This window comes from Chlorocebus sabaeus, chromosome 13 (assembly GCF_047675955.1).
Source record: "Chlorocebus sabaeus isolate Y175 chromosome 13, mChlSab1.0.hap1, whole genome shotgun sequence".
Taxonomy (NCBI): Eukaryota; Metazoa; Chordata; class Mammalia; order Primates; family Cercopithecidae; genus Chlorocebus; species Chlorocebus sabaeus.
This window is the reverse complement of record NC_132916.1, coordinates 3,290,864-3,362,219: the sequence shown is the minus strand read 5'-3', so window position 1 is coordinate 3,362,219 and position 71,356 is coordinate 3,290,864. Positions and strand designations below refer to the sequence as shown.

Sequence of the window (71,356 nt, the reverse complement as noted above, 5' to 3'; positions counted from 1 at the left end):
AATCTTAAGTAAAAAGAACAAAGCTGAAAGCATCACGCTAACTGATTTCAAACTATACTACAAAGCTACAGTAACCAAAACAGCATGGTAATGGTACCAAAACAGATATATAGACCAATGGAACAGAACAGAGGCCTCAGAAGTAATGCCACACATCTACAACCATCTGATCTTCAACAAACCTGACAAAAACAAGCAATGAAGAAAGGATTCCCTATTTAATAAGTGGTGCTGGGAAAACAGGACTGGGCAGTTTTATAAGCAAAAATGGGCAGACACTGAGCTAGCTATATGCAGAAAACAGAAACTGGACCCCTTCCTTACACTGTATACAAAAATTAACTCAAGATAGATTAAAGACTTAAATGTAAAACCCAAAACCATAAAAACCCTAGAAGAAAACCTAGGCAATACCATTCAGGACATAGGCATGGGCAAAGACATAATGATGAAAACTCCAAAAGCAATTGCAACAAAAGCCAAAATTGACAAATGGGATCTAATCAAACTAAAGTGCTTCTGCACAGCAAAAGAAACTATCATCAGAGTGAACACGCAACCTAAGCAATGGGAAAAAATTTTTGCAATCTACCCATCTGATGAAGGTCTAATATCCAGAATCTACAAGGAACTTAAACAAATTTACAAGACAAAAACAAACAACCCCATCAAAAAAGATGGGCAAAAGATATGAACAGACACTTTTCAAAAGAAGGCACTTATGTGGCCAACAAACATGTAAAAAAAAAAAAGCTCATCATCACTCATCATTAGAGAAAGACAAATAAAAACCACAATGAGATACCATCTCATGCCAGTTAGAATGGCAATTATTAAAGTCAGGAAACAACAGATGCTGGTGAGGCTGTGGAGAAATAGAAAAGGCTTTTACACTGTTGGTGGGAGTGTAAATTAGTTCAACCATTGTAGAAGACACTGTGACAACTCCTCAAGGATCTAGAACCTGAAATACCATTTGGCACAGCAATCCCATTACTGGGTATATAACCAAAGGATTATAAATCATTCTACTATAAAGACGCATGCACATGTATATTTATTGCAACACTATTTACAATCACAAAGATTTGGAACCAACCCAAATACCCATTAATGACAGACTGGATAAAGAAAATGTGGGACATATACACCATGGAATACTATGCAGCCATAAAAAAGACTGAGTTCATGTCCTTTGCAGGGAGATGGATGAAGCTGGAAACCATCATTCTCAGCAAACTAACGCAGGAACAGAAAACCAAACACCACATGTTCTCACTCATAGGTGGGAGGTGAACAGTGAGATCACAGGGACACAGGGAGGGGAACGTCACACACCGGGGCCTGTTGTGGGGTGGAGGGCAAGGGAAGGGAGAACATGAGGACAAATACCTAATGCATGCAGGGCTTAAATCCTAGATGACGGGTTGATAGGTTCAGCAAACCACTATGGCACATATATACCCATGTAACAAACCTGCACATTCTGCACATGTATCCCAGAACTTAAAGTAAAATTTTTTAAAAAAAGAAAATATATATAGCTCAGTCTGCAAGTTTTAAGACGTTTTGTGGTTGGATGAAATTTAAAGTGTGAAGCATCTATGTGAAAAATGTGTCTTGTGTTTTATTCCTATTTGAGCGAAGTGACTTTTTTTTCTACCGAAGATCTTTTATGACAACAGGAATCAAATTTGACTTTTTTTTTCTTTTTTGAGACAGAGTCTCGCTCTTCTACCCAGGCTGGAGTGCAGTGGTGTGATCTTGGCTCACTGCAACCTCCGCCTCCTGGGTTCGAGCGATTCTTGTACCTCAGCCTCCCAAGTAGCTGGGATTACACGCATACGCAACCACGCCTGGCTAATTCATATTTGAATATTACCTACTTTTATGTTTTGTTATTATTTTATATTAAGTTCGAATAGCATACTTTAATTGCCAAAAGAAAGTTACTGTTTAGTTTAAAATACTTCCATTTTTACTTTTAAAAGTCCAGAAACAAATTGACATATAAATGAGACAAAATTCATCATCGCATTGTTGTCTGGTGATAGAAATGCAAATGAATATGTAAATTTTGTGGTACTTTACCTTTAAAAATGTTTTTTGAGCTTTAGCTCCCTGGCAGACAGTTGAGACGTCGCCTCCCTGCTGCAAGACCAGTACAACAGAACACTGTGTATACACACATGCCCTCCCTAGCCCAGAAGAGACGTGTTCCTTGAGTACTAAGAGTGCTTGCTGAAGGATTTTGAGCATACTGAGACTATGGCAACTAAAAACATAAACAAACGAACTGAAAACAATGACAATATTTATCACATAAACCCTTTTCTACTTGTCTTATCAATGTCTCTAGCTTAGTTATCAGAATTCGCTTATAGTACACAAGCATTCACATATCAAAAGATCCATTACTGTATTAAGTGACTTCCTTTTTACTTCTTCATCACATAAAAATGGGGACATTATGTTGCTTTCTTTAAAAGGTTATGTTATCTGTGAATTCCACTGGAAGACAGCAAAGGAGCATTACAAAGTATTTGTTACAGTAGGGGTGCTGGCTCTGAGACAGCTGAAGCTCTGTTTATCAATGCCCTGTTCACAGCGTCACTATTCTCAGGTGGTGGGCATTTTTATCAGGAATCTTCTATTTCTAGTGGGAGCAGTTTTGGAAAACAGGACAGAGAGATTCAGGCTGAACAGAAGATTTCTGGGGTCCTTCTGATCCTACCCCACAGATGACTCCCGGGAAAGGCTGATTAATCAGCTGGGTCCAGACTTCTTAAGTCTGAAATACGATGATTTGAAGTCAAGCAAGGGATTAGAACAGAGGTTCTCAGCCATGGAGGTAATCGCGCCCTCTCAGGTTCTGGGAAGGGAAGGGAATCACTCATCCCTGACGGCTTCCTGGGCTGCCCCTGGGCAGAGGCTGTAAGAGCTTGTGTTCTCTGGGCCACACTGCTAAGATCAATAACATGTGTGGACACAGGGCAGGGCCTGTGGGGTTTTTCACTTACTCTCCACCACTGACAGCCTGAGTTCCGTGTCTGAAGACTGTGTGTCACCCTCCCTGAGTCTGAAGAGCCTTGCGCCGGGTTCACAGGCTCCTGGAGACACTGAAGTCTTACCTGGTCTCCAAGCCACTTCCTGAAGGAGCAGAGTGAGCTCGAGCCCCATTGCCCGTTAGCAAATCGAAGTGGGAAACAAAGACGGCTGCTGGGGGACTTGGGCAAACGCCCTGTTTCTGTCCAGCGTAGTCAGGGCGATCACGCACAGTGGCGACTTTCTTTGCCTTAATCAGTCAGTGGAGCCATCGCTGACGTTCTTGCCTTTTCTTTCTTGCAGGACGTTGACAAAGGAACGCACGCTGACACTCCCACATGAACAGCTGGCTGCTTCCCAGCGTTCTACAGGAGAGCTACCGGCTTCTAGGCAACGCTGCATGTGCTCCGTGGGGGAGTCCTGGCCACTTCTGGAGGTTCCAAGATCAAAGAAAGGCATTCCGAATGCAACGGATTTGATCTTGGAAAGCTGCTTTGAAGATAGGGTAGTTATTCTCTATTGTTCACTTTAAGGCAAACAATGTATACATTTTTCTGTATCAGGCTCCTCTGTGAAGTTAGTGAAACGGTAGCTTAGTTTGCTCCCATCTCCTGGTCTGCCCTGCTGGTTTGTGATTGAGCGTCACTGAATTGCCATCAGAAGTCCAGTCCCGACTGCGTGTGTGAGGCCAGGGAGGGAGGTGAGAGGTGGCCTCTCGGACACACTCTGTTGTGATCTCTGATTCAGGAGACACTCTCTTTGTTGATGTTCCCTAAGGACTAAAGAGAGACTCCAGCATCACCCTTTCTCCTGGTGCCCTGTCCATAACTAAGCATCTAGGAATGACCTCTGCAGGCATTTTCTCTTCTCATCCTTACAGCAATCCTGTATAGGAGAGGTTTTCTCCATTCTACAGGAGAGGACTCTGAGATTCAGAAAACTCAAGTCAGAGAACGCGTGAGCTTGGACTCCATTGCCTGACCCGTGTCGGACTGTAGGCTGCTGCTAGAGCTGTGTGGCTTTGGGTACCTGGCCGGGGTGCTATGTGTTCACAAAATGCACTTCCCTTCCACCCTGGGTACAAGGTGAGCTCCAATCCCAGCATCTCCTGTAGGGGTCAGCAATGGAAATGAGCAGAGGAGTCCTTTGTTCCATGCAGGCTGGATCCAGAACCTTCCGAGGACTTGAAGCCCTCGGAGGTGGACAGGATGGGGAGACATAGAGACAGCCTGGGAATAAGCTTGTGGGAAGTGGCTTATTCACCAGGAACTGTGGTGCTGAACTTTTTCTAAGCGAAAGTGAACTTCTCTTGGATTAAGCCCCTGAAGATTGGGCTTTAACACCTGTTGTGTTACCTGTACTCACACAAACCAGGGCTCCTTACTCAGCCCTCGGGAGCCTTGGTGTTCTCGTGTCTAAAGCAGGAGGAGTCGTGATACTTGCCTTGAGGCATTTGAGCAAAGTTAAATGACCTGAACTATTTGGGTGCTTCTTGACCAATGTCTGACTTTGGGAGGTGCTGGATGAATTTTTATTTCTCTACTTTAAGTCAGCCTTTCTACCTTGTTTGTCACTCTTCTCAGCTGCCTTTCTCTGAGTCTTCTTGATCACTCTGTTCATTTGTGTGAGATAGAGATCATTACAACTGCCCTAATATTTCAGTGCAAGAAGCACCGAGACCTGACATTGCTCTACCCCGCCTCCTGCCATGATCATTCTTTTGTAGCAATATTCCTTTAGCTTCATTCTGAGTAGAGTCACAACACCAGAGTGCCTGAGCCTGTTGATCGAACCTCCACCTGATGACAGACATGCCTGAGTCCCACAATCACAAGGAGGATGAAGCCTTTCCCTGGCTGGACTCAGATCGCAGTCGCTCTCTAAGAGCTCATCATTCTACGCCTCTGCCAGTGCACGTTCGGTCAGAGACAAGCTGTGGCACCGGCTCCCGGAAGCACAGGAGGACTCCTACCAGGGGTGGGTGGCCGGACTGGCTGCACACAGCCTTTGCTTCCAAGACAAAGCATCTCCACAGGTCCAGGCCTCTCTGGTGGCCCTCAGAGCAGGACCGTCCAACAAGGTGATAGAAGGGAAGAAACACAGAGGTCTATCTCAGAGATGAGAGCAACCCCGAAGCTGGGTGCCCCATTTCAAGGGAGAAATGCGGGGTTTCACATCAGGAACCTGTTGAGGAAGTTCTCATCAGGCCCCGCAACACACCCAGGACCAAACCCCATCATTGATGACTAAAAAATGTGTGTTGGGGCTGGGCACAGTGGTTCATGTCTGTCGATCCAGCACTTTGAGAGGCCAAGGAGTGAGGCTCACTCTAGCTCAGGAGTTGGAGACCAGCCTAGGCAGCATAGTCAGGACCTATTTCTACAAAATAGTAGTAGTAGTAGTAATAATAATAATAATAATAATAATAATAATAATAAAGCTGCATGGCCCAAAGAGTCATGTCCAGCTCTGGATAAAGTTGTCTAGTTAGTTCAGGTTTCATGGCGGGGCGGAGAGGACCCCGACCGTCCAACACTCATTGCTGTCTCCCCAGTTGGCTGTGGCCTGAAACTGCCGGGATTCAGTCAACACTGTTGCCGTGTTACATCAGCCATTCAGGGGGTGGGTACCCATAGGAGGGCCTCAGCTGGGACAAGAGTCCACTTCTGTCTAATCAGTGTAACTTTGAAAACTCCCCTGTTGTGCAGGGACAGAGTAAATAAACTTTAAATATGAATTTGCATCAACTGAACACTTACAAGTGTGACACTTTTACCTGCTGGGACCAGGACGAGGCAGCTGGAGGGGCCCCGGTATATGCCTGAGAGGAATGTGTGGGCGGCCGTGGCAAGGCTGAGAGGTGAACAGGCTGAGAAAACCCAGCAAGGTGAGCGTGGCTGGAGGCCGGGGGAATAGGCAGGCTGTGCAGGGCTTATGTGGGTGAGTGAGGCGCCCGTTCTGGCCGGAACATTATGGCTCTGTGCTGAGGGAACCATGGTGAGCAACAGCCAGAGACCCAGTCTTGGATCAGGAGCTATAGTGGATACAGTTGAGGGAGTTTTTTGTAGCGCCTCACTGTTCTGATAAGAAGAAAACATGTACAAGCTACAAACTGCAAATTGAGAAATTTTGGTGATTTTGCAAATGAGATAAATGCTCCTATGTTTGCACTTGAAATTGGCATTGCACAAAATAAGTCGACTAATAATATTTAATTTTCCTTCTTAGAATGACAATGTGGCAAATAAAGGAACCCCATGAAAAGAGGGGAAAGAGACTGCAGAGGGAAGGAAAAAGCGTTGTATTTCAGTACCATATTGGCACTTTTTCCTGTTTTTGTACAGGAGGTCCTGCATTTGTGTTTTGTCCTGGGCCCCTAAATTCTGCAGCTGGCCCTGGTTGAAAGCTGAGAAGTCAGAACAAAGGACACCTGCCCAGAGGCTGTACGAGGGGGTGGGCGGCGGTGGCGCTCACATGGTCTGGAGCCCCAACCACACCGTGTTTATATCTGGCATGGTCTGGAGCACCCATCCATCTGTGTTCATGTCTGGCTGTGGCATCTATTGACCATGGGCTCTCCAAGTCACCTAATCATTTTGCATCTCTCTTTTCATGTCTAAGACAGGGATAATGACAGCACATACCTGTTAGTGGCTGTTGTGAAGCTCTGTGTCAAGTTCTTAAGACAGAGCTTGTCACAAGTCAGCCAGGCGTCATAATCACCAATGCCATCTCTTAACAAACTGGCCCGAACTATGAGCAGAGGGTGCAATGCCAAGGGCTGTGGGGTGCCCAGAGGTGAACAAGAGGAGTCTGTTGTCAGGGAGCTTTCAGTGGGATAAGGGAGAAGGGCCCATCATGAAGGACACAGGGGGTCGGGGGTAGGGGGCCTTCTGGTGTAGGGGATGTGGACAAACCTTCTGAGGAGAAAGGGTTGTGGGTTGAGTTGCGTCCCCCAGAAAGGTATGTTGAAGCCCTAACCTGGTGTCTGTGAATGAGCCCTTGCTTGCAGAACTGATCGAGTTGATCTGGGGTCATTCTGGAGCAGGGTGAGCCTCGAGTTCCATGTGACCAATGTCCTCATAGGAAGAGAGGGGAGCACGGGGAGAAGGTGGCCACGTGAAGATGAAGGCAGAGGTTGGGGTGACGCATCTACAAACAAGGGTTTCCCCGAACACCAGAGCTAAGAGCAAGGCATGGGCACCTCCCTGCTGTGGAGCCTGTGGACGGAGCGTGGCCCTGCTGGCACCATGAGTGCAGACTCCTGGCCTCCAGGACTGGGAGACAAGAAGTTCCTGTTGTGGTGACCTCAGGAAATGAACACAAAGGGTTATTTGAGCTCAGTTGTCGAGCAAGATACAGGTGTTGCAGGGATGGGCTGCCACGTGGGCGGCAGCCTGGATGGGAAGGATTGTGCCAGGCGTGGGTTCCCACAATGTGTTCCCCCGGCCGGCAGCATTGCCACACCTGGGAATCATTAGGTGGCAAATGAGGGAATTGCAATTCTGGGCAGGGCTCAGCTGTGCAGGTTTCCGGATGTTCTTCAGGTGCTTCTGCTGAGGGCCAGAGTTAAGACAGAGCTTAAGACAGAGAACTTCGTCAGGAGGACTGAAGGAAAGGAGCCAGGCTGCAGCCCTCTGCCTGCCCTTCCGTGCCATCATCGCCAGGATAAAGGAAAGGACCATTCAGGAAGCAGCACAGGTGAGACGTGGGATGGGCTCGGCTCCGTGGCTGTCTGTGTCTCCTGCCTTCTGTCTGTCAACTTCTGATTCAAGGAGGTGGCGTGGCCTCTCAGGGAAGTTGTATTTTTGGTTTACAGGCTCATCAGCCCTCCACTTATCTGTCATAAGCGGGACACTCACAGGGGAGGAAAAATTTCCTTTTCCTTCTACCCATCCTAGGTTCTCTGGCTGAGGTCCTATAAATTAGAATGGCAAAAGACAGGTTGACAAACTGGAAACAAACAAGGTTATTAACACGCTCATCATGCATACACATGGGAGCACTCAGCCATGAGTCACTCCAAGGGCTTATTGGAACTTGGGCTGATAGAGCTTCTAAACAAAATAACGACATTTTTGGGGAAGTGACAAGACAAAGGAAAAGACCTTTGAGCTTCTAGGGCAGCAAACGACAACCAGCTAAATACATGGGAAATGAATGGAGGATAGGGCTTAATAGTCCTTAAGAACTATTAATAGTTCTTAATAGTCAAGTTTGCTAAGTAGATTCCTCCAGTGCTGTCCAGGCTGATAAAGCGTAGACTTATCCCAGTGATTGGCTTCTGTCTTTCCTGGTAGAGATGGGAGTGGGGACACCTTCACTAAATTATGTCCTGCTTTTAGGCAAAGAGGGGCAGGAGAGAGAGCTTCACTTATATCTACATTTTTAAAATTGTCTTCAGCTCAAAATAATCCTTATGCCAAAGAGGTATTTTTGGGGGTGGCTGACTCTGCTGCTCTTCACTTACCTTGAACTCCCACCATCATGGCTGCCTCAGAATCCCACAGAGCATCGAGAATGTTCTATGCAAATAGAGAGGCTAGGAGCAGTGGCAGACGAGCAGGTGGCACAAATCTCTGCCCTCAGGCATGCTCCCAGTCCCAGTGACTTCACATTTAGAACACACGTTCAAAGATAGGATGATGAAGAATTTCCAGCTGAGCATTAGGCCTAGCAAGGGGCCTGTCGATGAAGAGTCAAACTCTGTAAAATATTTGAAGAGATTTATTCTGAGCCGAGTATGAGTGACCATGGCCTGTGACACAGACCTCAGGAGGTCCTGAGAACATGTGCCCAAGGTGGTGGGATGCAGCTTGTTTGTATACATCTTAGGGAGACATGAGACTTCAATCAAATACATTTAAGAAATACATTGGTTTGGTCCAGTAAGGTGGGACAACGTGAAGTGGGGTGGGGAGGTTTGGGGGACCTGTTGCTATTAATAGCTTATAGATAGATTTTAAAATGTTCTGGTTGACAATCAATTGAGTTTCTCTAAAGACTTGGAACAAATAGAAAGAAATGTCTGGGTTAGGATAAGAGGTTGTGGAGAACAAAGTTCTTATTTGCAGAGGAAGCCTTCAGGTAGCAGGCTTCAGAGGGAAGATATTGCAAATGTTTCTTATCAGATGTAAGGTCTATGTTGATGTTAGTGCTGTAGGATATAATGAGGTCTGTGCGGCCCCCACTTCCCATCATGGCCTGAACCAGACTCTCAGGTTAAATGTTAAGAGTGCCCTGGCAGAGGAGGAAGTTCGTTCAGATGGTTGGGGCCCATAGAATTGTATTTTTGGTTTACGGGCTTGTCTGTGGGCTCCTTTGTGACTGCCCAGGCGAGCCCCTAACGCCAACGTGCTCCTCCGACTACCTCCTTCTAACCCAGGCAACATCAATCACTTGCTCTCTTTCTCCTCTTTGCTCTGGTCCCGGGGAAGCAGGTCCTTTCACTCCTTTCCTTCCCGGGCTTGTGCACGCTGGGTCTGGCCCCGTCTCACTGTGACTGCTCATCTTTTCGGGCACCAGAGCAAAGAGGAAGCAGGACTCAGGCCCCCAACTCCTAACTCCAGGTGAAGCCCACCGTGAGCTCAGGAGCAGAGCTGCCTCCATTGGGTGTGGAGAGCCTCCTCCCGAGCCGGGCCTCCTCATCGGCCTACGGGAGCTGCTGTGGCTCTGATCCCTGTACCTGGCTCTGTCGACTGGAATAGTCAGTGGGCAGCCAGCACGCCTTTGGGTGCCATATGTGGTGAGATCCTATCCTGACTTGACATTTTAAAAGGTTTGTCAATAAAAAGAGCCAAACTCTGTAAAATATTGGAGGAGATTTATTCTGAGCCAAACGTGAGTGACCATGGCCCGTGACACAGTCCTCAGCAGACCCAGAGAACATGTGGCCCAGGTGGTCAGGGCACAGCTAGGCTTCATGTATTCTATGGGGCATAAGGCGTCAGTCAGTACATTTCAGGTGTACATCAGTTCAGACTGGAAAGGTGGGACAACTGGAAGCAGGGGCTTCCAGGTCACAGGTGGATTCACAGATTTTCTGGCTGGCAGTTGGTTGAGAGTTCATCTAAAGACCTGGAACCAATAGAAAGGAAATGTCTGGGTAGGATAAGTGGTTGTGGAGACCAAGGTCCTTACTAAGCTGATGCAGCCTCCAGGTGGCTTAGAGAGAATCGATGGTAAATGTTTCTTATCAGACTTAAAAGGTGCCAGAAACTTAGTGGACTCTGTCCTGGATCAGGAGAAAGGCCTGGAAAGGGAACAGGATTCTCTACAGAATGGACCCTTTTCCCACAAGAAACAGCTTTGCAGGGACATTTCAAGATATGGCCAAGAAACATATTTAGGGTTAAAATATTTTTATTTTCTTCCTTATCTGTCATGTGAAGTTATGCCAGAGTCAGGCTGGAAAGAGCTGCATGACACAGGGTAGGACCCCTCCGATGAGACTTTGCGGTTTGTAGGGCGACCTCCCCAGGCCCCTTAGGTAGGAATCTGGGCAGGAGAAGAAAAAGGTCAAAGTTTAGTCCTAAAGGCACAGACTTATGTTCTTGACCCTCCTTCCATCTGACGGTACATTCAGGTTAACAGAAAAATCCTGTGTATTCCACGGTCAGTCTGTCCTCCCTCCTCCCCTCTAAAGGGTTCTAGGTGTGTGTAGGATACAGCGGGGATGGTTATTTCTTCAGGAAGCTTCATCCTGTTCTTCTTCTTGTTTATCCTCCTTCTCCTGCCCAAATTTCTGCTTACCACACTGGGGTCCTTTTGTATTTCGTTCATACATTAACCCAAGGCCTAGATCCAGAAGGGAGATTCCTGTTAGTGCCTGTAGAGTTGATGTTTTCTCAGTGACACTCTTAGCTAATCGGCAGCTGTCTAGACGAGGGTTCAAATCCAGACTCCATCACTCACCTGCTACGTGACATGGGTACCTTCTTTAGTCTTGCTGAGCTTTGTTTTCTCATCCTTAAAAACAATACCAACGACAACAACAAGACTACCACGCAGAGCTTCTATGCCCTGCACGGAGACTAGCGAGCAATGAAGTAATAATACAGAGTCAGCCCCCATTCCCTATGCAATCGACTTCTCCACGGTCCAAGCTCACAGTGAAATTGTCCCTGCAAAGCTACTTTGATTAGGCTCATTCCTTGACCTTCTTCTAGACAAATATGTCTCAGACAGGGAGAAAAAATAAGTCCTTCATACATCAACTGGTACTGAGTCCCAGAGTGTGGTTCTAAGATGGACTGAGTTCTGCTTTGCCAATGGCAGCAACACCACGTGGAAGTGTTGAGGGGGCCTCCTCCCATAGGAGCTGACCGTGGCATCTGTGTGCTCAGGTGTCCAGGCAGTTGCACGCAGGAGACGTGGGCTGGTCTGTCACTCTTCTCGCTTCACGCTGAGCTGCCTCGTTGCCTGTGAAACTCTGCAGGGACGTCTGGAACGCCCGGTCTTTGGGTTCCTGTTGGACCGGTTCAGGCTGTTGTTCTGCCACCTTCTCCTCTGGTGGGATGGCCGCTGGCCCACAGTGCAGCAGTCCCAATAGCAAGGCAGGTGGCTTCCTCAGTGGCGTTTGGCACTGTGGCTTTCTGTCTTTTGGAATACAGGTCAGTCCTCTTCACATCCTCCCGTTTCCCTAATGATTCCCAAGGTTGTCCTGAGAATGCAAATCAGTTTCCAGGAGCTGGCGCTCCCGGCATTTGGGCTTTCATGATACCTGGTGGTCAGCTCACCCACCCCCAAGGGCAGTCAGTGGGGGGATCTTCCAGAGGGAACTCTTGGCCATGAGAGCGGTGACTTCCTGATGTGCCTGCATAAACGCAGTGCGTGTGTTCATTGGCAACATCCTCACACCCGTGCGGCATCAGCAGGCCCAGTTCTGCGTGAGGCACATGTCCCAGCAGGCTGGCTGGACCAGCAGGTTCCACCTAGTCAGACTTCCCCGCCACACCAAGCACAGACAGGAGGCTGGGTCCGCACCCTGCTTTCATCTGTGTCCAGCTCTGATGCGACCTTGAGATCCTCATGGATTGTGTGCTCTTGAGTATCCAAGAAGCGAGTCTTTTGACTGGACCTAAGCTAATCTCTCTCTGATTGGTGAAAGCGCAATGAGAATGGATGCTGTGTATCGCTGTTAACTCTGATTATCCTGCAGTGGCACGGAACACTGGGACTCCTTCCTCCAGCCTAGCTGTGATTTTGTGTCCTTTCACATGTCTCTCCCTACCCCTCCCCTCTCCCTACCCCTCCCCTCCCCATTTCCAGCCTCTAGTATCCTCCATTCTACTTTTTAACTCTATGAGATCATTTTTTTTCTTTCTTTCTTTTTTTGGTTCACACATATGAGTGAGAACATGTGGTGTTGAACTTTCTGTTCCCGGCTTACAGCACCTAACATCATGTCCCTAGTTCCATTCGTGTGGCCACAGTGAGAGGGTTTTATTCCTTTTTATGGCTGAATAGTATTCCATTGTGTATATATACTGCATTCTTCACCCAGTCATCCAGTGGTGGACACCTCTGTTTGTTCCATATCTTGGCTATTGTGACAGTATTGGGATGAATGTAGGGATGCAGATGTCTCTTCGATATACTGACTTCCTTCCCTCTGGATGAACACCCAGGAGTGGGTTAGCTGGCTCATATCATGATTCTATTTGTGGGTTTTTTTGAGGAATCTCCATACTGTTCTTCATAGTAGCTGTAGTAGTTTACATTCCCACCAATAGTTTTACGAATTTCTAAACCTCATGCAATAGTATTATTCTTCCCACTTTACGGGCAAGGATGTGAGACCCAGGCAGTTTAGGTGACCTGCTCAAGGACACACGCTGTGCACAGTGGCTGAGCTTACGCCTGCCACATCCAGGAGACTTCAGAGTCCTCCTGATCCCAGCTGTGCTGTGCTCCTCCTTCCGCTGTGGGATCCAAGGCATGGTTTATTCCAGGACTCCTCCATGTTTCAGAAATTTTCACAGGACACTACTGCTGTTATTTCGCCTCCCTTTCTCAAGTCTAAGACAAAAAAAAATGTATTTATGAGTAGCATTCTTTAGAATTTAGACTTGTCAATGATCAGGAAACCCCAGGAGGCGCAGCCGTCCCAGTCATCACCCCTGGTTTCTGCTTTGACCTTTGGTGCCGATAAACATGAGCAGCTGCTGCCCTGTGCCTGGTCCCTGGGGTGTACCTGCAGCCTACGCTGGCTGTCTTTGCTGTTCTGTGCCCAGGTGAGATGCGCTGCCGGCAGCAGGGAGCCACACAGACAACGCCCACCCTCCTGGGACTTGGCAAGCCCAAGGCCATGCACAGGCCACTGCAGACTCCCCTGACATGGGCTCGGCAGGGGAGCCAGTGGGTCGGGGGCACGTTACGGCCAGTGAGGTGCATTGGTCTCCAGTAGGATCACCCTCTGTGAAGGTTGCAGCTTGCACCTTGTTGACTGGTCACCAGTGACATGGAGTCGGGCTAAGGAGGCATCCTCACCCTGACAGCTGCCCCTGTGCCCCCAGTGCCCCCGCCTGGCTCCTGCTCTGTGCCTTCAAAGCTGGGTTTTGTGCTGGCCCCTCTGCTTTCTGGCCTGTGACCTGCCTTGGTGACCTGCCTTTGGCTGGTGGAGCCTTCCAGCTGGCCTCTGACAATGGGGCTCTCCAGGCCCTGAGTCACTGCTGGCCTGACCAATTCAGGTGTCCTGACTTTTGCTGCAGGGCTTCTCTCCTGGGTCTCCTGATGGTCCAGCTCTGGGCTCCCTCCACAAATGAGTGGCCCCCTCTGCAAAAGCTCTGGTCGGGGCAAAGCCAAGGGCAGAAGAGGCAGACTGCAGGTCAGGCACAGAGTGGACGGGCAGCTGCTGGGTCTCTGTCTCCACTGCTCTCTGGCTATCTCTGTCTCTCTCTGTCTCTGACTTTCTCTTTCTCTGTCTCCCTCTGTCTCTCTATCTCTCTGTCTCTGTCTCTGTGTCTCTGGGTATCTGTCTGTCTCTGTGACTCTCTCTGGCTATCTGTCTCTCTGTCTCTGTCTCTCTCTGTCTCTGCCCCTCTCTGTCTCTGTCCCTCTCTGTCTCTGTCTCCCTCTGCCTCTGTCTCCCTGTCTTGGTCCCAGCTGGCAGTTGACTTTGCTGTCCTCCCAGGCCCTGGCAGAGCCACCAGGCAAACTTTTGTTCTGTACTGTCCCGAACCCCTCACCCTTGTTGCTGCTCTGGTTCAGAACGCTTTCTTCTTGAAGAATCCTCTACCCACCCCAGGGACCTGAAAACCGGATTTGAAATGCCAAATAGTTTTAAAATTGGAGCTGCAGAATGTCTTCCTTACAGCCCAGATTTTCCAGAGGGTTCTGTCAGGCACAGACAGGGCCACCACAAAGGAAAAAAGGACACATTAGATTACATGAACCTCTGTCACTTGTTTTCATTGACATATACCTGAGTGAGGGCAGGAAGCAAGCCCAGGGTTGGGGAAGGTTTGACAACATAGTGTCTAGAATTTACGCCAATTGCAAGTCAGTAGCTGAAGAGGGAAAGCAACAGAGAAGCAGCCAAAGGCCAGCTCGGGCGTCCCCAGGGCCGGTGTGGCCAGCGTGCATGAGACTGGTGCATCAGTTACCATCAGAGCTGCACGCTGGGTGCATGAGGCTGCAGCACCACACCCCCGTGGCCAAAACAGTGCTGCCAGGATCGCGAGGGCCCACGGCCTGCCCTCACCTGCCAATCAGGAAGAATTTAGACTTTGTCAGTCTCAAAGAAGAAAATGATTATAAAATCCATACAGCATTCCATGGCTATCTGACAAGCAAAAATACCAGCAACTTAGTTCATTAGATGCCTTCCAGCAATAGCGTGCTACTTACACAAGTTCCCCTGAAACTCAGAGCTGCAAGTGTCTTTAGATTGATTGTCTGCAAATGCAGCCATCTGCTTCCTGCTGTGACACTTCATTCCTCTGCCCTGGGTGCACTGCAGACAGATGCTGCGGAGACCTCACCTTCTCAGGGTGGCACTGTGTGGAAGCCAGGACTCACCCGGCTCTGTTCCCACAGGGCGGCAGGTTTTCATTTTAACAGAGTTACAGAATCATCTACACGGTTGTTACCCTGAGAGCTGTAATCTCCAGGGAAAGTCGTCATCCATGTGATGAGCACAGCTTCCTGTGTGTTCTGTTTTGATTTGGGTTTTGATTTTTAATTAACTTTGGTGAAAATCTTTTAATAAAAATGTTTGCTTCGAATTTTGAAAAGGTAGACAGCAACCTGCAACACACAGGCAGATGATCAATTAAAGGAAGTTAAAAATCATCCTTTTCCTGCAGAGTGGTGCAAATTCATTAGTTAAGATATACTGATTAGATATGTTAAAAAGAATGTGTTTCAATGGAAAGCGATAGCACATGCTTTTAGGCTGTTCATTGTCTTTGAACTATTTTACAATTCTTTGCAAATTGCAGGTAACTGATGGAGATATATATATAGAGAGAGAGCTAGAGAGAAAGAGAGAGACATTCTGTCCTGTTTAGTAGTGATTTTTACTGGCTTCTTCCTCCTGTAAAAAAACAGCTTTCTCTCCATTTGCAATTCATTTCAAAATTCCTTTATTCCATATAAATGTTTTCAATTTCCCTTTGAACAGGTTCTAACATCTGCCTAGTTCCCTCCTATCATATGTGTAAAATAAAATCTTTAACACTTCTGCATTTTAATATCTTAGTACAAGTCATGATCTTACCTTTTTCTGAAAATTGTCTTTCAGATAGTATATAGATATAAAGTAAAGAACATGCTGTACTGTTTAGATTTTTAACCCGTTGCTTGTATTTTGTTCCATGTGAGTGAGAATGGGCTTCCAGGAATCAGAAAACACATTCTTTCCTTGATTCAGTCGACTATAACCATAGATGAAGTGTGTAATAGTCATGGAATTTTCCACAGAAAAATGTGTGTATATTTTGCATCAAACAGAGCAGTGCAACAGAAAAATCAAGGACAAAGCTTCTGGTTTGCACACAGTACAGGATAACAAAGATGCCAGACCCTTATCCTTGGAGAATAAAAAAAGTTGGCATATACAAAAGAGAGTAGGACTGCCTGACATATGACACTCAGTTGAATTTAGTTTGAATTTCAGTGGAGTCCTGCTGGGAAAATAAGACTGCATGAATTACCTATAAAACATTACCAGGCAATCCACAATTCACTGAGATTGTGTAATAAACGATGTTCTTAAGGAAGTCCACGAGCACAAGAAGATACTTGCTTTGGGAGAATTCCAGAGCCCTTATTTCCTCTTTAGTTCCTATCACTGGCCTTTTATTGATGCGTATTAGTTTGAGATTTCAAAACCCAAACTCATGTTTCAAGGTACAGATGTCACTGTATATTAGATACTCAAAAGCCAAGGATGAAGTCTCAGGATCAGCAAAGCTGGCCACCTGCCTTGAGAGCGGCTCCTACCCCTTGCAGGCTCCCCCTGAGCTCAGATGGTGCCCTCAGATCCTTTGTAGAGGCTGGGGGAGGGGAGGGAGGAGCACATGTGTTAATAAGGAGGAAAATGCTGTGTGCTTTCAAGGGGAAATGCTAAATTCATTACAACAGCATCCTAATTGCTTGCTGTTAAGGCATAGGCACCCTTCATCTAAATAGACCCGTCTTTCAAAGCCTTCAATTCGCTATCTTTGAGGTTTCTCTTCAAAGAAGACTAAGCACATTCACCCAGGCACTAGGAGGCCCTCTGCATTTTTTGTCCTGCTGTTTCCATGGATAATTTAAAAAGAATTATGGATATTTCAGTCCTTAGAGAGTCAAACAGAAAGCCTGAGTCTGCTCAGTCTAGGTCACCTGGGGAGGTTCCCTTTGTGGGTCCCTGTGCTGGCTGGAACCTGGCCAGAGCTTGCAGGGGATGGCCTCCTGTCTTATAGGTTCCTCAAATGATTGTTGTAGAGACCAATGTATAACCTGCTGACACTGGAGAGGGCACTGTTATTTTAAGATGAGCCGAAGCATGAAGTTTTACTAATTTGTCTTCATGTGGACATTGTTAGCCTGCGTGTCATAATCTGTAGCTGATTGTGACCTCTGTGTTGCATCCCCCAAAAACAAGAAGACAACTCATTTAAACTTTCCTACAAAAACCTTTGGCCTTGTGACAGACTCTAGAACGCTCTCAACTCCGTGGGTGTGTCTTCCCAGGTCCCACCTCACATTTGGCTTTCAATGAACTTGATAAAATTATTTCTGCCTCAACAGCCTTAATTTCAGCTGACAATCTCAAGTCCACCAGTGACGGGGGAGCAAAGCAAAGGACACAATTTGCACAGCATCTTTTGGCCATAGGAGGAGAAGTGGCTGCCAGTAGGACCCCGGGACAAAGGGAACGTAGTTGGCTTCAGACAAGAGAAAAAACAAGGCTTCTCATGAACATATCCACTGAGTTAGGTTTATGGGCTGTGAGCAGGTTGGATTTGATAGGACTATTGAATATGGGTCGGTGATTGAGAACCCACAATTGTTAAAAAAAATTATAATGTAAATTTGCTCTGTGTCAAAGTGATATTGCTAGTAAATTGATATCACGTTTTCAGAGTTTAAAAATATGAAACAAACCAGACTCAGTCATCTCTCTCACTGGTACGTGAATGATAAACAAAGAAAGAACTGGTGTAACAAACAGTGACTCCACAGAGATCCAACAGCACTGCTTCCTAGGAAGTCTAAACCAAAAAGTGCCTGAGGCTGGTCCCAATCAGTGTAGAGGTTTATTTTGTCGAGTTTGAGGATGTGCCTGGGAAAAGGGAACACAAAACCTCAGGAACATCTGAATCTGTGCTTTTTCCTAAGAGCATTTTGGCCCTTCAATGTTTAAAGGGGAAAAGTGAGGAGGAGAGGAAAGAGGGAAGGTAGGGTCACGTTCTTGTGGGGGCTTTGATTAGACTGACTGAATCCACATGTTGTGTGTGAAAAGGAGTGGATGGGGGAACACGCAATTATGTATTCATGTCATGCACAGTAAGTTGGCACTTTATCTAACGTAAGGTGACCACAGAGCAGCTGCCTGTGCAGACACCTGGCCTTCTATCTGAGGCTATCTGCTTAGGAACAAAAGGAAAAGCAGTTTCTTGCATGACTCAGCTTCTGGCCTTAGCTTTCCCCTTTGGCATAGTGAACGGGTTCCTGAGATTTTATATTCCTTTTACAGAAGGAAGCTGATCTCCTCTGGTCTTGCACAGAAAGGAGAATGGCTGCAGGGTCCAGGATGGGATTTTCACCAAGTCCATTTATAGAAGGTGTCCCTGCAGTGGCCCAAGGCAATGCCCCCTTGTTCTGCACACTGTTCCTACTCCGTTCCCAAAGATGGGCCTCGTGGCCACGTTGGGGGCCTCTGAACACCTCCTACCCCAGGTGAATTAGCCTGGGGGGGATATACAACTCAAACTGATCATAATCTGCCTCTTTGTTTCCTAAGAATTGTGCTTTGGAACTGTCAATGAATTGAGGCAGTTTTTCCTTACACATGAAACTAGGGAAAAAATTGTATGCTTCATTGTTAAGAAAAACAGTATTGAATCAGGTAACTGGTTGGATCAAGGTTGATACTGAAAAAACCCATCAGCAGGCCCTTAACTTGAACTTACTGTGTCGGTTACAAAAAGGAGAACAAATTTATCTCTATCACAACTTTAGAATCATCTTCAACAGGAAACCCAAGCCATGCTTGTTTCCCTTAGCAAAACAAACAAGCAAATCAACGTATTTTTCGGAGGTTCCTTCTGAAGTTGAAGTTATCATGATTGCCCAGAAGGATGGCCCACCAAGAGGAGCCTAAGGGGGTCATCCCACTGAGAGGAGTCCCAGGAGGTCATCCCACTGAAAGGAGACCCAGGTGTCATCCTCACCAAGAGAAGCCTAAGGAGGTCATCCCACTGAGAGGAGCCCCAGGAGGTCATCCCACTGAAAGGAGACTCAGAAGATCATCCCACTGAAAGGAGACCCGGGGGTCATCCCACCAAGAGAAGCCTAAGGAGGTCATCCCACTGAGAGGAGCCCCAGGAGGAGGATGTCCACCAAGGGGAGACTCAGGCCACATCATTAGCAATTCCTCTTACTCCCAAGCTGCCTGTTTATTCTGAGACCAGGAGGTCATACGTGCCCTCCCTGGCCAGGAGCAAGAATGGATTGGAGTTGAGGACAAGATGAGTTGAGCTGAATGCTTCTTGTAGATAAAAGGCAGCCAGGAGGCCCAGGAACAGAGTAGGATTCTAACACTCACTCCCTGGCCTACAGGGCCCCTCAGAAAGGTGAGTTTTAGATGCATGTGAGTAGTAGAGTGTGTGTGCAGGAGCCAGCAACTCCACAAAACTCCCATTAAATATGTATCTTTTACAACGTAGCCTGTGTGTGGTGAGGGGAGATTCAGGCTCCATGACAAAACTCTGGGTGGATCAGGGACTGTCAAAAAGGTGAGAGGGGCTTCTCGCCTCATGGAGTGGGGACTCTTCATTTGCCAGGAGCTGATGTCCACAAGTCAAGCAAAGCAGTAGGCTGTTCAGAAGCTGGCCCATCCTGGCCAGTCAGCAGCAGTGCCCACATCTTCAGGTGGAGCTTGGCCCATGTAGCTGACTCTCAGGCTCACCCCTTGACTTTCCTTTCAGAGGAGATAAGGACTCTGGTTTCTGAATTAAAGAAAGTGAATAAACAACTCCAAGTCATGGTGACATGTAGATGACTGACCTCTTCTTATTTCCTGGGAAAGTGGACTGAGACTTTACAGTCTTTCCTTAAGATTCATATGGAAATATGTGTGTGGTGTGAGAGATAAAAAGCAAACAGACTAGCAGACTGATTTTTATTGTACCAGGGAGAGCCGCCATGCTAGAATCAGTCTTGGTAGGGTGACTTATCTTAGACTTTCCTGGGATGGTAGACAAGTTTCAGACAGGGTGATGTAGGGCTGGGGGGATGCCTCTGTCCATCAGCTGACCAAGAAATATTTTCAATGTGTCTGTATCATTCCAGGGGGTCTAGAGGTTCTACTCTCAGCTAGTCAACCATGAGAGAGAGTGGAGGCCTGCAGGGTGTGGGTCTGGCCTTGTCACAGGTAAACAAGAGGTCATCACGCACTTGATGGGGACAAGAGAAAGTGTGCCTAGGGGGCCCCACCCAGGTCTGTGGGGGAGGGTGATTTTTTGTGCTGATTCTTTCCTGGAACAGAAAAAGGTTGGGGGAGATTTGGGAAAATAAGTGGAGGGATTTTATGACTATCATTGTTTTCTTGGAGCTTGGGTTCAGGTTCACCTGAAAACGTTGACAATACAGCACACACAGCCCACCAACCCCAGACCCCTGATGGTATCACGCTGTAAGCACAGAACTCTTACTCGCCTTGTAATCCTCCATAATCCTCTCTAGTTCTCAAAACACATCATCAGCTTGATTTTCTCCTCGGCTGAGCCAGCATGAGCCAACCTGTTTCTTCCCACACCGTCTGGGCCTCAGGCCCTGCCAGGTGGCACCACTGCAGAGGGCAGGACTGAGTGGGACACGTAGGTGTGTGGTTACCTGCCCAAGGGAGGGCGGCTGACCACCTGGGACACCATGCCCAGGCACACTCCCTGCCACGCAGGCCGGCCCTGAACCATGGCGTTTAGGCTAAGGGGAGGGGCCGTGGCTGGCATTTGTCACACGTCTCCCTGTGTCTAATGTGCAGAATTCAGGAAATACTTCTGAAGGCAGGATTGCCATGTGTCCAGCTGTCCGCCAGGGTTCATCCCAGGACCCAACCCTACTGTGTGCTTCTTTACAGCTCATCATAAACTGGTCTGGACAAAAGGAGTTGCCCAGCCAGGACAGAAAATAAGCTGGGGCCTAAATGATTGGTGATGAGCGGGGACTCACACTGCAGTGCCCACCTGTGCCTTGATGGTGGCCCGACTCGCTTGTGGGGCTGGCGGGGATGAGAGTTAGCCTCCGTCGCAAGCACAGGGCTGGGGTGGTGGAAGCGGCTTCCCTGCAGCTGCAGCTGTCTGGGGTGATGGCATCTGGTACCTGAGCTTGCGTTCACAGTTTCTTTATAACCCACTGGGGAGGGGGTTCTGGAGGTGGCCCTGGGAAGCAGCTCAACCATGAGAATGGGCAGCCTGTAGGGTAGGTGGGGCCTTGGCTTACCTTGTACAGTTCTTTCTATAATTCCTTTATAAAAGTATAGTTTTTCTTTAAAAATTGTATTCTTCTTAAATTAGATGTTCTTCTTTAAAATATAGAAGTAGTATATAGGTATGTGAACTAAAAAGAGTAAACATGCCCCATTCCTCCCACTAATTCTATGTCCAGTGAAGTTAGATTTCTCTCTCTCTCTCTCTCTATATATATATACACTCAGACACACAATGAGCCTATAATACATTTTGTATATATACATGTCCGTATATACATATCTCTATATTCACATATGTATATGTGAATATATAAATATCTACATATTCACATATGTATATATGGACATGCATATATACAAAACGTGTATATACATTTTTAGTCAAAACTTAAGCAATAATCTTCAAAGCTTGTCTTTACAAGATGTTCTCCCTTCATCATATCAGGTACCTTTCCAGTCTGTCTGTCGCTTTCCAGCAAATCCTTTCCAAAGACAGTGGAGAAGTTTCCAGCAGGAGCAGCTGCTGAGAGACCCACACTGCACACACAGGCCTCGCCGCCCGCTGAGCGGGAAGAAGCGACAGAGTGCCTTCTCAAGGGACCACTGAAAAGAGGTGGTCATTGCACCCTAGCTGGAAACAAACGGGGAAAATGCCGCAGCCTCACTTGCTGACACTCGCTGAGATTGTAGAAGCTACGTGCTGTGATAGCGGCTGCAGCAAAAGGATCGCAAATAGGTCACGTCACCCAGGGCGGCATTATCTCGCTTGGAGACAAAGTTCAAATTGTATGGATGTTTGTGGTTGTTAGAACAAAGGCACAAAATTATCTTTGGCGATTTTTGGACATAATTTACCATCACTGTATCTTTACCTGTATACACAAAAATAATTGATAGAAAAAATACATAGAAAATTTAAGCATCAGCCAGGCACTGTGGCTCATGCCTTTAATCCCAGAACTTTGGGAGGCTGAGGCGGGCGGATTGCCTGAGCTCAAGAGTTCGTGACCAGCCTGGGCAACATGGTGAAACCCCGTCTCTACTGAAACACAAAAGATTAGCCCGGAGTGGTGGTGGGCGCCTGTAGTCCCAGCTGCTCGGGAGGCTGAGGCAGGAGAATTGCTTGAACCTGGCAGGTGGATGTTGCAGTGAGCCAGGATCATGCCACTGCACTCCAGCCTGGGCGACAGAGCAAGACTGCATCTCAAATATATCAATCAATCAATCAATCAATCAATCAATCAATCTTAAAAAAAAATACCCAGCATCATCAGCACTTTCTGCCCCTCATCCAGGCATAGGAGACATATGTAGTTGGCCCTCGGCTGTCCAATCACAGCCTGGCTTCCTCAGCTATCCAATCACAGTCATATTTGGCCCTCAGCTGTCCAATCATAGCCTGGCTTCCTCCATTGATCACTGCACTCAGCTGGATCTTTTCCACCCGAAGTGCCACTTGCTCCAGTTTGTGAGGCTCATAGAAACGGTTGCTGAGCTGCAGACCTGGTGAAGCCCGGCTCCAGCCGAACTGCTCTCTCCAAATCCGGGCACTGCTCTGCCACCCGTGTGGAGCTGGGGTGTGGATAGCGTGTGTACCTGCCCATACTCCCTATCATCCCACCTGCTCTAATTTTGGGATCGCACTTCTTATCTCCATGGGAATTTCAGTTCTCTATTTTGCTTAGTTGTTCACTGTCTGTTTCCTCCTCTAGAACTAGGCTTCTGTGAGAATGGAGACCCCAGGCCCTTTTACCAGTGTGGTACCCCGGTACCTCAGGAAGGATGCCTGGCCCAGGGTAGACACTCAATAAATAGTGTGATGACTTTGGAAGTGGGTGCTGTATCCCAGGCTGCAGAGGGCTCATGGGAAAGGAAAAGGACCTATGAACCTGGAAAATATAAAGGGTGTGTGTGTACATGCATGTGTGCATGTGTGAGAGTGTGTGTGTGCCGTGCACACAAGTGTGTTCTGAACCAGGACCTCCATGATCCCCCTGACTGTGAGAGTGGGACAGGCCAGATTCTCTGCACTCGGGTTCACCTAGCATTACCGCCCTGACAGGGAGACTGGAAGGTGATCAATCACAGAGCTTCCGCTCTCCTTCACTCTGGTGCAAAATGAGGGTGCCTTAGCCCAATCGGATGTTGTTGGTCAGGGGCCCTGCAGACCCTCGAAGGTCTTGGCTGGGTAGTCAGGCCACTCAAATGTCCCAAGTGGAGATGTGGCCTGAGAGAAAGACCCAGAATCCCAGGACATCACCAGCAGCTTCAACCATGCCGTGGAGGCTGGGAGGATTCAGGAATGGTGTGAGGATGGGAGTATTTCCTCCAGGCCTGCTTTCCAGACCCCTCAGTGGGTCTGCCCTCTCTGATGAGTAATGGAAATTAGCTAAGGGTCTTGGCTGAGGGCCTGACACAACCAACTTGCCCCAAAGCTTTTTCTCTGATTGGCTCTCTGGGTTCGCCTTGAAGGAGGAAGAAGCCAGAGCCCCTAATGCTCTGCTCAGCTCAGGAGGTGGCCTGTCTAGCCAGGGGAAGGCGGAGTGGTCAGCCCCTGCCAAGATTTAAATGTTTTGGAACACTTGCTAAGAGAAAACACCCTGAAGCCATGGTTGTGCTAATACAAATTGTTCTTCCTTAAACACCCACACACACACACACATACACACAGCATGAGTACCTTTATTTCCAAAGTGTGAAATTCCCTAAAGTGGACAAGAACTCGTTCAACTTCCTATAGATACCTTCTTCATCTTTATGCGGATAAAAATGTGTAAGATACATTTGAATTTATTTGGTGTTGCTTTTATTAACAAAGATTTCGGATGTAATTGTCAAGGAAATTGATATTAATTTGCTTACATGCGTACGTTCCTTAAAAGAGCAAATTATTGATTAGACTTCCCTTAAATTAATCTTCAGCTTCTTGGCAGGAAGTTTGTTGATCTAAAAGGTGATTCTACAGCACGAAGAAACCAAGGAGCCTGCGGTGAACCCAGTGGTAGCAAAACAGTGCCCTCTAGTGGCTGTCGAAGTCCAGGTTCTGTAGAACAGGCGTGCTCTGAAGTCTGCAACCCCCAGGGTATCTGTCATTTTAATGTCCGATGAGTGACCTGCCGATTCGAGCAGATCTACAGAATCACCTCTTTTCTCAAGCTGATAGAGCCCAGATGTTAATTTTAAGGAGTGGAATGGTTGTGGCACCTTTTGAATCCTTTACACGTACGTCTTTGGCTTTGGGAGGTCAGCCCTGGCCCAGGTCATGGCTCCAGTGCACACCCGGCTCATAACGCCAAAACCAGCTCTGGGTTTCTAGAGATTGCATTCTCTTCCCTCAGGCAACTGCATGTCTGCAGAAATGTGTAGGCTGCAGTAGGCAGGCTCAGGGGTCGGGTAACATAAGAGCGTCCCTTTGCTTGTGACGAGACCACTGGGCAAGCATGTCTAAGACCTGCTCTGGTCACAGGAACACTGAGGGGTGCTGGGAGCTAGCTCCTCTAAGAAGCATTTTATTCTGCTACGGAGAAAAGGCAGAGAGTGAAATATACTGTTGATTTTTTTTTTTTTAATTCCTTTTAACATAGATAAAGGGGAGGAGCTGAGAGGAAAGGGGAGAAAAAGCAGATGAAGCCATGGTTTCAGAAATTCAATCCCAGCAGAAGTGCTGGAGGGACAGGGAGGGTGTGGCTCGGAAAGATGGAAACAGACCAGGTTTATTTGTGCACAATGGGAAGCTCCTCTGGAGACACAGGCTGGGAAGCGGGAGGGGACGAGCAGTCTCTGGAAACAGCCACCAGAGCCAGAGAGCGAGTCTTAGAGGATGAGGCTAGTGAGTTGAAGCAACTAAGGGAAAAAGGCCAGCAGACAATGCAATAAAACATCAGGAAGGTCTTCTAATATCAAAACGCAGGTCAATCGTGGGAATTACAGACAGGCCAGAATTGAAGTCTTGCCCAAAAATGAAAATAAGATCCAAGTTGATTCATCCATAACACGGTTAGTGTGAAGAATTCCATGTTATCCTAATTTCTTTACATATTATTCCAATTTGTATTGTCTCTAAAAGTCAAAATATCATCTTAGTCAATTAACATTTATTGGTGATAACTTTTATTGGTGAAGCTGAACCATATATGTATCTTGAAGTTCACATTTATGCTATATATCAGGTGCTGTTCTAGGGGCTTTCAAAATTATCCAAGTCTTGAACTTTTACATCCCTCCTTTTTAAAGAGGAAACAGGTTTGGTGAGTCATTGACCTACCTGAGATCACCTAGCCGAGAAATTAAGGATTAGGATGTGAACTCATGGAGCTCATCTGTTTCCATGCTCAGAATCCCTTTGCTAGACTGAGTGGCTCTCGTATCTGTGTAAGCATTGTCAGGTCTCTGAGCCCAAGCTAAGCCATCATATCCCCCTGTGACCGGCACCTATGCATCCAGAGGGCCTGAAGCAACTGAAGATCCACAAAAGAAGTGAAAATAGCCTTAACTGATGACATTCCACCATTGTGATTTGTTTCTGCCCCACCCTAACTGATCAATGTACTTTGTAATCTCCCCCACCCTTAAGAAGGTTCTTTGTAATTCTCCCCACCCTTGAGAATGTACTTTGTGAGATCCGCCCCCTGCCCATAAAACATTGCTCCTAACTCCACCACCTATCCCCAAACCTATCAGAACTAATGGTAATCACCACCCTTGGATGACTCCTTTTTCGGACTCAGCTCACCTGCACCCAGGTGAAATAAACAGCCTTGTTGCTCACACAAAGCCTGTTGGGTGGTCTCTTCACACGCACTTGTGAGACATTTGGTGCTGAAGACCCGGGTCAGAGGGACTCCTTTGGGAGACCAGTCCCCTGTCCTCACCCTCACTCCGTGAAGAGATCCACCTATGACCTCGGGTCCTCAGACCAACCAGCCAAGGAACATCTCACCAATTTCAAATCGGGTAAGCGGTCTTTTCACTCTCTTCTCCAGCCTCTCTTGCTGCCCTTCAGTTTCCCTGTCCTTCCAATTCCAGTTCTTTTTCCTCTCTAGTCGAGACAAAGGAGACACATTTTATCCGTGGACCCAAAACTCCAGTGCCGGTTATGGACTCGGGAAGGCAGCCTTCCCTTGGTGTTTAATCATTGCGGGGACGTCTGCCTGATTATTCACACACATTCCATTGGTGTCTGATCTCTGTGGGGACGCCTGCCTTGGTCATTCACCCACATTCCCTTGGTGGCAAGTCAATGGCAGGGATGCCTGCTTTGGTTGCTCACCCACATTGCAACCCAGGGTTGTCCCCACCCGCTTTTCTGTGTCTCTACCCTTCTGTTTAAACTTGCTTCCTTCACTATGGGCAACCTTCCATCCTGCATTCCTCCTTCTTCTCCCTTAACCTGTGTTCTCAAGAACTTAAAACCTCTTCAACTCTCAGCTGACTTAAAATCTAAGTGTCTTATTAATTCTTTTGCAACACTGCTTGACCTCAATACAAACTTGCCAGTGGTTCTCAATAGCCAGAAAACGGCTTTGATGTCTCCATCCTATGAGACATAGATAATTTTTGTCAAAAAATGGGCAAATGGTCTGAGGTGCCTGACGTCCAGGCATTCCTTTACACATTGGTCCCTCCCTAGTCTCTACTCCCAGTGAGACTCGTCCCAAATCTTTCATCTGTCCCTCCTGCCTGTTCCTTCCATCTCCACCCCAAGCTCTGAGTCCTGTGAATCTTCCTTTTCTACTGACCTATCTGACCTCTCACCTCCTCCCCAGACTGCTCCTCCTCAGGTCGCTCCGGCCAGGCTGAGTCAGGCTCCAACTCTTCTTAAGCCTCTGCTCCCCCACCCTATGACCTTTCTATTACCTCCCCTCCCCACCCTATGACCTTTCTATCACCTCCCCTCCCCACCCTATGACCTTTCTATTACCTCCCCTCCCCACACCCGGTCTGGCTTACAGTTCCGTTCTGTGACTAGCCCTCCCCCACCTGCCCCATGATTCCCTCTTAGAGAGGTGGCTGGAGCTCTCCAAGGTTAATGCTCCTTTTTTCTTTATCCAACCTCTCCCAAATCAGTTAGCATTTAGGCTCTTTTTCACCAAATATAAAAACCCAGCCCTGTTCATGGCCCGTTTGGCAACAGCCCTTAGACACTTTACTGCCCTGGACCCAGAAGGGCCAGAAGGCCTTCTTATTCTCAATATGCATTTTATTACCCGACCCGCTCCCAACATTAGAAAAAGCTCCAAAAATTAGATTCTGGCCCTCAAACCCCACAACAGGACTTAATGAACCTCGCCTTCAAGGTGTACAATAATAGAGAAGAGGCAGCCAAGTAGCAACATATTTCTGAGTTGCAATTACTTGCCTCCACTGTGAGAGAAACCCCAGCCACATCTCCAGCACACAAGAACTTTCAAATGCCTCAACCACAGCAGTCAGGGGTTCCTCCAGGACCGCCTCCCCCAGGAGCTTGCTTCAAGTGCTAAAAATCTGGCCACTGGGCCAAGGAACGCCTGCAGCCCGGGACTCCTCCTAAGTCGTGTCCCATCTGTGCGGGACCCACTAGAAATCGGACTGTCCGACTCACCCGGCAGCAACTCACAGAGTCCCTGGAACTCTGGCCCAAGGCCCTCTGACTGACTCCTTCCCAGAGCTTCTCGGCTTAGCGGCTGAAGACTGACGCTGCCCAACTGCCTCGGAAGCCCCCTAGACCATCATGGATGCCGAGCTTCAGGTAACTCTTACAGTGGAGGGTAAGTCTGTCCGCTTCTTAATCAATATGGAGGCTACTCCACATTACCTTCTTTTCAAGGGCCTGTTTCCCTTGCCTCCATAACTGTTGTGGGTATTGATGGCCAGGCTTCTAAACCTCTGAAAACTCCCCATATCTGGTGCCAACTTGGACAATACTCTTTTAAGCACTCCTTCTTAGTTATCCCCACCTGCCCAGTTCCCTTATTAGGTCAAGGCATTTTAACTAAATTATCCGCTTCCCTGACTATTCCTGGGCTACAGCCACATCTCATTGCTGCCTTTTCCCCAGTTGAAAGCCTGCTTCGCATCCTCCCCTTGTATCTCCCCACCTTAACCCACAGGTGTAGGATGCCTCTACTCCCTCCTTGGTGACCGATCACGCACCACTTACCATCCCATTAAAATCGAATCACACTTACCCCGCTCAATGCCAATATCCCATCCCACAGCATGCTTTAAAAGGATTAAAGCCTGTTATCTCTCTCCTGCTACAGCATGACCTTTTAAAGCCTGTAAACTCCCCTTACAATTCCCCCATTTTACCTGTCCAAAAACCGGACAGCCTTACAGGTTAGTTCAGGATCTGCACCTTATCAACCAAATTGTCTTGTCTATCCACCCCATGGTGCCAAAGTCATATACTCTCCTATCCTCAATACCTCCCTCCACAACACCTCCATAACACCTCCATAACCCATTATTCTGTTCTGGATCTCAAACTTGCTTTACTATTCCTTTGCACCCTTCATCCCAGCCTCTCTTTGTTTCACTTGGACTGACCCTGACACCCATCAGGCTTAGCAAATTACGTGGGCTGTACTGCCGTAAGGCTCCACAGACAGCCCCCATTACTTCAGTGAAGCCCAAATTTCTTCCTCATCTGTTACCTATCTCGGCATAATTCTTCATGAAAACACACATGCTTTCCCTGCTGATCGTGTCCAGCTAATCTCCCAAATCCCAACCCATTTTTCATTACACACAGCCAAAGTGCAGGGCTGTGTGGTAGGAATTCTTACACAAGAACTGGGACCACGCTCTGTGGCCTTTTTATCCAAACAACTTGACCTTGCTGTTTTAACCTAGCCCTCATGTCTGCGTGTGGCAGCTGCCCCTCCTTTAATACTATTAGCGGCCCTCAAAATCACAAACTATGTTCAACTCACTCTCTACAGTTCTCATAACTTCCAAAATCTATTTTCTTCCTCAAAGGAGGCTTTGAACTGGGGAAAAGGGTGACAATGAGGTGTGGCTGTAGCCCAGGAATAGTCAGGGAAACAGATAATTTAGTTAAAATGCCTCGACCTAATAAGGGAACTGGGCAGGTGGGGATAACTAAGAAGGAGTGCTTAAAAGAGTATTGTCCAAGTTGGCACCAGATATGGGGAGTTTTCAGAGGTTTAGAAGCCTGGCTGCCAATACCCACAACAGTTATGGAGGCAAAAGCCCTTGAAAAGAAGGTAATGTGGAGTGGGTAGCCTCCATATTGATTAAGAAGGGGACAGACTTACCCTCCACTGTAAGAGTTACCCAAAGCGTCTGTGATGGTCCTTAGACTTCTGAGGTGATCGGGCAGTGTCAATCTTCAGCCACTAAGCTGAGCAGATCTGGGTAGGAGACAGTCAGAGAGCCTAGGGCCAGAGTTCCAAGGGCTCTGTGAGTGGCTGCCAGGCGAGTTGGACACTCCGATTTCTAGTGGGTCCCACACAGATGGGACACGGCTTAGGAGGAATCTCTGGCTGCGGGCGTTCATTGACCCAGTGGCCAGATTTCCAGCACTTGAAGCAAGCTCCTGGGGGAGGCGGTCCTGGAGGAAACCCTGGCCACTGCGGTTGAGGTGTTCGGAAGTTCTTGTGTGCTGGAGATGTGGCTGGGGTTTCTCTCACAGTGGAGGCAAGTAATTGCAACTCAGAAATACATTTCTACTTGGTTGCCTCTACTCTGTTATTGTACATCTTGAAGATGAGATTCATTAGTCCTGTTGTGGGGTTTGAGGGCCGGATTTTAATTTTTGAAGCTTTTTTTTTAACGTCAGGAGCTGACTGGGTGATAAGATGCATATTTAGAATGAGACGGCCTTTTGACCCTTCAGGGTCTAGGGTTGTAAAGCGTCTCAGGGTTGCTGCTAAGTGGGCCATGAACTGGGCTGGGTTTTCGTCTTTACCTTGGGTAGTTTCTTTAAGCTTGTCATAATTAATAGCTTTGTAAGCTGCCTTTTTAAGCCCTTCAGCTAGGCAGGAAATCATGTGATCTCGCCTAGCTATACCTGGGGAATCTGCCTGATAGTTCCATCCAGGATCCACTTGGGGAACTTCTCTAATGCCTTACTGGAGGTCTGGCTCGTGAAGCTGGTGGTTGTCAGTGTGATATTGGGCTACAGAAAAAAACTCATTCCCATTCATCTGGGGACAGGGCAGAGGTCAGGATGACATTAAGTCACTCCAGGTTAAATTGTAGGACAGAGTTACATATCTGAATTCCTGTATATATTTAGTGGAGTCTGATGAGAAAGAGCCTAAATGCTGACTGATCTGAGAGAAGTCTGCTAGAGAAAAGGGCACATGTACCCTGACTATGCCTTCAGCTCCAGCCACCTCTCTAAGAGGAAATTCTTGGGCAGGTGGGGGAGAGCTAGTCATGGAACTAAACTGTAAACTGGACCAGGCGTGAGGATGAAAGGTGATAGAAGGATTATAGGGTGGAGGAGCAGAGGCTGAGGAAGAATTGAGACCTGACTCGGCCTGGTGGCTAACAGCCTGGGAAGGAGGGGAGAGGTCAGATGGGTCTGTAGAAAAGGAAGATTGGAAAGACTCAGCGATGCTTGAGGTTGGGACTGAGGGGACAGGCGGGATGGAGAGAAGGAGGATTTGGGAGGAATTGCATTGGGAACAGAGACTAGGGAGGGAACGAAGTGTGAAAAATGTCTGGATGTAAGGCACCTGAGACCCTTTGCCCATTTTTGGAAAAAAATTATTTAGGTCTTGTAGGATGGAGAAATCGAAAGTGCTGTTGTCTGGCCATTTGGAGCCATTGTCAAGTTTGTATTGGGGCCAAGTGGTGTTGCAGAAGAAAATAAGGTGTTTAGGTTGTAGGTCAGTTGTGAGTTGAAGAGGTTTTAAGTTTTTGAGAACACAGGCTAAGGGAGAAGAGGGAGAATGGAGGGTGGAAGTTTACCCATAGTGAAGGAGGCAAACCCAGAGAAAAGAGAGGGTAGAGACATGGAGAGAAGGGGTCGGGGGTTCTTGTCCCCCAGAAAAGTGGTACTTGCTACTAAGGGTGAAGGACCAAGGCAGGCGTCCCCGCATGGTCAGACACCTCTGAAACATGGGTGAATAATCAGGCAGGTGATTAAACACCAAGGGAAGACTGTCTTCCTGAATCCCTGACCAGTGCCGGAGTTTTGGGTTCATGGATAAAACACATCTCCTTTGTCTCTACCAGAAAAGGAAAGGAACTGAAATTAAGAGAAGGGAGAGATTGAAGTGTGGTGCCAAGATTGAAAGGAGAAAGGCTGAGGGATAGTGAGAGAGGTTGGAGAAGAGAGTAAAGAGAGGCTGCTTTCCGGATTTAAAATTGGTGAGATGTTCCTTGGGCTGGTTGTTCTGAGGACCCGGGGTCATAGGCGGATCTTTCTCATAGAGCAAAGAGCAGGAGGATGGGATCGATCTCCCAAGGGAGGTACCCCAATCCGAGTCACGGCACCAAATTTCACTCACATTCATGTGAAGAGACCACCAAACAGGCTTTGTGTGAGCAATAAAGTTTTTAATCACCTGAGTGCAGGCAGGTTGAGTCCGAAAAGAGTCAGTGAAGGCAGATAGGGGTGGGGCTGTTTTATAAGATTTGGGCAGATAAAGGAAAATTACAGTCAAAGGGGGGTTGTTCTCTGGCGGGCAGGAGTGGAGGTCACAAGGTGCTCAGTAGGGGAGCCTTTGAGCCAGGATGAGCCAGGAGAAAGAATTTCACAAGGTAATGTCATCAGTTAAGGCAAGGACCGGCCACTTTCACTTCTTTTGTGGTGGAATGTCATCAGTTAAGGCAGGAACACGCCATTTTCACTTCTTTTGTGATTCTTTACTTGCTTTGGGCCATCTGGGCGTATATGTGCAGGTCACAGGGGATATGACGGCTTAGCTTGGGCTCAGAGGCCTGGCAGCTACCATACTGGACAACACTTCCCCAGACCAAAATACTAAATCACTTAACTTTTCCGAAGCTCAGTTTCCTATCTTATAATAGGTCTAATATTTCTAATGATATTAGCATAGCACTGCTGTTGGTAACATGAAATAATGCATGAAATACTTTGCCTATGGTAAAGTACCAGCCTTGTAGCAGGACTGTTGTGGGAAGTCAGGGACCCCGAGTGGAGGGACCAACTGAAGCCGTGGCAGAAGAACATAAATTGTGACGATTTCATGGACATTTATTAGTTCCCCAAATTAATACTTTTATAATTTCTTACACCTGTCTTTACTGTAATCTCTGAACATAAATTGTGAAGATTTCATGGACACATCACTTCCCCAATGAATATCTTTGTGATTTCCTATGCCTGTCTTTACTTTAATCTCTTAATCACATCATCCTCTTTGTACGCTGAAGAGGATGAATGTCGCCTCAGGACCCTGTGATTGTATCAACTGCACAAATTGTTTGTAGAGCATGTGAGTTTGAACATTATGAAATCTGGGCATCTTAAAAAAAAGAACAGGACAACAGCGATGTTCAGGGAACAATAGAGGTAACTTTGAACTGGCCACCGGTGAGCTGGACAGAACAGAGCTATATTTCTCCTCTTTCATAAGCAAATAGGAGAAATATCCCTGAATTCTTTTTCTCAGCAAGGAACATCCCTGAGAAAGAGAATGCGCCCTGAAGGTAGGCCTATAGATGGCCCCTTTTTAAGGCATCCTGTCTTTTATGGTCAAAGCCCAAGGGATGAAATAAGCCCCATCTCCTATAGTGCTCCCAGGCTTATCAGGTGGAGGAAATTTCCCACCTAATAAATTGTGGTCAGACAGGTTATCTGCTCTCAAACCCTGTTTCCTGATAATATGTTATCAATGACAATGCATGCCCGAAACTTCATTAGCAATTTTAATTTCTCCTCATCCAGTGGTCCTGTGATCTCACCCTGCCTCCATTTACTTTGGGATATTTTATTACCTTGTGAAGTAAGTGATCTCTGTGACCCACACCCTGTTCATGCACTCCCTCCACTTTTGAAAATCACTAATAAAAACTTGCTGGTTTTATGGCTCAGGGAACATCACAGATCCTGTCGACATGATGTCTCCCCTGGACACCCAGCTTTAAATTTCTCTCTCTCGTGCTCTTTCCCTTTATTTCTCAACCCTGCTGAGACACTTAGGAAATAGAAAAGAACCCACGTTAAACATTGGGAGCAGGTTCTCCCGATACAGGACAAACCTCAGACACCGAGTTAAAGAAGGAAGGGGTTTATTCGAACGGGGGCATCAGCAGGACTTCTGTCTCAAGAGCCAAGCTCCCTGAGTGGACAATTCCTGTCCCTTTTAGGGGCTCACAAGTCTAAGGGGGCATGTGTGAGGGGGTCGTGATTGATTGAGCAAGCAGGAGGTATGTGACTGGGGGGCTGCATGCACCAGTAATTAGATCAGAAAGAAACAAGATAGGGATTTCACAGTGCATTTCTCTACAATGCCTGTAATCTATAGATAACAGAGCCAATTAGATCAGGGGTCGATCTTTAACTACCAGGCCCAGGATGTGGTGCCAGGCTATCTGCCTGTGGATTTCAGTTCTGCCTTTTAGTTTTTATTTCTTCTTTCTTTGGAGGTAGAAATTGGGTATATGATGATGTGAGGGATGGTCTCTTCCCTTATTCCCCCCTTTTGAGACTCTCACTCATTTTATTAGTGGGAGTTCTTTCTTTAATTTTTGCCCATGTCTTCTTGCAAGATAGGTCGATATTGATTCATATAGTACACTTGTGCATTATGGTGAACTAAGGTGGCGCTGAAGCTTTTTATCATTTGAAGAAGTACGGGTAGCAAACAAAGGAGCAGTAAGTAGGTTCCTAGTACTATTATAACTCTTATTATAAGAGTTTTAAATCCTCCTAGTGCTGGGAGCCATTTTCTAAACATGGACCTAGAATCAAATTTATGCCACACTTGCACAGGCACATGTGCCAGTTTTGTCATCTCTAACCATGTCTTCAACTACTTGCCCTTAATTATCTATGTGTAGGCAGCAGTTAGTAAGGTTAAATTTCCTACAGATCTCTCCTTCAGCTGCTAGGAAGTAGTTGAGAGCTAATCTATTTTGAAATATAGCATTTCTCATCTGAGTTTCTTGCCGGGCCAGAATAGTCAAGGCTCTGCCAGTTTTATTAGTTATTATTTTTAAGACAGCTTGTAACGGTATGATTCAGTTAATCATGTAAATGGGGGTCCGGTATCCCTGTGAGCCATCTTGTGCCTACCCTGCGAGCCATCTTGTGCCTAAGTAGCAGGCCTATAATATTGTATGATTCTCTCAGGGGGCCATTTATCATTTCTTCAATTTCTTATAGCTATGCTTCTCTTTTCATGGGAAGCATAGACAGGGAAGCCCAGGAGTTTGCCTGTTTTTATGGGCAGTAGGAAGAAAGATGGTTTAATAGTGCCAATAACACAACTACCTGCCCAGCGGTCAGGTAATTTGGCATAAGCTTTATGCCCTCATATCCAGTATAATCCACAGGGGACTGTCCAGTCCCTTTGGGACTCTGGGTGGGTCCACATGGTTTGCAACTTTGGGAATTATGACTGTTTTTGTGGTATCATTGTACAGTTTCTGTCTCAGACAACTAAGTCGTCCTATGGGGTGAGTGAATTCTTTTCTTTCTCTAGCTATGCAATATTGTCCAATAATTGAGGCTTTTAGGACCCAGAAATTATCAGGGTGAATCTTTTGAGCTGGGAATTCATCAGGAACTGGGTCTGTAGGTACTAATTCTTGGGCTTCCTATGGCCATTGTTCTCTTATTACAGTTCCACCACATACATAACATGAAGTGACATTGAGAGACTGGGCTACATGCTCGGCTAATTGCAAAAACAAATTTCTTGTTTATCCTGGAATTTCTGGTACTGGCACATTTAGTTCATCATAGAAAGTTTGAAACACTGGCTCAGGAGAGCATTTGTAAACTTCTCCTTGAACCAAGATATTTACTCGAGGATCCAGTCTGGCTCTGTCAATTCCTAAGGTCACACACTCCTCTTTTTTCCAGCAAGGATCAAGGGTATTGGTTATTACTAGCTCTAAGGTGTTACATTGTCCTTTAGTAAAGGAAGGGCCATTTTTTCCTTTCTGAAGGTGGACTGGTTGCTTTTCATCATTTTTTTTCTTTTATCCAAGTGGCCTAAATGACACAAGACCAGTATTTACATTTATTTCCACATAGTCTTAGTTTATGACAGATGTACTTATTTTCTGCCCTATACCCTCTTTTCTAATTAAGAGAAACACACCTTATTCCTAACTTATTACTACTAATGACAGCACAGGCATCAAATTTTAAGGTGACTTGTTTGGGCACCCTTTTTTTTTTTTTTTTTTTTTCTGTTTTGGCTAACACTTTACTCATATCGTTTATGAGCCCCCACCAGTCCTCGGTCCTTAATCTTATTTTAAGATTGGTCATGGGCGGCTCAGATGGGTCATAACACACATCAGGTTGGTCCTTTCCTGGGCTTCATACCTTGTATAGAATAAGATTATACAAACAAGTTATTTTTAGAGTTCCAGTATACTTATAATAACCATAAAATAATAGGACCGTAGCAACCTTTTGTCCTATCTCAGTGACTTGATATATACACTGGGAACAGCCCTCAGTCTGAGGAAGGTCAGTTGAAGTCCTCACTGTACAAGTCCAAATTTTAAGGAAAATGAGTCCTGCCATGAGTTTCCTCATGCTTCGGCTGTGTGTGGACCAGTCAGCTTCCGGGCGTGACTGGAGAAGGGCTGGTTGTCTTCTTCAGAGTCACTTGACAGGGGTTGATGAAGCTGCTCCCGTCCACGTACCGCTTACAGTCTACTAATGTTTAAGGATGGTCTTGGAGGTTGGGCCTGCTGGAATAAACAGTCCGACACCTCTACACAGTTACGTTCAACTGGGCTCTCTGATACCGGGAGCAAGGTGGTGGGGTTTAGGGTTTTGTAAACTTCAGTGGTTGTGTGGGGATTTTCACATAGCAAACTTTGGTACTTGGTTAATCTAGCATTTGTTAACCAATGATGTCCTTTGGTATTTATTAAAGTTACCACAGCATGGGGGGCCTTTATATTCAGGTTTTGCCTAAGGGTTAGTTTATCTGCTTCTTGTGCTAACAGGGCCTTTGCTGCTAAGGCCCTTAGACCTGGGGGCCGGCCTTTGGAAATCCTGTCTAGTTGTTTTGAGAGATAGGCCACTGGCGTTGGCCAGGCCCCACAGTCTGGGTTAAAACTCGAACTGCCATTTTTTCTCTTTCTGACACATAGAGTGTAAAGAGTTTTGTCAGGTCAGGTAGCCTCAGGGCTGGGATCGACATGAGTTTTTCTTTTAACTCATGAAAAGCTCATTGCTGTTGGTTGTAATAGATGTAGTTTGTCTAATCTACATTTTTATTAACTGTCATCTACTAAAATATTGACTCAAATCCTGCAGCTATTTGATTTCAAGCTTTAAATTGATCTGGTATTCTACGTGGGACTCCAATTGCGTCTAAATAGATATGAGAGTTGAAAGACCCATAAGGGGCTTCTCTCACTTTATGATGTCTAATTATTTTTTTCCTTCTGGTTGATGAAATGCCAGGGTGAAAGGGATAGTCAATTGGACTAAAGTACAAGTGCCACTCCAGCTATTCAGCAGAGTGCCCAGTAAAGGTCCACCACAATACCACCACACATCTGCTCAGGGATGAACAAGGGCTGACTGATTGATAAGCTCTTGAAAATTCTTAAGTTCACTGCATCCTTTCAGGTCTCCAAGGAACGCTAAGTTTCCTCCCTGCTGTGAGAGACATGAAGTGAACTTAGTTTTGGGAGATGGAAGCTGGATGGCCCTCGGGGGCTGACCTGCAGGGACTTTGGGATATAGCAGAGAGAGCTTGGCATGAATTATTACTCCAGGCAGTAGAATCCTGGAAAAGAGCTACCATGCAGCCTACGCCTAATCGACTGGAGGACCACCTTAGTGGAAGGGGGATAATCTGGGCCCTCTGGCCTGCTATGTGCACAAGCATAACAATTGCTTTTGTTTAATGTGCAGATGGAATATTTGATCCATTTTAACCAGGCATTTGCATCTTGGTATCCTGTCTTAATTGCTAAAATTTGTTTTAAGTCTTTAACTTCTATGATCCTCTAGTAAAATGAATGTGTGGTTTTAGGGAAATTACAAAAACCAGTTGGGGCAGTCCATCCTTGCTCTTTAGTGGTCCACAGAACGTTGGACCAACTATGGTATGAAAGCTCTACATCAGGGGGCAACACTCCTGGTTGGCACTGGGGTCTTTATTGAAATGTCCCCGGATTAAATTGTCCTAGAGTACTAATGCCTAGTCTGAGGAGAGTCAGGAGGGACAGAAGTACTTTTCTGAAGTAGAAAGCTGTCTTTGACTTGGCAAGTCCTCACAGGGTATAACAAGACAAGCATTAAATGCAATAGTTTGAGAGGAAATTGACTTGGTTATATTAATAACTAGATGGTCAGCAATAGAACAAGGAAAGAAGAAAGAGTAATAGAACAGATTAAAAGAGTTAAATTTTTTCTTAGCTTAGGTTGGTAGGGTTTTCCCTTGGGACTATGGCCCATGACTCTGGAGGGGGTGGCGCTTCTGGTTGTATTAACAACCACATGGCCAGCAGTAGAACAAGGAAAGAAGAAAGAGTAATAGAATAGATTAAAAGAGTTAAAGTTTTCTTAGCTTTAGTTTGGTAGGGTTTTCCCTTGGGACTATGACCCATGACTCTGGAGGGGGTGGCGCTTTCTTGACACAGGTGTGATGAGTCCATCCCTTTTTTTTGCTGTACGAACAGCAGTCTTGGTGGTTAGCAGCACAAGGTAAGGTCCTTCCCAGGCTGGCTCAAGTTTTTCTTCTTTCCACCTTTCGATGAGAACGTGATCTTCAGGCTGGTGCTGGTTTACTGGAAATTCTTGGCATGGTGCATGTGCTAAAGAGTTGTTTTTTTTTGTTTTTGTTTTTGTTTTTGTTTTTTGCAAGAAAGGAAAGTGGAAGAAAAACCAAGTATATAATTTTTAGAAATTGACCTTTTTTAAATGTGGGGACCTTGGCAGTGAACTTTATAGTCGTTAGTGCCTTTTTACTGAGAAATTTCCTTTAGTACCTGTTTTTATTAGTTTTTAAACCAAAGAAAGCCAAGTACCCTTTTACATTTAACAATGCTTCTCGTATGATTTTTATACCAGATAAGCTAAATTTTATCTTTATATTAGTGTTATTAATGTTAATCCTAATTTTAATAAAACCTGGTAGACATATTTACTTAATTTTTAATGTTTGACCATAAGGTAAGATTTTATAGACTCATTTTAACCTTTTATAATTTTTGCTAAAGAGCAGGTTGGTGCTTTAAAAAAAACCTGTTATGCTTTTACTTTAATGTCCAGTTCACAGAAAAACTGGATGATACTTCTTTAACTTTAGCTAATATGTTTACACACAGAATGTCCTTTACAATTAACATTTTAAAACTTGCTTAAACCTTCAAAACAATACTTTTTTTTAACTTTTTAATGATGATAAAAATGTACATTCTTATGCCTCCTTATAATCCTTTAACCAAAGGTATATTTTGCTTTTCTTATACCCCTTGCACATAAACTGTTTTTTTTTTCTCAATATTTTTACATTCAGGAGGCCTAGTTACTTTTAAATGATACAACATTTTTTACATAAATTCTTTTTTTAACACACCTTTTTTATAACCTTTTTTTTTCTCTCACGATTTTTACAGCAATTTTTTGACATGCCTTAACTTTCTGACTTATTACAAACATTTCTTTCTTTAAACAACCAGTTAATTTATTTCAGGACAAGAATTTGCCATGTAACACTCTTTCTATATAAATTCCACCCACCCCTTTTTCCCCCCCTTTTTTTTTGAAGATGATAATCTTTTTTTTTCCAAAGCGAAACCTTTTGTGTGTGTGTCTGTGGACTAGACTATCTAAAGGCCACAAGAATAGAATTACTATAATGCATGTTACACTGCTAACTTTTAGCAAACTTTACTTTTGTTGAAAACCTTGTAAGTTTGGGATTTTAATTATCCTTTGCTATTCATAAGACCTTGTTTTGTCCAATTTAGAATTGGTATGATGGCTTTTAAAGGAATAGGGTACTTTTTTTTTTCCTTAACTACTTGTCTTTCTTTCTTTCTTTCTTTCTTTCTTTCTTTCTTTCTTTCTTTCTTTCTTTCTTTCTTTCTTTCTTTCTTTCTTTCTTTCTTTCTTTCCTTCCTTCCTTCCTCCCTCCCTCCCTCCCTCCCTCTCTCTCTCTCTCTTTCTTTCTTTCTTTCTTTTTTCTTTCTCTCTCTCTCTTTCTGTTTCTCTCCCTCTCTGAATTGTCTCTCTCTCTTTGACTTTCCTTTTGCCTCTGTCTTTCCCTCTCTCTCTCTCCTTGACTCCCTCTTTGTCTGTTTCTTCCTCTCTGTCTCTTCGTCTCTCTCTCTTTGCCTCTTTTCCTCTCCATCTCTTTCCTTTCTCTCTCTGCTGGTCTTTCCTTGCCTCTGCCAGCCAGTTATGCTGCTGATCTCTCAACCACCGTGTGTTAGGGGCGGAGGATCTAAAACAAGCTGGTCTGGGTTCCCTGGTTTACAGGTTACCTTGTGCCATACCTTTGAAACAAGGGACCTGTCCAGGCTTCCTTCTAATGGCCAACCTACCTCTAATGCTGGCCAGTCTATCTTACACAAAGTTTTAAGTTTTCCTGGTGTCATAGTACTCCATAGTCTCCCTTAAATCCTTTTCTTGAAAATTTTCAACATAGTTCCTAGTGGGGTGGGCTTACTTTGTGCCTCACCAATGTTTCCTCTAGACAAAACACCATGCTCACACCACACGCACACCACAAAACAAAGAATGGGTAAAAAGGGCACACACACACTTTTGTAGTTTACACCAAACCAAAATCAAAACCAAAATCAGAGTATCAAGAAATCCAAGCCAGGTCAAAACCAAAACCAGAGTATCAAGCAATCCAAGTCAAATCAAACACAAAAACCAAAGTGCCAGTACAGGCACACCATGGGTGATCAGGCCACGCTTCCACTCAAATGGAATGGGCAAGTTCCCAAGCCCAATCCTGTCAAGCAATTCAAATCAAGTCAAAACCAAAACCAAAGTGCCAATAAAGGCACGCTGTGGGTGATCAGGCCACGCTTCCACTCAAATGGAGTGGGAAAGTTTCAAAGACTAGTCTTACCAAGTTTTAGGTGTCCAGACTCCAAATGCCTGTTCCTTCCCGGTGTTCAGCCACTGCGTTGACCCTCCATGGGGGCCTGCCACACACTGCTCTGGTGAGGCGTCCCACTGGGGCAAATGCCTACCAGGGAGCACTCTCAGGATCCGCATCACTCGGGCTGGTCTGAGTCCCCCGCAGGGATGTTCCACAGGGCAGGCTTGAGCTGCCTCGACCATCTGCCATTCACCTCGCTTCCCAGTCAGGGAACCAAGAAATGTAGCAGGACAAGCCACAGACAAAACTCCTCGGACACCGAGTTAAAGAAGGAAGGGGTTTATTCAGCCAGGGGCATCGGCAAGACTTCTGTCTCAAGAGCCGAGCTCCTCGGATGAGCAATTCCTGTCCCTTTTAAGAGCTCACAACTCTAAGGGGGTGCCTGTGAGAGGGTCGTGATTGATTGAGCAAACAGGATACGTGACTGGGGGCTGCATGCACCGGTAATTAGATCGGAACAAAACAGGATAGGGATGTTCACAGTGCATTTCTATGCAATGCCTGTAATCTATAGATAACATACCCAATTAGGTCAGGGGTAAATCTTTAACTACCAGGCCCAGGATGTGGCGCTGGGCTGTCTGCCTGTGGATTTCATTTCTGCCTTTAGGTTTTGCTTCTTTCTTTGGAGGCAGAAATTGGGCACAAGATGGTATGAGGGGTGGTCTCCTCCCTTATCCTCATGTAAGTTTTTTTTCTTTTAATAATTGCTGTACGGTGTTGTGAAACCATACAGTCTTTGCAATACGAAGACTTTGGCTCCAGGATCTTGTAATCACATTACCACTTCTTCAGAAGTTGAACTATGTATCTTGAAGTTGACATTTATGCCTTGTTCTTTAAGACTGAAGTTCACATTCTGCACCACTGACAATTTCTGACAGTTTCTTATACTGTGAAATGTTCTGTTCTATACACGCATGAAAAGTGAAATGTATCACTTTACCATCTGGACCATGTCTGTTAGAATTTAACAGGAAAAAAGCACCATTACCTAGAGGCTGGTAAGAGTCATGATCTTTTGCCCCATAGAAAGTGGATGTTGCGGATCACAGAGAAGGTGAATGAGTAGCAGCGCTCTCTTGTGCTTCATGGGGTCAGTGATAACCGAGTTCATTAACGAGTGACAGGCTTAATGACTAACACACCTCTAACATTCTCCTCTAGCTCAGATGAAAGAGAGAATGGGACTTCTTGGTACTGACTGTTTTTCCTGTTCCTCAATTGGTTTCTTTTAGGGAGCTACACATTTACTTGCCCACTGATGATTGATGTTTTCAGCCAGCACGATGGACAGAAGTCTAAGGAACGTCCTTGTTGTTTCCTTTGGGTTCCTGCTTCTCTTTACAGCCTATGGAGGTCTGCAGAGCCTGCAGGTATGTGTCCAGTCAAGTTACCTGAACTTCTTGACCTCCAATCCCCGTAGTCACAGACAATAATGAATTGAAAATTTGAAAAATCTAATTCACCTGGTGTTTCTTTTTCACTCCACACCAAATCCTCTAAAACAAACAGTGGTTCTCAGATGCAGTCCTCCAGTGAGCAGTTCCCACTCTCATCTCAATAGGATTGGACAACAATGAGGTGTGCGTTGCTCTTGGAGAGCTCTGGACAGCAGGGGTCTTGGGATCGTGATTTGTTGGGACATTCTTTGCCTTTGGGAGGTTAAAAGGAGACACAGGAAAAGTCATTGCGAATATGATTGCATGCCCTTGGCTTTGTGGTTAGGGACAGCCAAGTGAATTTATCAAATATCACTAGACCTTATAGATTCCAAGCTTACTCTAAGCCAAACTGTGAACTTTGACAACATGGTGTCTCTATACTTTGAGCTCCTTACGTCATGCTCTCTGGGACAGCTGTCTCTGCTAGTCAGGACTGGCGTGAGCAACACAGAGTATTCAGATGGAAGACACTCAGGAATGACTGTGCCCCAGTATGCCCAGGAGCTCAGCCCACCTCTCTCCAAGAACCCCAAGGCTTCCACGTGGTTGGCTTCGCTCTCAGGCCCCAACAAGGCACATGAATCCCCAGGCTCCCTCCTCAGAGCTCAGCAGCCCCAGTGAGAAGACAGGGCCTCATTCCAGAGAGTTCTCATGAGTCATCACCCTGGTCTGGACTAGGTCCCCTCGTCCAAGGACCAAGGATGCTCTTTTGTGGCACCTCCCCTGTGGCTGCCACCTCCTCTCACCCTTTCTGGCTGCAGGCCTCCAAGTTCTCGTTCAGCTCTCATCTTGGAGGTCACCTCCTTCTCCCCACCCTGCCCTGGAACCGAGGTCGGTGGCGGGGGGGGGCACCCAGCACCCTCATGGCAGCGTGTGCCTGCCCATGTCATCTCCACCAGTGGCAGCAGCCTGTAGTTTCCAGGACACAAGGGCCACATCTCTGGTCCATCCTCGAACCTCAGACAGTGACAGGCACTCAGAGGTGGGTGATGGATATTTGTTGAAGGAAGAAATCATTCATGCGCACTCACTTGCTTCATATCCTTGGGGCCTCCCCATGGGCTGAAGGACCCTTTCCATTCCCCGGGAACATGCAGGCCCCTCACAGACCAGTTCTGGTAGAGTCTCCAGCTCCATCCTGCCACACTGTCCTGTTCTCAGCTGAGATTCAGGCAGGCGTCCACAGAGGCGTGAGCAGCTCTCACAGCCATCCAGCCTCAGCACAAGCACTCACAGGGGTGCTGGGCCTTCCCTCCCTGATGTTTAGACACACTAACTGCTTTATTCCAAATTCACCTGCACTTTCCTCCCACCAGCTGCAGAGGAGGCTCCCAGGGCAGCAAGCCTGTGGCTGGCGGTTCCTGGGAGCTGTGGCGGCCTCCAGCCTGAGGGACACTGGTGCCTCATCCCGTTGTGTCCATCCCGGGCTCTGACAGGGCTGGCTTTGTTCCCACAGAGCAGCCTGTACAGCGAGGAGGGCCTGGGTGTGACAGCACTCAGCACCCTCTACGGAGGCATGCTCCTGTCCTCCATGTTCCTCCCACCGCTCCTCATTGAGAGGCTGGGCTGCAAGGGGACCATCATCCTCTCCATGTGTGGCTACGTGGCCTTCTCCATGGGCAACTTTTTCGCCAGCTGGTACGCAACCCCCACCCCCTGCCCACCCCGCCCTGGCCGTTCCCCACGCTAGGGACGTTCACTCTGCACATGACTTGCATTTGCACCTCATTACTGTTCACTGCAGGCATTTTAAAATGAGCTCTGCTGTCCCCGCACCCCCGCCTCGCTTTGGTGACAGACGGTGCTGGGCTTCCTTACTGTCTTCTCACCAAGGCTCCTCTGTGCCCCCCACTACTTCTACCTCCTCCTCCCGATCCCTGATGCTGGCCTCTCCCTGGGATCCATCCTGATCCTCAGCTCCCCTGGCTGGGCGAGGGTTCCAGTAACACAGGGGACTCTAACTCCAATGCAAAGGGTGAGTCTCCAGAGCACCTAGGCAGATGTCACCAATGGACCAAAACTGCACCTCGCCCACCATTAGGAGGTGGGTATGGCCAGGGCAGGTCACAGGGATGGGAGGCCACCCTGCTCCCTGGTGAGATGGACCACAGAGACCGAGCTCTGAGGGCTTTGGACTGCACCCCAGGCCCTGGGAACACAGCCATGGAGCATCTCTTCCAGGGACGCTGGTTGTGACGCAGGACATGCTGCTGATGACGGCTGCATGTCCTTCTTCCCGGTAGCTGCAGAGTCTCACACAGTACCCTGCCACCAAGGCCTGAGCCGGTCACTTGGTCTTTTTAACCAAGGCTGTCCCTCGGCCTTCTTTGTGCTCCTCATCTTGTTGTTTGTGGTTGCATCCAATACAAGGAGCCTCACTGGCCTTCAATTTCACTTTTGCAAATCAATCTGAGCTGGAAAATGCACGGATTTTGCTCATTTATCTGAGTCTAATGGTGAATCCATCCATCCAACCAACAACACCCATTACCATGCTTGCAATGGGCCAGGCGGCGTTTCTTTCTCCCAGAAAGACTAAAGAACCGCAGGGACACGGGTGCGATGGGCTTGTGTCTCCTGTCACAGGCAGTGCTGTGGGTCTGCCCTTTACCCACAGGTACACTTTGATCCCCACCTCCATACTGCTAGGGCTCGGGGCCGCCCCGCTGTGGTCTGCGCAGAGCACATACCTCACGATCATGGGAAACACACACGCAAAGAAGGCGGGAAAGCACGGCAAAGACGTGGTGAACCAGTATTTTGGCATCTTCTTCCTCATATTCCAGTCATCCGGTGTGTGGGGCAACTTGATCTCATCGCTGGTATTTGGCCAGACTCCCAGCCAAGGTAAAAGGAAAAGGGGGCAAGCAGTTGTCTCCAAGTGGAACAGCGGTTTCAGTGATGGCTGCTGGGGGAGAGGGTTCCTGATTTCAGTTGCACACCTGCCTTGATTCTGTAACTTGAGCAGGCGAGTCAGGCCCCACAAGTGAGATTCTCAACCTACCTGTGCTTCAGAGTTGCCTGTTACCTGCTCTCTTCTGGACAGTCGGGTGGGACTGAAGAAGATCTATGTCTTCCATAGATGCCTTCACAGGGGCAGGGCAGCCCTTGGGAGAGGGCACCATGGGGAAACTAAGCCACGTCGGTAGAATTTGGGTTCATGGAGTCACAACTGCACAACCATCCTTGTTAGACTAAGGACGGGGTTGCCTGATGTCTTTTCCTTGTGACCTGATACACTGACCAGATTTTCAAATGTTTCATGACAGGCCCCTCATCCCATGACAGACGTGGACATTGGACGGGCTGATGCCCTGGCTCCTCTGTCTCTACCCGACCTTGCCCTGGTATAAATATAAAGAGCATATCTCATTTGTGCCCACGCCATTGGTGCCTATGTTGAGGCTTTAAGCACAGGGCATAGGCTATCTCTTTCATTCTTAGAGGAAGCCTTTCCCAACGGGGTAAAAACCAATCCAGCCCTCCTGACTGGTATCACAACTATTTCTATCACTTCATCAAGGTTCTCCATCTTGCTATCCCATAAAAAATCCCACCCTTGGGAAACTCTGTAGCCAAAACGCCTCTCCCTTTTTCTCATGCGATTGTCATGCGTGCTAAGTGCATTTGAAGAAGGGAAGCTGTAAAGCTGATGCAAAGCAATTTTTATTCATTATTGCTGTTGGTGTCAGCAACAATGAAACAGAAACTGGGGATAAAGCTCAGTCTGCCTATCATGGCCAGTGAAGTGGAGGAACAGGCTTTTCTTTTGAAGACATTTCTGCAGGTGAGTTAGTTCTCCAAGTGAGCACAGGACACAGAATCTGGGGCCGGAGGGATTTGGAGGGTGTCGTGTGTTTCTCCACCTTCTTGTGCCTTCTCTTATCAGCTGTACATCTCACCCACCTAGAAGATTTTGTGAAGCTGTCTGTTACATAATTTGTGTTTCTAAAACAATAAAAATGCTGAATATTCTTTCTCCCACAACATCTTTCTCTTCTCCAGAGATTCTGACAGGAGCTCTGACTGAGAGTTGTTGCTAATTCAAATTCTATTCTTTTAAGAGATCACAGAACTAACATTAGTTTTCAAAAACAGAAAAGTTGTGAAATCACCTGTCCGAAGTCATGGAGTTGGTAACGGATAAATCTGAAAAAGAATCCAGCATTCGTGGCACCCAATCTCATGTACTTTTTTCTTTTTGACTAGTTTTGAAAACTTGAAAAATTTTAATTGTGTCAGAAATGTAGTATAACAAGTAAGCAGCACTTTTCCAAGTTTATTCTTCCCTGAATCTTTGCAGAACACTAATAGGATTTTCCACCTCCCAAAGTGTCTTAAATGGAGTCTAGGGTCGTGTGCCTAGGGGTAAATCTATTTTGACACACTGGGTCTTTCCATGTGACCTGTAGTGATGCCTCCCCCCGGGTGTCCATCCTTTTCCACTGTCACTTTCATTCCTCAAGAACCTACATCTCATCACATTTGCAGTCATCTCATGCCTTCCATCTGCTCTGACTTCACAGAGGCCCTCCCAGAAGAGCAGCTCATGTCCTGTGGGGCCAGTGACTGCCTGATGGCCACCGCAACCACCAACAGCACCCAGAGGCCCTCCCAGCAGCTGGTCTACACCCTGCTGGGCATCTACACCGGTACGTGCTCCACCAGCCCAGGGCAGGGTCCCCAGCAAAGCAGAGCCAAGCCTCCTTCCTGGGCTGACAAAGACCATCTCCCCCAATATAGAAGGAATCTCTCTTCTTCTGAAACATCCTTGCAAAACGTATTGGTCTGGATTACACGCAGGCAGTGTTCTTATGAATCAAATGCAGTACACCTGTGCTGTCTAACAGAGGATCCTGGGGTGATGAGATTGTTATACATCTCCAGAGCCCAACACAGTAGCCGTTAACCACTGTGGTTGTTTACATCTTAACTGATTAAAGTCTCAGTTCCTAAGTCTCCCGGCCACACTGCAAGTGCCCAGCAGTACAGACAGCTTGGTGGCCGGCTAGGGCACTGGGATTGACTGTTTGTGTTTCAGCTGTGGCCAAGGGACCCTGAACATCCATAATTGCTATAAACCACCTTTTTTTTTTTTTTCTGAGAAATGTACTGAGTACCTTCTGTGGAAAGGCTAGAGGGGTGAGTGCTCCCAAGTGCTGGTTGCACCTTAGCTGGAGACGTTGCAAGCTCATGGTGAAGCGGCTGCCCAGAGGAAGTTAACTGTCATGATGAGGCTCATTCTTAGAAGTTCATTTTAATAGAGAATGTTATGTTAATAGTTTCATATGTGACTTTAGTGTTATAGTGAAAGGTTTATTACAACTTTGAAGGGGACACATTTAGAGAGTTTTAAAACCCATTTTGTAAAGAATTTAAATATATTCTTTTTTGGTTAGGCATGGTGGCTCACACCTGTAATCTCAGTACTTTTGGAAGCTGAGGCGGGCAGATCACTTAAGGTCAGGAGTTCGAGACCAGTCTGGCCAATATGGTGAAACCCCATTTGCACCAAAAACACAAAATTTAGCTGAGTGAATATGGTGGCATGCACCTGTTATCCCAGCTACTCGGGAGGCTGAGGCAGGAGGAATTGCTTGAACCTGGGAGGAGGAGGTTGTGGTGAGCTGAGGTCATGCTGCTACACTCCAGCCTAGGCAACAGAGCAAGACTCTGTCTCAAAAAAAAAAAAAAAATATATATATATATATACACGCATACATATGTATTTATATATGTGTATATATATTCTTTGTCATTCTTGGATTTGGGGATTCATAAAGCCCTTGGAATGGGTCCTTCTTAAATATCAAAGGTCTGGTACCTGTGAGCTCTGGGAACAGGAAGTCCCGCACTCTGCCGGGGTCATAGGTGAGGAGGGTTCGTGCGCACTGTAGAGCTTTTCCTTGTGCTGAGATGATGTGCGGCACCACCCCTCAGGTCCCCTCAGGCCACTTCCACAGCAGAGGATCTGAGCGAGCACCTGTAAAGCAATGGCTGGAAGTCGACAAAGCATACGGAAGCCATGCTAGGCCTTCTTGGTCCAGACATTCAGATGACTAGAAGCTCGCTTTTAGTAGGCCGAGAGCCTATTGAAGGAAACAGACACACACCCAACTAACCGAGACTCAGTCCGATGGTGTTGTGAGCACAGTTCCCAGCTGAATTGCAGCTGCATCTCCCTGGAGCACCAAGTTTCAGGAAAGCCTCCAAGGGCGGGTGGTCCCTACACCGAGTCTGGACAATGAGCAAGATTGGCCAGGCAGGGAAGCGATGCCAGAGGGTCCTGGAGGCGAGAAGTCCAGGAGGAGCCCTCAGGGCTGGGGACAAGGTGGAGGGGCAGAGATGGGGCACAGGACTAGCGGTGGCCCTCGATGTTGTGCCAAAGGGTCTGGATGAGGGCAGACTTGCCTCCTAGACAGACCCTGTGCCAGTGTGACTTAGAGGTGCAGAGGGACAGAGGGAGAGACCCACTAAGGACGGAGTGCTGAGTCCCGAGGAGGGAGCAGGGAGGGGGAGGCAGAGGTGGGGGGGCTGAGAGAGAGGCCAGCAGGGTCCGTGTGGGTTGGACGTGGTGCGGGGAAGAGCAAGACAGTCCTGGGGTTGAGAGGAAGATGAGCTCAGGCCGGGAACACCTGGCTTGGGGACACAGAGGGACTCTTGCGTAGGGTCCAATGGGCAGTCTGACGCTGTGCAGGGCTCAGGCCAGAGGCTGATGCAAGTGTGGACGTGGAGGCATCTTCTGAGGTGGTGACCGGAATCGTGACAGGCATGAGGTTCTTAGGGAGAAAAAGCGGAGAAAATTGTTACGGAGAAGCGAGTGCAGCCGGACCCCTGGTTCAGCAACACTGAGGGTCAGGTGGACAACTGGAGCCTTGGAAGGAGACAGAAAACCAAAGCAGGGTCTTGGAGCACACCCAGGGTTGCAGAATCAGCTGGGGAGGGGGTCTGAGAGTGTTGAGTGTGGCAGGGCCACCAGGAGGCTCAGGGAGGAGGCTGGACCAGGCTCTTAGCCAGTGAGAGGCTATTGACGTCCATCAGGAGAGCAACCTGGGGAGGGTGCTGGCATGCAAGGCACAGACTGAGGGTTTTAGAAGTGAGTGGAAGTTGTGAACAGGGAGTCAGGAGGAGCCATGGTTTGCTCCGGTCTGCAAGGCTCTTCTGCCTTGGAATCGTGGTCATGTTTTCCCAGCAGGCCCCTACGTTCCCATCAATATGGTCCCGGGGACCAGCCAGGCCTGTGCTTCCCCCACACTTCCCCTCACCACCTCCTCTACGTAGCTGGGAGGCTGGGGGACTCGGGGACATTGAGCTGAGTCAAGACCCTCAGGTCTCCTTCCAGCTCCACCAGTTCCAGTCATGCAGCCACCAACGAAGACATCTCCTGTCTGTCAAACAATAGAATTTTGGAGTAGGGGCTGGCAGCCTTCCTCTGTGAAAGGCTGACAGCAAATATTTCTACATGTAAAGATCTTTCTGAGGATCATATGGTCCTTGTTGCAACTGCTCAACATTGTCTTTGTAGTGGGAAAAAGCCATAGACCACATGTAAGCAAATGAGCGTGCCTGCGTGCCAATAAAACTTTATTTTCAAAAGCAGGCCATGGGCAGGCTTTGGCCCACAGACCATAGTTTGCTGGTCTCCGCTCTAGATGAACAGCACCGGCTTCTCTGTGGCTTCCAGGCCCTTCGTTGCCCTCTGTCCTCCACAGGGGACACCCCCAGGGTGCACCCCCAGGGTGCTCTCTGGTCATAGCCCCAGCCATTTATGCATCACAGACAGTTCTCAGGTCATGGAATCCTACAGCCTAAGGGAGTCCAAGTCTAGAAGTTACGTATAGCAGAGATCACACACATATAAATGAAGAAGTGGCCTTACTATTGTTATCTTAACGGTCCTGCAGGATCCTATATGTGTCCTTTTCTATAAAGCAAGGTCATATCACCATGAAGAAAAACAAAGCAAGAAAGAAAAATGGACCTAAAAGAACAAGAACACCCTCTCCCTGGGTAACTTTCCCGGGTTTCTGAGCATTCCACTTACAGTCAAATTTCTTGCAAAGAGCCGTTCTCTTTAGAATTTAGGACACAGCTGTGTAGTATCCCCCAATTCATGCCCCACAGAAGGCTCTGAGTCACATGACATCTGGACACACATAATTCTGAACAAAGGGGTGTGGCTTCTGTGTCCATGACCTGCCTCTCCTCCTCCCAAGAGGCTTTTGGGGAGATTGGAGGTCATGTCCTACTGGGCTGCCTGACACTGAAGCCCTGGCCCACAAGACGAGATCGTGGAGAAGGCGCTGCCTTCAGTGAGTGGAGGAAAAATGTGCCTTTTCCACATGGTCTACACACAGTCAGCTCAGGGGGTCGGCTTGGAGGGAGTCCTGACAATTGTAAATACCCTATGGACTCCCGTGCAGGCGTGACAACCTGCTAGACCTCATGGTGGGCCAGGACAACGCAGAGGAAAATGAAGGGTGACCCAGAAACAACCGTGGCAACAGGAGTCCCGCTTTCATATGGAATTTCACAAACTTCATGAGAATGTGGAATTATCATGAAATGGGAAGGGGAGTATGTTTAGCCAAGATGGAAAGTAGGCAGATAACAGAAAGTAAAGCCTAGAAATAAATCTGTGCATTTCTGGGTGGAACCGGGTTGACAATGGTGCTTTCTGAGACAGGTGCTAGGATTCCGCTGTTTCTGCACACAGCTTGGAAGACAGCTGGCTTTGCCAAACCTCCCAGTCTCAGGAAGGCTCAGCTGCCAGGGCACAGTGCTGCAGCAAGCCCACTGCATGGGTCATACGAGGACCCTGATGCTGAGAGAGACAGAAAGCGCTAGATAAGATTGATCAGACACAGTAAGATGAGATCGTTCCCGTCGTCTTCAGAGGAGCAGGGGTCTAAGCTCTTGGAGGTAGAAATGAACCAATCTGGAAGATTGTGGCCCAGAGAGAAAGGAAGGATGGCCGCCAATCTTGAGCAATCTGTGATGCCCCAAATACTATGTATCATGACCACTGCCAGGTGGGAAAGAAACAGTGGAGATGTAACGATATCACAGAAGTCACTTAGAATCATTAAGAGAATGAAAAGGCTTCTATGTAAAGTGAGAAACACCTAAATAAATATCTGTTCTCCATCGACAAAAATTAAGCTGGATCAGATAATAAAGTGGTGGACAGAAATGATGGAGATTTAGTCATCACATTTTGGAATTATGAGAAAGTACAGGATGTTTCCTCATGGATGAAACGAATAGTTAAAATAGTTTTTGCATAGATAACCCATTTATATAGTTGAAAATGCAAATCCAGGAGTCTCGCTTGTCCCCATTTCATTTTGTGTGACTTCAGTGACCTGAGGCCAGCTGCAGTCCGAGAACCTTAAGTGGAAAATTCCAGAAATAAATAATTCATAAGGTTTAAGTTGCAGTTGTTCTGAGTAGCGTGATGAAATCTCTTGCTGTCCTGCGCACCCGCCCAGGCTGTGACCCTTCCCTCTGTCCGGCATGTCCGCACCATAGACGCTCCCCAGGCTGTTGTCTCTCAGTAGCTGCCTCCGTTGTCAGAGTGAAAATACATGGTGCATGTAGTCTGACACCGCCCATGGTTTCAGGCATCCACTGGGGGCTTGGAATGAACCCCTTTGGGTGGGCAACCACTGCACTGTGAAAGGGCGTGTGGTGGGGAGTCTCCCTCTCACTGCCGTCCTCAGACCCAGTTCTGCACCCATAGAAAGTCCATGTCTGCTTTATTTCCTAGACATATTTAATGCGCATTTAAACAAGTACATCTTTATGTCCTTTCTTACTTAATTCAAGTGGTAGCGCACTCTACACAAAGTTCTACCTCTTGGTTGTTTTTTCTCTTTTTACCATTTATGATGGGGATTTTCCCATCCGTGTACAAAGAGCTTCTTTTTTATTTTCTTCAAATGCACAACATTCCATCGCAGTTGGGATACCCCTTAATATCTTTAACCAGTTCCTATTGGAGGACTTTTACACAAAATTGTTTATTTGAAATAAAAGTGTAGCACATGGTACCGTTGTGGGAATCATTATCCTAAAAATCACTAAAAAGCTGACTGCTGTTAGAAATTGCTTTGGGGATTAGAATGAGAAGCAGAGTCAATGGTTAAGGACACTCAGATGTCTGAGGTCTCTCTGGAATTTTTTGTATTTTATGCCACCTGTTGTGGCAGGCTTCATGTGAAAGCTGGTAAGTCGTGAGCTAATCAGAGAATCAGCACAATCAAGTGCAACTAGACACCTGAGATCCTTAAGTGTGCCGTGTCTAATGTCACCCGAAATCTGGATCTGAGTTAGCCCTCTCTCTCGAGGAGGAGGATGAACGACTGAAACAAATCCACACCCTGCCTCTGGGCCCCCATGAAAGCTGAAGCCTTTGCCATTTCCTTTCAGGGAGTGGTGTCCTGGCTGTCCTGATGATAGCTGCATTCCTCGAACCCATACGACATGTTCAACAGGAAAGTGAAGGAGAGAAGAAATCACCACCTTTCTGGTCCACGTTACTGTCAACTTTCAAGCTATATAGAGATAAACGTCTGTGCCTCTTAATTCTACTGCCTCTGTATAGTGGATTGCAGCAAGGATTCCTCTCCAGCGAGTACACAAGGGTATGAATGAAAGTGAGGGCCAGTGGCTCAGGCCATGCGTGGCATCACTGCTTCACCTGTGTCTGTACCTGCAGGACTGTAGTGTGTCAGGTCACCTGCCCAGGGCTGGGACTAGAGGGAATAGGGTCCTGTGCTCTCAGTGCTACCATAGCTGAGTTTCTGATTCAAGGTCTTGACCTCCAAGTAACTTCCAACTCACTTCTTGTCTCAAGGGAGAACTTCTTGCTTGAACCGTGTCTTCCTGGGGAAGGAGCCAGAGCAAGTGGATGGGCAGCTGCCGCTGACTCACCCCGCAGACACTCATTCGTGTTATCCCTGCCTGGGCCTCACCCTGCACTCTTACTTTAGAGTTTACATATAGGAAAAGCATGAAGTCCATGAATATCACCGAAATTCCTTATCCCTCTAGTTTTCTTTTTTCTTTCTTTCTTTCTTTCCTTTTTCTTTTTTTGAGATGGAGTAATGCTCTTGTTGCCCAGGCTAGAGTGCAGTAGTGCCATCTTGGCTCACTGCAACCTCTGCCTCCCAGGTTCAAGCGATTCTCCTGCCTCAGCCTCCTAAGTAGCTGGGATTACAGGCATGTGCCACCACGCCCGGGTAATTTGTATTTTTAGTAGAGACAGGATTTCTCCATGTCGGTCATGCTGGTCTCGAACTCCCAACCTCAGGTGATCCGCCTGCCTCGGCCTCCCAAAGTGCTGGGATTACAGGTGTGAGCCACAGCGCCTGTCACCTCTAGTTTTCAAATCATGCTTCACAATCTAAAAATCGATGTGGCTCTCCAGGCTTCTGCTCCATCCACTCAGGCCACCTTCTCCCCTCAAGGTGAGAGAGGCAGTGCCCCACCTCAGGGTGCGTAAAGAAAGAAGCCTCTCTTGGGAACTGTTGAGAGCTGGTGGCCAGAGCTGGACCAGCGTGGGCCTGTGTCTGGCAGAGGTTCTCCTTCCAGCGGAGCCTTCCCTGCTCTGTCCCCACCCCAGATCCCTCCCAGGCAAGGCCGACAGCTTAAGATAAAAAGCACCTCTGCAGGTAGAATTTGAATTTCAGATAAACCACAAATGTCTCTGGGAGTATGCTCAGGCAATAGTGGGTGTCCTCACTTTTATCTGGCAATGCTACTTTCAGGACAGCCTTGATGGAGAATCTTAGGGGCCTGAAAGGGTAGAAACAGGATAACAGAAAGGTCCACTTGGCATTTTGGGGACAGCCCCTCTTGCTCCTCCACTGGACTTGTCCTTGTCACCCCCGATGTGGCTGTGGCTGGTCTTCTCGTCTCAGCCTCTGTTCTGTGTGCCTGCCCTCGAGGCCGCCCGTGATGGGAGTGTGGTGTGGTGGGTGTGAGAGTACGTGTGCAGCCGGCTGCTGGGCTGCTGAGGCCCCGGAAGAGGTGGCAGGGCGACCTCTTCAGTTTCTCTCTCTCTTTTTTTTTTTAAACTCTCTTTAGACCTCACAGGCAATGATTGGCCCCAGCAAGGGCAGGGTGTATTGGCTTCCATATAAAATAATGCACATTTCACAGCAAATAGCAAGAAATATATGAGAAAAAATTTTGTCCAGAGTTGTCCAAACTACCTCCTTTTAGTTCTTCCCCAAAGAGGATTTTCGTACCAACACCAGCTTTTCTCCTGCATGGGAGCCACAGAGCCTAGGGGAAGGTGTCCACTACACTGGCCTGCCGGCCGTCTCAGAGCACATGTTCAAAGCACCCGACTGCAGCTTCAGCTTGAGTGTGGGAGGCCTGGGAGCGTCCGTGACGTGGCTCTGCATCCCTCTCCCCAGTCCTACGTCACCTGCGTCCTGGGCATCCATTTCGTCGGCTACGTGATGATCTGCTTCTCGGCCACCAACGCTCTGTGCTCCGTGTTGTATGGAAAGATCTCGCAGTACACGGGCAGGGCTGTGCTCTACGTGCTGGGTAGGTAGCAGCGTGCGTCCCAATCCCAGCCATCATAACGGTTTGCAGTAGCGAAAGCGTGCAGCTCACAGTCAGGACGGGGCTGGAAAAGTGCCCCTGAAACTGCTTTGAAATCAGTGACACCCTGTAAGATGCATTCATTCTTTCAGTCCTTCCTTCTCCCCCTCAACAAGCAGGAATCAGATCTCTCTCCAAGCCGGCACTGGGCAGGCACTGTGCTCGGCATAAGACCACACAGCAAGTGCCTGCTCTGAGTGGGCACTCAGTGTGGTGACCAGGCCAGGGTGGGGTGGGGCGGGGTCTCTGCAGGTGCAAATGAGGGACATGAAGCCAGTGGTGAGGCCATGGGTGTCACAGAAGGTCACACTGGGGTTGGGGTGGCTCTGTTCCACATCTGTTCACACAGTGGATAAGGACAAGACTTCTAAGGCCACAGACTCCTCCCTAAACACACAGTGCCTTCCATTTTCCTTGGGAAGAGAAGGAAAGGGATGAGTCAGAGATCACATGAACAGTGGGGAATGCGGGCACTAAGAAAAACGGTGCCTGGCATGTCAATGCCCCAGGCAGGGCTGGGTGTGGGGGCGCAGGCAGAGGAAGGGCACACGGGGAGCATCCGCCAGGGCCATGGAGCCCAAAGGCTCTGCCTGGGGTTTCCTATCCATCTTCACAGCCACCCTGTGAAGCAGACAGTGTCCCCTTACAGAGAGGAAATCATGGAGCGGAGAAGTGGAGGGACTTGCCCAAGGTGGGGCAGCCCCGGGGGCACGCAGTGCAGACCTGCCTTTCTGCTGCCAGAGACCCTGCTCTTCCTCTGTGGCGTCTTGAGCGTCACTGGGCAGCCTCGTTACTGCATCCTGGAGACACCACAGCCTGTGGAAATTGGGATCCCAAATCTGTGACCTGCTGGGACGAGTCACAAGGAGAGGCCCACAGATGCCACCTGTCTGGGAGGTCTGTGGCCTCCTCCCTTTTTTCCCCACGGCCCCCACTTGGAAGGCTCAGATGAAACCATGGGCACACTTTGTCCTATCCCCTGGCCACTCAGAAAGGGGCTGGGATCCTTTGACTTATACCTAATGAGGAGGCCCTTCTCTTTCTGACTTGAAGCCCTCTTAGCTTAGGGGCAACCTCAGGCCCAGACAGGGTGACCTTCCTTCCCAACGTGATGCCAGACCACACCCAAGGCCCTCCAGGCTGAGGCTGCGGGTCACACAGCAGGTATGCGGTGCAGACCATTGACTTAGAGCTGGCAGCACACATGCACACCAGCTCACAAATTAAATGTCAAAGTTCCAACTAAAAAGATGACTTCCAGAGCATTAAGGGAACACTGAGCATGAAGCAAATATTGAGACGGTTCCAGAGGATGGTTGAGAAGGTTGAGATGGTTGAGATGATTGAGATGGTTGAGACGGTTCCAGAGGATGGTTGAGACGGTTGAGATGGTTGAGACGATTAAAATGGTTGAGACAGTTCCAGAGACAGTTCCAGGGGATGGTTCCAGAGGACGGTTGAGACGGTTGCTCCAGTGCTGACCCACCTACGGGCCCCTCCAGGCCATGGTGATGACCCTCATTGCCTGGCGGTTTCCCCTCTGCAACCCCAGGCGCGGTGACCCATCTGTCCTGTATGATCGCCCTCCTGCTGTGGAGACCTGGTGCTGACCAGCTGGCGGTGTTCTTCGTATTCTCAGGCCTGTGGGGCATGGCAGATGCCGTCTGGCAGACACAGAACAACGGTGAGTCCCCAGCCCAGGCCCCTTCCTGGCAGCAGGAGGGCAGTCCCTGGCCAAGGCAACTGTGGGGGCTCATTAGCTGCCAATGGACCAGAGCCAGGAGAGGTGAGTTGGGAGAGATGGGAGGGCCAGAGGGCTGTGATGTCGCCTCTGGGTCTGACGTATTTTCTCTGAGCATTTATTCAGATTCATGATGCAAAAGTGGAAAACCACCCGGGGTTCCTTCTGGGCACCATTCCCTTGGGATGACGTGGTTTTGCTTAAGTCAGGTCACCCATCCGAGCCTGGGTACGAGACTGTCTACCCCTAGGACAGCAGTCTCTTCATGACTGAAAACCTTTACTCAGACGTGCTTGTGATCAGAGGCACCCACTCTGCGTCCCTGGGCCTGGGGTGTAAACATGCAGGGCCATCCAAGGAGCCCTGGGCGATGGGAGGTGGGAGTGTGGACCAAGGAGCCCATGGAAGATGGGAGGTGGTGGTGTGAACCACAAGCCACACATGTCACAGGTCACTAGGGTCAGTGTCTGTGGAGGGGGCGTTGGGGCTTCTTGGGCAGCGCCGGGTTTTCTGTGAGCAGGTGGGGATGTCGGGGAGCAGGGGAGGCCAGGGTGGGCTTCGTCCTAGAGACCACGTCTACATCACGTCTAGGCTGACTGCTGTCCAGATGGGGTGGGGTGCAGGAGGAACCAGGGCAGGAGGCGGCAGGGGGCTCCAAGGCCTTGCTGGGGCTGGGGTCCCCGAGAAGGCGGCCTAGGGGGAGTGCAGAGGGGTGGGGTGGAGTGGCCATTCGGGTCCCCATGTGTGGGGCCAGCATGCGGGGGAGGGTCAGATGCACCTGGGTCACTGGAAGCAGCAGAAAACGCTGACACCCAGGAGTGACTGGGAGCTATGTGGAGTCTGTACCGTGTCACAACAATCAATTCCAAAAGGCAGGTGACAAGGTCCAAGGTGCGGCCCTAGGGGGAGTCGGGAAGGCTGGTTGTCAGATGGAAGGTGACGTCCTGTGATGATGGCAGGAGCCAAATGCCAAAGTCCTCACAGAATAGGGTGGCCTGGCCAGGAGGTCAGGCAGAACAGTGAGGGCACGGGTGGGAGAGGAGCAGGAGCCAAGGAGGAGCCAGGGAGGAAGGGGCCCCAGGCTCAGGCAGCGGCACCAGAGGGGTTCCAGAGAGGCCTGAGAGCAGGTGAACTGGGAGGGGATGCCACAGTTGCACCTGTTATTCCAGCTACTCGGGAGGCTGAGGCAGGAGAATCCGGAGACAGAGGTCGCAGTGAGCCAAGATTGTACCACTGCACTCATGCCAGGCTCTGCTGAGCTCCGAGGTGCTTTGTGCTGCTGGTCATGTTTTCCACAAGGAGACGTGTGAGAGGGTTTTGGAGGAAGGTCACTAGGAAGAGAAGGAAGCTGGGTCATTGTGTGTGGCCACTGGTTGGAGGGTGTGTGTTCTGGGTGGTGTTGAAAATAACACAGATGAGGGCTCGGGGTAGGAACCCTGAGTTTCCCCAAAACCCCATCTAAGGCCCCAAGGGGTGTCAGAGGCCCAAAGAGGCAAGACTGCATGTCTAAGAGATGCTGATGAGGCAAGATGAAGGGTCCTCTCGGAGGTGAGCAAGGCTCACATGAGACCCTCTTCCCTCCAGGAGAGACATCACCATTCTGCCTTTATCTGGCAAACACTCGGGGCTTATCTGGCAAACACACTTTGGAAAAAGCAAACCCACAAAGTACAGGCCAATGTTTCTGAGATCTGGCTGCTGTCCCTGCACTCAGTATAAAGAGCACATGTGACCTCAGATCACGGACCAAACACTCCAGTCACGTCCTTTCTTGTCTTCCTGGTGGGTTGCCATCCACAGGACAGCTGAAAATCACCTTTGAACAAACCCACACTGTTGGATTTAAGGAGCCGTGTTTCACAGTCCTTTCTGCTGCCCCAGTAATGCTGCTGGACGTAGTGAAGCTCTTCACCAAAATGAGTGTGTGCTTGGCCCAGTGCCATGGGCCAAGCTCTGGCTTGTCGGTATCAAGGCCGGGAACCTGGAAGGGGTAGACTGGACCCGAGGCCAGGCCGGGGCATTGCTTAACAGAACAAATACTGATTTAATGGAGGGGAGCAAACAGCAACTCACTTTGGTGTTTTTGGCAGTGCAGAATTATAAGCTAGCGGCGTGTCATGTCGCCTGCAGGGCTCCTAGCTACGTTACCAGTAAGCGTCACACAGCATTTGTTTAAACCGTCCCCTGGACATGTGGCAGAGCCGGTGTTTTACTGAGCTCCCCAAATGCACATCCCATTACCAGAAGTGCACAGTGACTTATCTGAACTTACTTGATTTAAAAATGTATTTACACATTAAATTAAAAGAAAAACACTGGGACAGATATCCCCACAATATTTCATAAGATAATTCTCTAAATGCTCCCAATGAATGTGATCATTCGTATTTGGTTTCTGTTCTTCCTGAGCTATGTGAATAGTGGACTTAACTCTCCTTTTCCTTATATGGACACACGGTACTCTCAGGGAAGGTCTTGTTGAACTGTGCAAAGTTACCTAAGGACAAAGAGTATGAATGTCCAAGTCCAGTGAATGACTGGAATAAAGACTCCTTTTAATAAGGGATGCTAATTTAAATTGAAATTATTTGTGTCTTTCTGTACAGCAAAAAGTAATTTTTTTCAAAAATAAACCAAATTGGCCGGGTGCGGTGGCTCACCCCTGTAATCCCACCACTTTGGGAGGCTGAGCCAGGCAGATCACTTGAGCTCAGGAGTTCGAGACCAGACTGGTCAACATGGTAAAACCTCATCTTTACTAAAAATACAAAAATTAGCCCGGCGTGGTGGCACATGCCTGTAGTCTCAGCGCTAGGGAGGCTGAAGCTGGAGAATCACTTGAACCCGGGAGGCAGAGGTTGCAGTGAACTGAGATCACATCATTGCACTGCAGCCTGGGTGACAGAGCAAGACTCTGTCTCACAAAAAAAAAGTGCTGGGGAAAATATTTTCACATACTTGAGAAGCTCCTGTGGACTTTACTCTCGCAATCGTCATGCGCGAGTGGCATTTGAGTACCATGTTCGTGCACTCCTGGCAGGCTGGCTCTCCATGCAGCACAGCACACACACACACACACACAGGGTCTCTGTTCTCTATTTTTTGAAAAAAATGGAAATTTTATGTAGCTTTGGCTACATCTCAAAAACAGCTCTTCCTCATTTTTGTTTTTCTAAATAGCAAGTTAGATTTCTAATCCTATTCTCCCCAAATGTGTGCTTTCTTTTAAGAACATATGTGGGCCACATGTGTTCCTAATTGACGACACTGAATAAAACCCAATGAACTTTGTCCTCACCTTTTAGTCATCACTGCTCAGTTTAAAGACAGGTCCTTACAGTCTCCCACTTAGAAGCAGGTCAGAGGACTTCACCATTCGAGCCCCTCCTTCCTGGGCCAGAATTGAGGATCCCCGGCTCACTGTCTCACTGGGCTCCAGCGATCCCCCGGCCTCTGCAAGGGGAGATCTGTGCCAGGCACTCCTCTCTGCTTATTCCCTCTGACAGCAAATGAAAGATGAGTGTGGTTGCCAGGGCAACTCTTCCTCACCAATGCACTACCGTGAAGATATGGAATGTCTAGTCTAAAAATACTCTTTTGCTCTGTTGGCTGTTTTCAGGCTGATAAACCCAGAAAATATGACTTCTTCAATGCCCTATTCACTTAATCTGTCTTCTCTGACCAAACAAGATTGCTGAACTTCTCATCCCCATCCCAGTGTTTGAGGACAGGAGCCACATCCTGGTCTCTTTAACCCTGGGCCACCTGGGAAGAAGAGGCTGACAGGCCAGGCTGAGAGCAATGCTTTGTCTTTTTAAATACACTTTTTATTTTGAAATAGTTTTAGATTTACAGAAAAGTTGGTACCTTGAAAGGTACCAACCTATAGACCCAACTCATTTACCCCATAGGCCTGTGCCTGCTTCTCCAAACGCTGAGCATCTCCCACAGCCACGGCACATTCGTGCAGCTTGGAAGCAACGCTGCCATGTGACAGTTAGTGGAGGGACAGCCTTTATTCGGGTTCCTTCAGGTTTCCCACGAGCGTTCTTTTTTCTGTGCCAGGATCCTGTCCTGGACTCCCTGTTGGACTCAGTCATCGTATCTTCTGGCTGCTCTGTGGCAGCTTTTCATTTTCCTTGTTTTTCATGACCTGGACCCTTTGGAAGAGCACTGTAGTTTGTAGGCTGTCCCTTAACTTTGGTTTGTTTGCTGTTTTCTCATGATTAGGCTGGGACTGAGGGTTTGGGGAGGACAATCCCCTGGTGAGGTGCTTCCCTGTCCCATCATATGGGGGATACAGAAGACGGACAGGCCTCCTCACCAGTGACGTTAACCTTGATGCCGTGGGCACTGTGGTGCCAGCCACATCTCTCCACTGCAAACTCACCGCCTTCCCTTTCCACATGCGGTCCTGCAGGAGCGAGTGCCCAGGGAGCCAGCAGTCAAGGAGAGAGCAGCTAATCTCCACCCTGAGGACCGTCTGTGTGTGCACTGTAATTCTTCCACAAAAAATACCTGTCCCTTCTCCCCGATGTATTTACTGACTCAATCATTGAGCTGCATCAGCATGGGCTCGTATATTTACTTTGCACTTTGGGTCACCATCCAACGCTACATTATTTCTTTATTAAGGTGGACAGTAGGTCACGGGGCTTATTCTGGCCCCCACTGTGTAGCTGTCACTCCTTTCTGTGCCAGCCAGAAGGCTGGTTCCCACCAGGTATGACCGCTTCCTTATGTGTTCAATCTTGTACACGCGTACAGTTATTTCAGGATTGTTGAAATACTGTTTTCAGTCTACTCTCCTTTTTAAAAAATGTCTTTCCCCACTATGTCCTTAGCTGTGTGTAGTTCCATGCAATTCAAAACAATAAATGCATTGCTTGCTTTATGTTTGGATTAAAATAGGGACCAAATTTTGAGTAATTCCCTGAAAAGCCTGACTTTAATTATCTCTGGTATTGGCCTCTCCTCCCCTAGACTGGTCTGATGTCATTCACACACGTGGCTTCCCCTTTCCCGAGTGGGGCAAACGGTTTCCCCTGATTCTTCCTCCATGTTTCTTAAAGGCAGTTCCGGCGACATCATCTGGGTCCTTGGCGTCTCCCTCTGTAGGCGTGGACTCTGCTTCTGTGGGTAGAGATGTGTTAGGAGACAGGTGGGAGTGATGGTGTCACCTCTGTCTGGGGCCACTCCCATCTTATTCGGCCTCCTCAGTTCTGTTTTGTGGGCAGGGGACAGCCCACTTTCCAGCTACCTTCTGGGTCCCAGATCCTCCATGCTGGGGGCTCCTCCTGTCTCCCAAACACATCTAGGCGATTTTGAACACAACTATGTGAACTAGCAGACAGTCTAGCTCTTTCTCTCTTTGTTGTGGATCTCCTCTCTACGTTCAGATTTTGGAACCAGAGTCAGCGAATGTCAAGTTCTTCATGTGACATGTGAGGCATTGAGGGCCCGGAAAGTTTCCGTTTATGGCAAAACTCAGAGGGCTGAGGAGAATACGGCTACTTATGAAGAAGCTGAATTGGCCTTGAACCAACCAGAACTTGATGAAGGGAGATGGTGGGGGAACGGGGTGAGTCCCTTTCTTGGAGGACAGCGATTTCTAATCATGGCAGCACAATATAAATTTCATCTTGAAACGCTTGAGTGACATCAACCCATATTCCCAAAAAGCTTAAAATTAGAGTTGCCTGTGTTACTAGAATATTTATAATCTGGGTCCATTGGCTTTGGTTTTGCAACCTGCCCAGGGTGCAGTCGGGAGCTTTTAGCCACAGAACATAGCATGATCTACCACTTATAGCCATGGTGTCTCAACTTGGATTTTCTTCCCTAGAAACTTGGTTTTGGATCCAGTGCTAAGAGTCACCCTCAAAAAACAGACAAGAGGTGTTTAGATGAGTCTCAGAAGCCAACTAAATCTAAACTTGGTTATTCAATTCTCTTCGGTCATTACTTTTATTAAGGTGGACAGTGTGCAGACTGTGGGACGAGAAGGGCGCCTTGTCCTGAGGGTTCCAAAGAACTTCTTGTTTCCCGAACATTCCTAAGCTGTTTACAATGTGAATCTTAGGGCAAGGGCTGTAGACAAGGTGCTCCCCTGCTGTAAGTGCATCTGCATTGGTCTTCAGCAGTAGAGAAACATTCACGATGTGAGTTGTTTTGTACAAAACCAGCTGGGGCGAGCTGCTTTTCATCACTTTCTTTAAATCCAGAGGGGAAAAAAAAAGCACCCCTTTGGATGGGAGCGGAAGGTCCCTGGGGTCAAGTTCATGGACATCTGTCACATTGCTGTGGAAATGAGCAGGCCTGTGTTCCTGGGTGTTTATGTGGACACTTTCCTTCTTGGAGGGAATCCCTCTCTCAGTGACATCATCTGTTGCCTGGGCGGGACAGGGCCTCGTCCCTCCCAGGCCATCCCAGGGCGGCTGCTGGGGACAGTGGCTTCAAAGACTGTGTTTCACAGCCCTTGTCATTGCCCTCCCTGGAGCCACACAGCCAGGCAGGCGCCCTCCCAAACACAGCGGTGCTGGGCCTCCCCGAACACGGTTTCATCTCCAGCACTAAGGAGGGGTGGGTAGAGCGAATCTTCGGGAAGACGGTTCTCTCTGCACTCAGTGTGTATCTTGCACTGAACCAGGTGCCATGGAGTTTACAAAATTAAACACCATCCTCCCTGCCTCAAGGACCCCAGTGCTGGCAGTCTCGCGTCCTCCTGGGGAACCACATGCTTCTGCCTCTGGTTTCAGGCCCTGCTGCCTGCAGTTAAGGTCACAGCACACCCTGCCCCACCGGAGCTCAGGCTACCTCTGTCCCTGCACCTGTCCCTGCCCCTCACCTGCCCACTTGGCTTCAGCCTATAAAGGGTTTTCCTGGGTCTCTGTGGCCAGCAGCCTGGGCGGAGCCCCAAAGGAGCCGCTGTGTTTAAATCACAAGCAGGAAAATCCTGGGGCTCAAAAATCACTAAGCTAAAGGGAAAAGTCAAGCTGGGATCTGCTTGGGGCCAACCTGCCTGCCATTCTATTCGAAGTCATCCCTCTGCTCACTGATCTGATTGTCTCCTTTGGAGAGGCTCATCAGAAACTCAGAAGAATGCGACCATTTGTCTCATCTACCCGTGACCGGGAAGCCCCCTGCCTGCTTCCAGTCTTCCCACCTTTGCTTGGAGTTGTCTTGCCTTTCTGTACCAAACCAATGCTCGTCTTCACCAAACCAATGCTCATCTTATCTATGTTGATTGATGTCTCATGTCTCCCTAGAATGTATAAAACCCAACCGTGCCCCCACCACCTTGGGCACATCTCATCAGGACCTCCTGAGGCTGTGTCACGGGCACCCATCCTCAACCTGGGCAAAATAAACATTCTAAATTAACTGAGACCTGCCTCAGATTTTCGGGATTCATGCTATCATCTGCCATGTAAAATCATTCTGTCGTGAGAAAAGAAAAATGTCCTGATTTTGTGGAGAAAATGGGGCAGTGGGAAAGCCGTTGTGCTCTTTTCATGAAGAGGGTCACCGTGGGGCCCATGGCAGAGCTCTCACTCCGCTCTCTCCTCCGCAGCTCTCTACGGCATTCTGTTTGAGAAGAGGAAGGAAGCTGCCTTCGCCAATTACCGCCTGTGGGAGGCCCTGGGATACGTCATTGCCTTTGGGTACAGCACATTTTTGTGTGTGCGAGTCAAGCTCTACATTCTGCTGGGGGTCCTGAGCCTGACCATGCTTGCGTATGGGCTTGTGGAGTGTGTGGAATCCAAGAACCCGATCAGACCCCACGCTGCGGGACAGGCGAACCAGGCAGAAGATGAAGAAATACAAACAAAAATGTGAGAGCAGCGAGGTCCGAAGAGGATGAACTCAGAAAGCACCAGCCAGAGAATTTTCTTAGAAGATGCCTCAGGACATAGAGCGGCTCCTCATCACCATCTCAGTACAATTTGGCCATTGTGAAGATATCATATTATTTCACTCTTTATGTACTTTTTTCTATTCTAACAATTTTTTAGTCCACCATGTTATCAACAGAGATCAAGTGTATACGTGAAGGTATCAGTTAATTTAATTTTAGATACAAAAGAAAAAAGTACAATCAGCCAATTAGAATTTGCCTGAAATCATAGACTCACCCTAGTTTTATTGCTGTAATTATTTTTAAGAATTGAAAGACGGCTTAAAACAATGTAGACTAACCCCACAATTTTACAAATGGGCAAACTTTCTTTTTTTTTTTTTTCGAGATGGAGTCTCGCTCTGTCGCCCAGACTGGAGTGCAGTGGTGCGATCTCGGCTCACTACAAGCTCCGCCTCCTGGGTTCATGCCATTCTCCTGCCTCAGCCTTCCGAGGAGCTGAGACTACAGGCACCTGCCACCATGCCAGGCTAAGTTTTTGTATTTTTAGTAGAGACAGGGTTTCACCGTGTTAGCCAGGATGATCTCGATCTCCTGACCTCATGATCCTCCTGCCTCGGCCTCCCAAAGTGCTGGGATTACAGGCGTGAGCCACCGCGCCCGGCCACAAATGGACAAACTTTTAAGCTTCTAACTCTACTTGGATTAAAACCCCACACATTTTACAAAGGGGCCCTGACAAGCCAACTGACTCAATCCCACAGAGTCAGGGGGTGACAAAGTCAGACTGGGGCTCAGGATTCCAGAAACGTGTGGGGTCTGTGTTTCTAAATAAAGGCAGTTGTTCAGTGGACTCACCTCCTGCCCAAGTACTGTTGTGCTAAATACTCACATGGACACACACACACGCTTCATCACATCAGTGCTTTGGCGTGCTGTGGACTTCACAGACCTTTGAGAGCATTTCACACTGAGATGCTACACATGTCTGTTAACATGGAAATCAGCACCGGGCGTGGGTTGGGTGATATTTGCCTGTCTCAGTCACCGTCTGGTCCCTTGACACCTGGTCTCCTGTCTCACTTGTTCTTCCTAGCAGCGCTGTTGCCTGCCCATCTCCAAGGCTTCTTTCTTGTCCACTGCACTCGGGTCCTCAGGCCTTCCCCAGCCCTCCCCCATCACTAGCACCCACCTTGCCCAGCCCCCTCCAGCCTTCCCCCTCCTCCTCCCCTACAACCCACCCTCCCCGGCCCTGCCCCTGTCCCCCCACCCCTCCCCAGACCCCTTGCCCCTTCCCAACCCTCCTGGGCACCCCCTGCCCTCCCCCCACTCCTGGGCCCTCCCTGCTCCACCCACCCTCCCCCCACTCCCGGGCCCTCCCTGTCCCCCTAACTGCCCTCTCCCCACTCCCCACCCTCCCTGGGTCTGCTTCGCCCTCCCTGGACCCTCCCCAACCCCCTCACTCCTAGGACCTCCCTGGCCTGTGTGCCTGGAGCTTAGGTTCTCTTTTGTCCTTTAACCCTAAGCTGCTTCCTTCTCCTTCCCCTTCCTCTTCCTCTTTGGTTCACACCAAGGCTTCTTTTAGGCCTTCTGGGTCCTGTCTGTGGCTCTCCCACCTGCATGTTCTTCGTTTATTGTTTCTACAAGCATCTCCTCCTCCTAGAACTTCAGTTTTCCAGCGTCTAGTACACAGCACTAGCAGGTGCTTCATATGTGCGGAGGGAAATGGGCCTCTCTGTGAAATTCCAAATGCTTCCTTCACTCACCCTCATTCTTTAGGATGCTGGCCGCCTCTGGCCATGGGAGGGGAAGTAAATGCCTCCTGGCCCTGGCCCTTTCTCCTTCCAGTCAGTGTCAGCCAGGTGCCCAGATGGGCAATGATCAAAGGCAGAGAAAAGTGCAGCTGCCGTGAGCTAATGTTTCCTGGCCTCTCGAATGTCACCTCTCAAGCTGCCCCACATCAAGCTGCACATTTTCTCCCACCTGTTAGAATGTCCCCGGTAGCCCAGTGTCTCTGACCACCAGCAGCCACCTTCTTGTCACCCAGACTCACGTTCCCTTCACATGCCACTCTTTCCCCTGCCTGGCTGATCAGGGAGGAAGCCCTGCCGTTCCTACCCCAGTCTTCAGATCCTCCGCCTCTGTTCCATTCCCTCTTGGTTGCTTCCTGGTTCACTGTCCTCCCTGCAGGGCTCATCCTTGCCTCCATCAGGGCTATTGAGAAAGGGATTTTGCTAAACACAGGACACTTCACTCTCCAGCGCCCATCTAAAGAGCACAAACTTACCCCCTGGCCGGGACAGTCCAGGCCTCCGTGAGTTAATCCCAGCTGCCGCTCTAGCCTTCCATCCGTTTCACAAGACTTCTCTATCCAATGCTTCTGTTAAACACCGAGGTCCTTCCCTTGTGGGCCCTTAGCTCATGCTGCTCCTGCGTCTCTATGCAAACCATGTTTACCCTCCCAGACCCACTGGAATGCTGTTAACTCTTTGCAGGTTTCAACCATCTTCCTAAAGCTGGGCCTCTGCGCTCTCTAATCCCTGCCCTGCTTTGCCCTCTCCTTTCCCCCCGTGTGCCATGGGCTGCCTGGCGCCATCCCTGTCTGTGGGATCCATGGCCTTCTTGCCTGGCGCCATCCCTGTCTGTGGGATCCCATGGCCGCCATGCCTATTTGTGGGATCCATGATGGTCTTTGCAGCTCCCACAATAGGGTCATGTCAAAAGGAATCAAGACTGGTGAGGGTATATGTGTAGAGGGCATTCACTGAGGGCGAAGTGACATGTCATGTCTTCTCCATTTGGAGGTTTAGGATTTTGTAAATTGATGATGGGCACTCCTGGTGCTCCTCAGGATAAGTCTTATTTGGAACTGGTCTTTGGTTTCTCAGTCTGCTCAGAGCATTTTGAACCCTGTAGACCCTAAGTCAGTAGGAACTCCTTAGACCTGTGGGGGTAGTGAGGCCTTTGCAGAATGTCTTGGAGACAATGAACTAGGCCTGCTCATGAGGTGTGTGGGGCACTAAGGAGTGAGCTCTGGGCCAAAGGCTAGAGGGAAGGACCCGGAGCTGAGAGGAGTTGGAGAGTGCGTGTGCACGTGTCCAAACCACTGTGGGGGAAGACAGATGCCGCCGTGGGATTCCCCTGGTGACTGTAAAGCCCCGATCCTACCCACGTTGCAAATGTCCCACTCCCTGCTCCCTCCGGCCTGTGCCTGACTCACCATCCTTGTCCGGAGAGCGTCCGTCTGACTCCCAACGCAAGGATCCCTCCCTGAGTCCCTGACTCCCTCCCTTTCCTTAGTCATTCTGTTTGCAAAAATAAGACAAAACAAAAATCTACAGAGGCGTTCCACCAGTCTGCTTTGGAAGGTAAAGTCTCACACCAGGAACGCAAAGCAAGTTATTTATCTCCCATGACGCCTCCATCTGCCTGTCCTGATGCGTGTGGGCAAGAGGAAGCCTCCTTCCTCCGGGAATACTTCTTTCCTGCCCACTGCTGGCAGTGCGGAGTTTGCTTCATCTCCAGCCATGGCCCTACAAGGGCACCGATGACAGGGTGGGCCTTTGAAAATACGACCCTGCAACCCGGAAGTGTGCCCGTGGGCACCAGCGTGTTTGTGGGCACATCCGATGAGCTGCACAGTCCACACACTCCGCTCCGAGGAGAGCACAGTGGCCTTGAAGAGAAGCAGATTCGGGCACATCACACTCTGTACGGAGCCATGGATCTCACTTGGCCTCCAAGTGGGGAAGAAACCCCACTCACCATCCCTGTCCCTCCTTCCCAGGCCTTCCCGCCAGGTCAGCCCCCTTCGAGGGCCCTCCCCTCACTCCTCCCTCACCTCCCCGGTCCTGCAGAAGGCAATTGTGATTTCTGTTCTTGCAGCAACCTTTCCTGAGACCTCATCTATCTGTTCAACTTCCATCCTTAATCCCGACAAATTCCAAGCAGGTCTCATTCTCATCACACAAGAAAATTATCTAATAAGCAAATTAGGATATTTATTCATTCATCCAACAAGTATGTACTTAATATCAAGCATTTGCTAAGTGCCACACATTGACATAGATATAGTCAATGAAGCAGGCATTAAACAGCAATGTTTTGTTCTCAATAAGTTTCTATTCTACAGAAAAATGTAAAATCAGTTTGTGGGTGGCTAGAGGCAGGAAGAGCAATGGAATAGGGTGAGGGTGTGAGGACAGGCACGGCGCAGCTGTGTGCAGGGCGGAAACGCCACTTCCTCTGACAAGGTGGTGGGAGAGGCTGGAGTGCCCAGCAGGAAAGCCAGGGAGGTAAAGGGGGCTGGGGTCCAAGAGGAGGCCCACAGAGGAGCCCAGATTGCACAGGGCCCAGCACCAAGGTAAGGCCCTTAAGCTTTATTCTGAGTCACATGGGAACCCATATTCATTTCCTGGGCTGTAGTAATAAAGCACCACACAGTTGGGTGGCAAAAACAGCAGGAATTCATTCATTTTCCCACAGTTTAGAGGCCAGAAATCTATCAAGGTGGCACTAGGGTCAGGCCCTTCTGAAACCCTTAGGGAGGGTCCTTCCTGGCTCTTCAGCTTCCGGAGCTGCGAGCCATCCCCAGTGTTCCTTGGCCTGTAGATCGACCCCTCCAATCTCTGCCGCCATCTCCACGCAGCCTCTTCCCCGTGTGTCTGTGACTTTGCTCAGCCTTCTCCTCTCTGTGTCTCTGTGTCTAGTTCCTCTAAGAACAGGAACTTCATGTCACTGGTGTCCACAGAAGGACTCCAGTCGTATTGGATTAACCACATCTGCAACAACCCCATTTCCAAAGGACACACCCCGAGGTTCTGGGAAGACATGAATTTTGGGGGACACTGTTGAGCCCAGTACAGAATCTACTGGAAGGCCTTGATCAGAGGAGTGGCATGAAGTGACTTCTTTATAAAAAGATCATTCTGGCTACAAGGAGCATTTTAAGAAGAACACACTTGTGTAACCAGCACCCAGAGCAGGTCATGGAATGCCACCAGCACCAGCAGAGACCCTGGGGACCCATCGCCACCGCTTCCCCCGAGGCAACAGCTTCCAAAACTGCAGGCTCAGTTCATGTACTTAATTTGATGTATCTCTGTCTTGATTAACATTTATTATGAAAGTATCATGTTCATTATAGTCCTTCAAACAGTACTGAAGTAAAGATGGTAATAAAAGTCCTTTCTCAGTTAATATTTACTGTCTCCCCCAGTGAATCAGGTACTGTGCTCCTTGTGGGGTTCTTGGGGAATGCTAACTGGAAAAAAGTCTAGGGTTTGGCCCCCGGTTGGGAAGATCGTTGGGAGGAACAGAAGACCCCCCGAGTTCCCTTAAGCCACACTGTTTTTCAGTCTTTCTCCCTCAGGTTCGGTAGAGGGTAGACAGTGTTCTCCTTCCATCAGCTACCTGGGATGCGAGTCTCAGTGCTCAGTTGAGGGATAGAATAGGGGTGTCATAAAAAGGAGAAAATTCTATGTATTGGTACAGAGTTTTCTTGCACTTTGCCAAAATTATAGATGTAAACATCATAGTGAATCTAACTTCCTGTTGATCCCATCAGGAAGGCACATAAAATAAGTGTGTTCTGGTGCCAACAGTGGGAAGCTGGGGAGAGATTTGTGCCATAATAGTGGGCATTTGTGAGGTCCACACAACAGAACATAGCCCCCAAGCACGTTGACTGCAGCATGAAGCCAGGGCGGGAGGAGATGCTGGACCAACCCTGTGGTGGGATGCAGGGCTTCTCTGGGTTGGGTCTCTGAGGTCAAAATCCAGAATCTGTGTGGTCAGTCACCAGGAGGTGCAAAGCCCATCTCCAAGCCTTTCTATGTCTGGTAACCAGGAGTCTCATGGAGAACTGAAGCCAAGGAGAGAACTGAGCCCCATGTGAAATCAGGGAAGTAATCAAAGGGAACCACAAATGGTTTGGGGAAATGTGTTTGCTCCTAGTGCTCACTTCAGAAAAAAATACATTTTTATAAAAAATGCACACTGCATATTTTTCTTGCCGAAGTGCCCTTAGCAGTCTCCTCTCGTCTGGATAGCTTTGCCCTTCTTCTGCCAGATTCCCAAGCGGAGAGTTAGCATGAAGTCTCGGAGGTGCAGGTGCAATATCTCCAGTGGAAGGGACAGACGAAACATGGCTGAGTAAATGCAGGATTTACAAATCTACACACCAGTGATCCGGGCCCAGGTGCTCTTGCCTGTGCCAGGACTGCCTTCCCTGGGAGTGCAGGAAGCCCGGATAAAATAACCCCACCCACCCACTCTCTCTCACATGCTCAGGAAGACAGTCCTGGTGGAAGAACCTCATTTCACTTCATTTTTACAAAATTTACCCCCACATGTGCTGGGAGGAAAACGATGAATAATTAACAATGCATGAACGTGTCAAACGGGAAAAGAAAAATGCCTTTGAGATTACATCTTATGACTGACTTTTGTTCTTGGTGTGAGGATAAGGAAATTAACCACGTTTCCCTGTGCTTGACAGAATGTAAGCAACCTCTTCAGCGGCTTGGTGTGCCGTTTTTATAGAGTTACGTGAAGCAATTGATTGTTCCTGGAAGATAGTGGTGATGCCTGTAATCGAATAGATGGCAATAAAGCGTTCAACTGTCATCCACAGAGTCAGTCACTTGTCAGAGCCAACATGGGCCGAGGGTAGAGAGTTTACGGCTCTGAGACATCTGGCAAGGCCTCTCCAGTTCAATCCTGAACCTCAGAGGTGACGGGGAGGCCGTTAGATTAGCGAGGACACAGCCTGAGCTGGAAGGAGGGGTCCAACTGGGATCTCTGACACAAGCATGGCTTAAACAAAAAGATACATAGTTCATTTTGGAAACTTAACTGCTTTTGTGTAGACATAACTTTTTTTTTTTCTTTCTTTTTTTGAGACGGAGTCCTGATCTGTCGCCGGGCCGGAGTGCAGTGGTGCAATCTTGGCTCACTGCAATGTCCACCTCCTGGGTTCAAGCGATTCTCCTGCCTCAGCTTCCCGAGCAGCTTGGGATAACAGGCCGCCACCATGACCAGCTAATTTTTGTATTTTTTTTTTTTTAGTAGAGACGGGGTTTCAACTTGATCATGTCCATCTCCTGACCTTGTGATCCACCTGCCTCGGCCTCACAAAGTGCTGGAATTACAAGCATGAGCCACCACGCCCGGCCCACATTAAATATTTTAAGATTCCATGCAGGTGAAGCAACAGGAGAACCCGGCAAGAACAGATGCCTCCCCGCCAGGCAGCCCACCAGC

The 71,356-nt window shown here is 48.1% G+C and overlaps 1 protein-coding gene across 2 annotated transcripts; it reads left to right on the top strand.

Moving 5' to 3' along the window:
* The first annotated feature begins 41,720 nt into the window (after window positions 1-41,720).
* UNC93A (unc-93 homolog A) lies at window positions 41,721-64,074 on the top strand. 2 transcript variants are annotated; one of them, XM_073022693.1, is made up of 8 exons: window positions 41,721-41,807; window positions 43,333-43,514; window positions 44,494-44,723; window positions 46,403-46,528; window positions 52,308-52,522; window positions 54,302-54,437; window positions 56,047-56,178; window positions 63,809-64,074. In XM_073022693.1, the coding sequence occupies exons 1-8, from the start codon at window positions 41,721-41,723 to the stop codon at window positions 64,072-64,074; spliced, it is 1,374 nt and encodes a 457-aa protein (XP_072878794.1). The 2 variants fall into 2 exon arrangements, with proteins under 2 accessions (XP_072878794.1, XP_072878795.1); XM_073022694.1 differs by lacking the exon at window positions 46,403-46,528.
* Window positions 64,075-71,356: the final 7,282 nt, after the last annotated feature.

Coding starts and splice junctions, on each gene's coding strand:
- UNC93A (XM_073022693.1), top strand. CDS start 41,721: ATGGACAGAAGTCTAAGGAACGTCCTTGTTGTTTCCTTTGGGTTCCTG. Junction 46,529..52,307: donor CCTGCTGGGCATCTACACCG/GTACGTGCTCCA, acceptor ATTTCCTTTCAG/GGAGTGGTGTCCTGGCTGTC. Junction 56,179..63,808: donor CTGGCAGACACAGAACAACG/GTGAGTCCCCAG, acceptor TCTCCTCCGCAG/CTCTCTACGGCATTCTGTTT.